Genomic DNA, 72,089 nt, shown 5'->3' on the forward strand with positions numbered 1-72,089 from the left:
TGATTCATCATGTAATAGCTATAACACGGAGAGATGTGTAACTAGCTCCCATTCATCAATCTAATGTAGGCATGTATTCCGTATGTAGTCATACGTGCTTAGGGAAAAGAACTTGCATGACATCTATTGTCCATCCCTCCCGTGGCAGCGGGGTCCTAATGGAAACTACGGGATATTAAGGTTCTCCTTTTAATAAAGAACCGGACCAACGCATTAACACGCGGTGAATACATGAACTCCTCATACTATGGTCATCTCCGGGAGTGGTTCCGGCTATTGTCACTCCGGGGTTGCCGGGTCATAACACATAGTAGGTGACTACAACTTGCAAGATAAGATCTAAAACACACATATATTGGCGACAACATAATAGGTTCAGATCTGAAATCATGGCACTCGGGCCCTAGTGACAAGCATTAAGCATAGCCAAGTAGTAGCAACATCAATCTAGAACACAGTGGATATTAGGGATCAATCCCCGTCAAGAACTAACTCGATTACATGATAGATCTCATCCAACTCATCACCGTCCAGCAAGCCTACGATGAGATTACTCACGAACGATGAAGAGCATCATGGAATTATCGATGGAGAAAGGTTGATGATGACGATGGCGATGATTTCCCATCTCCGGAGCCCCGAACGGACTCCAGATCTGCCCTCCAGATGAAGAACATGATGCGGCGGCGCCTCCGCATCGCAAAACGCGATGAAACCTTCTCTCTGATTTTTTTTCCAGGCGAAACGGAAGATATAGAGTTGAGATTGGGGGCAGTGGTGCCACGTGGGCCCCACAAGCCTGCACGACGCGACCCTAGGGGGTGGCCGCGGCCTGTGGGCTTGTGGCCCACTGGCACGCCCCCTCACGTGGATCTTTGCGCAAATATTTTTCTTTTATTCCAGAAAAAATCTCTGTAAATTTTCAGGACATTCCGAAAACTTTTATTTCTGCACAAAAACAATACCATGGCAATTCTGCTGAAAACAACGTCAGTCCGGGTTAGTTCCATTCAAATCAATGCAAATTAGAGTCCAAAACAAGGGCAAAAGAGTTCGGAAAAGTAGATACGACGGAGATGTATCAAGCACCACTAGTGTAATCACGACACCTCGCATTATGTGAGGGCATGAGGATAATACGGTGGCCTTAGTGGCATCTTGGGGAGCATTGTGCCTCCACACCACTCCAACGGAGACGTACTTCCCGTCAAATGGAGGGAACTTCAGAAACACATCCTCGTCTTCATCGGTTCCACTTGTGGTTACTTCTTACTTTACTTCCATTAGTTACTTACTTGCTTTTATTGTTGCTAGCATCATATAGGTTGCTCACTTAGTTACATATCTAGACAACCTATTTGTTGCTAAACTTAATTTGTTAAAGAAAAGCTTAAAATTGTTAGTTGCCTTTTCACCCCCTCTAGTCAACCATATCGATCCTTTCAACATGCACTTGCATCCATGCTTGCGTGTTCTTGCAGTGCAACGAGTATGATATCCAATGATGATAGGGGTTGAAGCCATAAACGATTTCAACCGGTGACTTGAGGTGGTTAAGTGTTAACATGGTAGTAGGCGAACTCGGGTACGAGTAGGCAATCTTCCCAATATAGATGTTCTTGGTGAGTACTCCCGGTAGGATGTGTAACATTTCGTAACAACCGAAGGGTAGAGCATTCTTTAGAAAATTGATTGTGCATCATGATCATCTAATTAGCATCATGTTTATTTAATTTTAATATGAAACCGAGGAATAATCCCAAACCACCATCATTTTAAAGGGCAAAAACCCTAACACGTTTTCAATAGGCCCAAAATGCCCTTTTCAACCCTAATATTTTGGCATGGACTTCTTATGTACGGACTCAACTCAAAATATCAGAAGTGCCAAGATGGTTTAGATCAGCAAGTCCGAGTTAAAATGCAAATTCAATAAATTGCATAGACTTGCTATTTATTTATATTGAGGGATTTCACATGGTGAATTCTATTAAAAACGTATATTTAGCCACGTGTTTTTTGACCGGTCACTATAGGGTAAATCACCTTAGAGTCTTTTAAACATTATTTCAAAAATAGAGATACAATATTTACAAGGTTACTCGAGGTAACCAAAGAAGAAAAGGGGGAAACTATACAAAAATAAAGCGCCTTGTAGTATTATTAGGAAGCTACCAAAACTATTCCATGGTTGTTGGAACAATATCTCACACACTTACTATTCAATCCCAAATACTAATTTAAGTGGATTTATTTTGATATAAAATATTAATTTAATTCTAAAAACATTTTTTTGTTGCCTTGTCATGGTCGAGAGAGGCTTGACAAGTTTTTTTGATTTATGTAAATAATGTTTGAACCCGTAATCATTTTTTAAACATGAGCAAATAATAAACAAAAAAAAACTAATGGAATCTTCCTTTCTATTGTTTTGGTCCATCCTCATAGATGCTATTTAACTAACTCTCACCCACATGCACAATCAACTAACCATCGCGAGGAGGCATACCTCCGTCTCGCTCACCTTCTTTCCTTCCTCCTGCAACCCGTGGGGCCCAATCCATCAACCCTTCGTTCTCGTCTTCCTTCCTTGGACATTGACGTGAGACACGCTACCTCTTTCCCATCGCCAACATTAACGTGAGATCACACCGGTTGCGCCCCGATCCTCCCTCAACCCTTTTAAAGTTTCCGCACCAAACCCTAACCATAATCCTTCTTCTTTCTTTCCGTCGCCGTCACACTCCCCCCTCTCATTGTCCCTTTTCCACTTTCTCCCATGAGCGTGCACCTGAGAGCATGCGTGTGGGCACCATTGTTCGGCGCACATTATTGAAGACCACCATAAACCGGGCTGGGTCGAGCCCATGATGTGACAGACATGCATGCTAATGGACCGACACGACCGAGGCGGCCAGGTTTGGTGGCACGTGGGATCTATCCACACACGGATTAATGAGGGATGAACGTGACTCAACAGAATAGTGAGCTGCATTTTGCGGTATTTAGGGCATATACAATGGTGTTATTTTAAGAGTATCACATATGATAAATGATAAGGTGGAGTAGAGAAAATTCATAAGAAAAAGTTTGTATTTTCTTATTTAAGAGAACATAATATGTCTCACCATATTTTTAGGAATAGCTGATTATTGAAGATAAGGTTAAGAGATGATTCATTGTAAGCCATTTTTTTATTATCTCTAAATTACATACTCCCTCCGTCCGAAATTACTTGTCGCAAAAATGCATAAAAATGAATGTATCTAGAACTAAAATAAGGCTAGACACATCCATTCATGTGACAAGTACTCCCTCTGTTCCTAAATATAAATCTTTTTTAGAGATTTCAGTAGAAAACTACATACAGAACAAAATGAGTAAATTTACACTTTAAAGTATGTCTACATACATTCGTATGTTGTCTTCTAGTGAAACATCTAAAAAAACTAAGGAAGTAGTTCCAGGTGTACAAGACTTAAAATAAAATTATCTTATGAATCCTTACACATACCCTTAGGACCCTGTATATAAGTATATCCTACAAAACCCTACAGAATCACTTTGACCAAACAAAAGCCCTAAAAAGCTGTAAACATTTCGATTCGAGTTAAATTGATTAATTATACTCGTCGCCTCTGTTCCGCCCCCAAACCCAAGGAAAACCATCAGCCGCTCTCTCTCGGCTCTCCACTTCGGCCTCCGCCTCGCTCCCACCCCAAATTCCTCCACGCCTGGCGGCCTGAAGCCCTAGGCCACCGCCGGGACCCAAGAGCAAGCATACCGACGCTGCGATCGGAAGCAGCAGTAGCCGCCGCCATGCAGGGCTTCCCGGGCGGCGTCCCCGATCCGCAGCAGCTCCAGGCCACCATGCTCGCCATCGAGCAGGCCTGCTCCCTCATCCAGGTCAGGGCCCTCACCAGCCCGCTGCTGCGGACGCTCGCGACGTTATCTCCCTGCTAAATTCAGCGTCTCTGTCCCTTCCCGCGGCTAGCGCTCTGTATTTCGTCGGTGTATCGGCGTAGATTTGGTCCGCATGTGGGCAGTGGGCTTCTGCTCTAGTTTGTTGTGCTTTTGACGTCATTTGATGGAGGAAGTGCTTGGTTCGTGTAGATGCTGTGGCATTTTGTTTTTCTCCTCCCTTAACTGAACCATCGATCAGTGCTTGCTGCGCATCTCTTGCGCTGCTGATCAGTGTTCCCGTGCGGATTTGGTAAGGGGATCCTTTTTTTTTACTGCACTGTCGACGAGGATTAGGTGCTTTAGAGTCGTTACTTAATTTAGGGGGTTAGGCGCCTCTGAATTATTCAGTCAGGTGAGATATTCTGATGCCTCATCGAGTAAAGCAAAGGCACAGTTCAGTTGGCACCGAAGGTTATACTGGTCTTTAGTGAGAGTTCTTAAAATCGGCAGTGGGGCTGCTAATAGGTGTTTTCATGTTGATCTGGCGAGGGGATCCCCTTTTATAGAATTGCCACTTTGGTGAGTTTTATACTTTTTTTTTGTTTGCTATTGTAGATTTTGAGTATGTGATTTTCTATGCCAGGGGACATTGAATGAACATAGAGCCATTTTCCTTGCTAGAGATGTTTCATCCATTTTCCATGAACTTCACTCAGGAGATAATCTTTTGACGTCTGCATGATTTTTACAGGTGCACATGAATCCGGCTGAAGCGGAAAAAGTTCTGAGTTCACTCCATTCATCTCTGATGCCTTATCAAGCATGCAGATTTATTCTTGGTATGCTGTCGTTTAGCTGCACACAACAAAGAACTGGAGTCAATTCTCGATAAGGCTTAAGATATCCTCAGTTTTTGCGGATTGCTTAGTAGGATCTATGACTTCTCATATTAGCAGGATTGTCCGACTATTTAATCTTTGTCCTGTACAGTTTCTCTTTCTTATATTTAAAACACGAATCAACTGGAACCAATGTTGCAAATGCCCTTCATCTCATCTTCAAATGCAGTTTGTAGACCAAATCATAAATTCATCTGTTAGTTGTTTTTCCTGTGATTAGCTTATGCCAGCTGTACTTGCACTGACCATTAAAGTGAATTGATCTAGTGGGAAGAGAGATTGTTTTGTTATGTAATGGCAATCCAAGTTTCTGAAGTTGTGGACCTCTAGGTGTCTATGTTTCTCGAGTTGCCCAAGGCCATTTTGAGAATATGTCTATTATCATTTTTTTAATAAAATGCTATGCTTAAGCTTTATGTAGTTTTTTGCTGGCTTTGTGTACTCTGTAGTTTAGAAGGACATGCCTGGCATAGTGGTGAAGTACTCCCCACTTGTGCTAAGAGGTCCTGGGTTCGACGCGGCCTCTCTGCATTGCACTGTACAGGGATAAGGCTTGCCTCATTCCTTCCCTAGGCCCCACTTGGCGTGGGAGCTTCTAGCATCGTGTTTGTCCCTTTTTTTGTGTGTACTCTGTAGTTTCCTAGAAATGCACTTGTCGTGTAATTCCTGAAAGATCTTTGGTCTCTGGAAGCTATGCTAACTTACTACTATTTGATATATCGCTTGCTAGCAAAAATTCAAGTCAAGTGGGTGCTAGTTCGCTTGAAGTGTCATGTCAAATCTGTTAGGAATAAGCAACTTTTATTCCCATGAGGCCATAGGCCGATATATATACATGTACATGTGTTGGACTATATGCAGGAAACCCCTTATACAACGGGATAAATACAAAGGGGTACATGACTTATATTAGAACTCTAACACCCCCCCTCAAACTCATGGTGGATGAACAACACTGAGTTTGGAGAGATAAAAGCCATGCTGTGCTCGAGTCTGGGCCTTCGTAAAAGAATCCGCCAGCTGTAACTCGGAAGGCACATACTGAAGAGCAATAACCTGTTCCTGCACACCAGCGCGCACATAGAAAGCATCAACACCAATATGCTTGGTGAGCTCATGCTTCACAGGATCGCGCGCAATGCTAATAGCATCTGTACTGTCAGATAATAGCAGAGTCGGTGTAGTGACAGAAACACCAAAATCCTGTAGTAACCACCGTAACCAAGTAACCTCTGCCGTCAAAAGAGCCATCGCTCGCAACTCAGCCTCTGCACTCGAACGGGAAACTACAACTTGTTTCTTCGTCTTCCAGGCAATGAGAGAACCACCAAGAAAAACACAGTAAGCAGAAACTGAGCGGCGATCTGAAGGATCACTAGCCCACGTAGCATCCGAATAGGCCTGAAGCTGTGAAGAACTGGAGCGAGGAAAGAATAGACGATGAGAGATCGTGCCCCGAAGATATCGGAGAACACGAAGGAGATGACTATAGTGAACCGATGTGGGAGCGGAGACGAACTGACTCAGAATATGAACCGGATAAGAGATATCCGGACGAGTGACAACTAGATACACAAGACTGCCAACAAGATGACGGTAACACGTCGGATCAGGCAGGGGATCACCATCAGTAGCACAGAGGTGAACATTGAGCTCCATGGGAGTCTCAACAATGCGCTCGTCAGTAAGAGCAGCCCGAGCAAGAAGATCCTGGGTATACTTTTCCTGGGATATAAAAAAGCCATCAGAGGTAGAAGAGACTTCAATCCCAAGAAAGTAGCGAAGAGGTCCAAAATCAGACATAAGGAACTGCTCACTAAGACGGGCCTTGACAAAGGCAATATACTCGGGGTCATCCCCAGTGATGATCATGTCATCAACATAGAGAAGAAGAAGAGTCCGACCACGAGGAGAAAGATGAATAAACAATGCTGGATCATGAGCACTGGCTGAAAAACCAGCGGCAGTAACCACAGAGGCAAAGCGCTCAAACCAGGCACAGGGGGCTTGCTTAAGGCCATAGAGAGAGCGACGAAGACGACATACCATGCCGTCAGGAACAGAATACCCAGGTGGTGGGTGCATGCACACCTCCTCACGCAGCTCACCATTAAGAAAAGCATTCTTAACATCAAGCTGAGAGATAGACCAGTGGCGTGCAGAGGCCACGACAAGAAGTGTACGAACAGTGGTCATATGGGCCACAGGAGCAAAAGTCTCATCATAATCACGCCATGCTCCTCCTGAAAGCCACGAGCCACAAGACGAGCTTTGTGACGCTCAAGAGAACCATCAGTCTTAACCTTGTAGACCCACTTACAAGTAATGGGACGGACTCCGGGAGGAAGGGAAACAAGATCCCACGTACCAGTGCGTTCAAGAGCAGCAATCTCCTCTGCCATCGCAAACTGCCATTCAGGATGAACAACAACCTCATGATAAGAAGTCGACTCAAGAACGACAGCACCAGCGGTGGAAAATCCAAACGATCAACAGGCGGACGAGGACGAGAACGCAAGCCATAAGTAGGCTGAGACGAGGATGAGGACACATCCACAGATGCATCCACATGACGTGAACGACGAGTGTAACACTGAGGAAAAGATGGAACAATGGGAGGAGGAATCGCCAAGGTAGAATGGGGGAGTGGTGACGAAGAAGGCACCGGAGAGGAAGGTGGAGAATCCGGTGACATGCTAGGCGAGGAGACCGGGGAAGATGGTGGCGACAAATCGACTGGAGGTGGAGAAGCAGAGGGAGCGGAACGAATAAGCGGCAAAGGCTCGACGGATGTGATAGGTGTATCAGGAAAAGTGAGGAAAGAGATATCCTCCACTGAAAAAGTCAAGGAAGATGGGTGTGGGTAGAAGGGACGAGACTCATCGAAAGTCACATCCCGAGAGATACGCATCCGACAACTGATAGGATCCCAACAACGATAGCCCGTATGCTCATCACTATAGCCTAAGAAGACACACTCAACAGACTGAGCGGTCAGTTTGGTGCGTTCGCGGGGGGCAAGAAGAACATAGCAAACACAACCAAACAAGCGAAGCATGGAATAATCGGGAGAACGATCAAAAAGACGCTTGAAAGGAACACCACCCTGTAGAGCGGCGGAAGGCTGGAGATTGATGAGATAGGTGGAGGTGGAGACGGCCTCAACCCAAAAATGAGGCGGGAGAGAGGCAGCAATCATCAATGCACGAGCTGTCTCAAGAAGATGACGATGCTTGCGCTCAGCCACGCCATTCTGAGCGTGAGCACCAGGACAAGAGAACTGAGAGAGAGTCCCTTGCTCAGTAAGAACACCACGCAACATCTTAGAGATATACTCACCAGCAGAGTCAGCACGAAACACACGAATGGGAGAAGAGAACTGAGTATGAACCATGGCAGCAAAACGCTTATAAATAGACAACACCTCACTACGAGAAGTCATGAAATAAAGCCATGTGTAACGAGAGAAGTCATCAATGAAAATAATATAGTATTTATGACCCCCTTCCGAAGCGAAGGGAGCCGGACCCCATACATCGGAATGAACTAAATCAAAAGGACGCTTAGACACTGACTCACTATGTGGATATGGTAACTGAATCTGCTTGCCAAGACGACAACCCTGACACTCTAAAGAGACATCTCCTGAGACAGACCCCAGAAGACCTCAACGAACTAACGACGACAAACGAGAACCACATAGATGACCAAGTCGATGATGCCACTGCTGGAAGGAACCAGTAGCCGAGGCGACCAAGGCGGAAGAACTTGGCGATAGAGTGGGCAGCGGAAGGAACATGAAGCCAGTCCAACTCCCAAAGACCCTGAGAATCACGGCGGCGAGGACCAGCCCCAATCAGAGTATGCATGCGATGGTCCTGGACAGAACAAGAGTCAAGGTCAAGAATGACGCGACAACCAGAATCAGCAAGTTGACCAGCGGAAAACAGATTCATGGTAAGTCGAGGAACATGAGCAACATCAGGAACAGAATAAGGAGTGGTAAGATTGCCTCTACTAACGACAGAAAGGGGAGTACCATCAGCGGTGAGGACATGAACAGGAGAATCAAGCGATCGAAGAGAGGACAGGGTGGAAGAATTAGAAGACATGAAAGGAAGCTCCAGAGTCCAGAACCCATGGGGATGTACCTGACTGTGTAGAAGGTGGTTGCTCAGTGCGGGAAGCCTCAGTCACAGAACCAGCAATACACGTTGAGGAAGAACCTGAAGCAGCGAGCAGACGCTTAAGTCTCAGAATATCCTGCTCAGTCAAAGTGATGGCTGAAGCTGTCGAGGTAGATGACGAAGCCTCTGAAGATGATGATCGCGCCTTGCGCTGGTGTTTCTTCTTCGTGTAACACTGGGTCTCAATATGACCATCATTGTTGCAGTAACCGCAATGTGGACGGGGGCGAGCTGAGCCTCCAGAAGGAGTGGGCAAGAGCGGCGGAGCACTCGCACTCGAGCGAGAAGGGGTCGGTGCAGCAGGTGGCGTAGAAGGAGCCCGAGCAGCAAGGACCGAGGGAACCTCCAGCAAACCAGCATCACGTAAGCGAGTCTCCTCAGCACGAATCTCAGAAAGCGCCTCCATGAGAGAAATGCGGCCACGAGCAAACAGCTGAGCACGCCGGGGCTCAAACTCCTTACGGAGCCGAGAAAGGAACTCGTAGACGCGGTGAAACTCCAAGTTGGCCTGGACAGCCTGGCAACAGGGGCAAGTACGACAACCAGCAGTGCGGAGAGAATCGAGCTGGCGCCAGATAGCAGAACTCTGTGCATAGAAGTCATCAACAGTAGAGTCACACTGCTAAAGAGCATGCTCCTGACGAATCACAAAGAGGTATAAGGCATCACCAGAGGGCTTATAGCGCTGACGAAGGCGGGTCCACATCTTAGATGCAGTAGGAAGGCCCAGAAACTCAGAAGCAAACTGAGGCAGAACACTAGCAGTGAGAACGGCTGCAGCACGAGCATCATCATCAAGCCACTGGGTGTAAACAGTCAGAGCAGCACGATACACCTAAAGAGCCTCCTCATAAGCCACAACCTTCACATCACAAGCACTCACAGCGGCTTCATCAGCAAGCTTAGGCGCATCCTTCGCAGCCTGAGGAGCATCCGCAGCAAGAGCCGGTGGGGTCGGCGGAGTTGGAGCCACGGGAGGAACCGGACATGGCGGACAACAGACCTCGCCAGAAAGAAAACCCCACATGCGGAGGCCACGCATGTGAATGCGCATGAAGCCAGTGAACTCAGTGTAGTTAGTGCCATCAAAGATCACCGGACAACGAGGAACAGTAATGTAGCCTGATGCTGATGATGAAGACTTTTTTTTTTTTGGAAACGCGGTCAACCTAGGAATCTGTCAACCGGCAGCAGGGACGCGGCGAGATCGGGATCCACCAGATCGGGATTCACCGGATCGGCAGCAGGGACGCTCGGGAGGTGAGGCGCGTCGATCTGGAACGAATCCACCAGGGCGAGGCGCGGCGGCGCGTCGATCTGGAACAAATCCACCAGGGTGAGGCGCAGCAGGATGTTGACCTGGAGGAGCGAGGCGTCCTGGCAGAGGCGCGTCGGGACTTGGTGGGATCCACCAGATCGGCAACAGGGACGCTCGGGAGGTGGCGCGTCGATCTGGAACGAAACACACGCAACACGCGTCGATCTGGAACGAATCGAGCGAGGCGTCCTGGCGGCTGGATTGCGTCGATCTGGAACGAATCAAGCGAGGCGTCCTGGCGGCTGGCTGGAGCGGGAGGATCCGCTGCGGCTGGTGGCCCTGTTCGATCCGGCGAGATCGCTCCTGGCAGAGTTTCGACGGGGATTGCGGGAGCAGGCCAGGAGGAGATAGAAGCACGAGTCTCATTGTATGAATGTAAAATTGACAATCTCCAATGAAAGTTGTCATATGCATATTGTTGTTTCAGTGATCAAACTAACTAATCTGTTCATGTTTCGTCCAAATCTAAAGAACTTTATAGAATTACAGGGGTGCATAGCGACATATATTTCTATTATGCCATTTAAAACCGTGGTGAGCTGAAATTAACAATTTTCCTCTACGATTCTCCCAGAGACATCCCTAATGCCAAATGCAAGATTCCAAGCTGCTGGAGCAATTGGTGATGCTGCAATAAGGGAGTGGGGAATTTTAACAGATGACAACAAAAGAAGCTTAATACTGTGAGTATTTTGGGAGTTTTCTAAGCTTGTATTTAATGTGCGATGATTGCAACAAAAGAAACTTGTGTTTAATATAGTTCTCCGAATGTTGTAGATATTGTTTGAACTACGTTATGGAGCATGCAGGTTCCCCTGATGGCTACGTGCAATCAAAAGTTTCTGCTGTGGCAGCTAGGTTACTAAAAAGAGGCTGGTTAGTTTTTTACTTTTCTGCTTACTACTATGCTAGTGTAGTCGCGAATGTATCTTTTGCTTATGGCACTATGCCTCTTTGTACTAGAATCTTCGTAGTTGTAGCTTCTATTTATCTGTTTATTTGCTGCATAAATATCCATTTGTGCATATTTTTTCGTTCATTGGGTTGCTGGGTTGGTTATGATTCTTTTTAGAGTGATGCAGCCTTCATAAAGAAGAATTAGTGCAATAAGGGACTGAATACTTATATATTCCTGGTAGTAAAAAAAAGTTAGCTATTTAGCTTATGTCTGCATCAAGAGTTATGGTTTCTGGGTGGTTGGGTTGTACGATGTCATCCATGATGATTAGATGCAAAAAGGTGGCTATTCAAGAGGATGCGTGTATAGATAATTATTTTATTTCAAATGAATTTTCTGCTCTATAGTGTGCTTCGAGGCAATTGACTGTTTGAAGATTTGACACTCAAAATTTAGATGTTTTGATATGGAATACATGCTTTGCAGGCTTGAGTTTCCGGACCAAGAAAAAGGTGCTATCTTCTTTGAGGTACAACTTTCGCTCAACAGTTAGACAGCTACAGCCTCATCAATGATGTAGGGCCTAAGTTTTTTGGCTTTCTACGGTCATGGGTTTTTCTAAACGGGAGACATCCAATTTCATCTTTTTATAAATCGGCAATGCTGGACTGAAATACATGTACAGCAAGAAATCGAAATAGGTAATTTGGTATAACTCATACGTGGGCCAGCAAAAATATATTTTGGAAAGAAAACAGTAAGAGTATCCTACTGTGCATATTTTTGGGCCAGCTAAATAGACAATGATGTATAGCCTAAGCTTTTTGGCCTTTGGCAATTGTGGATCTCTCTACACTAGGGACATCCAAATTTCATTTTCTCATAAATTGGCGATGCTGGAATGAACTATATGTACAGGAAGTAATCGAAATTGGTATAGCTTCTAAATGGGACAGTTAGATGAATGATTGAGATAATGTTTAATTTCACCCTCATAAGCAAACATATAGCTTTAAATCGCACTAGTATTTATTGGTTGCCGAATCTATGTTTTATTTTTCATAACCATGTTCTGTATTACTCCTAATTGTTTTGTCTTACAATTTTGATCACTTCAATTTCCCATTCGTTTTGTTTGCTGACCTATTGTTTGATACCATTTTTAGGTTGAACAGTCCATCCGGGGCATGCATGGGCCTAATAGACAGTTTGCTGGGATCAACTTCTTAGAAACCTTGGTATGCTGTTCATGTAGGCTGATGTGCTTGCTTCTCCGAATTTCTTGTCCGTTCCAACTGAGTTAGAATCAAATTTCATGTTTGAGCTAGGTTTCAGAGTTTTCCCCTTCAACTGCTTCTTCTATGGGCCTGCCTAAGGAGTTCCATGACCAATGCCAATTGTCACTTGAAGTGAAGTTTCTGAAGGTGGAACCATATTTTTTTTCACATGAGAATAATGTCGGCTATTCCATGTCATCTAAACTGCTTTTATCATTGTTCTGATGTGCCATTTCCTGTTGCAAGGACTTCTATGGCTGGGCACAAGCTGCTGTATTCAACACCGCAGACAAAGTCTTGAATTCAAATGTAACTATACCCGAGGAGAAAGCATGTTCGGCGGCATTGCGCCTCATGCTTCAAATTTTAAGCTGGAGCTTCAAGCCAACTTTGGAACATGAGAATTTAGATGCCAAAATAAAATCTGGTTTGAGGAGCGATGCCATAAATCTGAGGAAATTCGAACGTTCATTGGTGAAGGTACAGTCTTTGAGCTATTTATATCCTTGCTCAGTTCATCTGATAAATGGTTACATTTTCTATTGTAGCCAGGGTCTTCGTGGACTGATATTCTTATATCAAGTGCACATACTACATGGGTTTTGAACTTCTATACTACCCTGCGCCAGAAGTACTCATATGACACACTATGGGGTGACTCTCCTATTGCTGTCTCTTGCAGACAGCTCATAGTGCAATTATGCTCCTTGGCAGGCGCTGTTTTTCCTAATGGTATGTGCGCATTTCAAACACTCATTGTTTGTATTGGTTCCCATGTTGTACAAATTTGATGTTCATGAAAAGCTGCTTAATGTTATCTCAACCAGCAAATGAGCAAAATATGTTAGCGATCATCTCAATAACTTCTTTGTCCTCTATTTTCAGATAATGGAGATGCACAAATTGAACACTTTATGCACATACTATCCGCTGTTATCTTGTGGATTGAACCTCCAAATGTCATTGCGGAATCAATTCGAAATGGAGGAAGTGAAAGGTTGTGCAAGAACTATGATCATGATGTTCCTTGAATCTGAGCAAACGTTAAAAAATATTAATGGAATTATGATTTAATATTTGTGCAGTGAGTTCATAGATGGTTGCCATGTCCTGCTTTCAGTGGCATCTTTGACTAGTAGCTCACTTTTTGACAACCTCCTGAAATCGATAAGGTTAGTTATGCACATTTTTTTTTTCTTATAAGGCAGTAGTCCCTCCGTAAACTAATGTAAGAGCGTTTAGATAACTAAAGTAGTGATCTAAACGCTCTTATATTAGTTTACAGAGGGAGTACATCGTAAGTTCAACGATTATCTTTTGTATTAATAAACACATAATAGATTGAAAAGTTATGTTAGTACCTTCAAGCTTCAGGGTTCTGTTTATACCATTTGTTTACCAGATAGGATTTTACTTACCAATTTCTTGTTATATGGACTTGCTTGCAGGCAATATGGCACAGTTAACCTGCTTTCTGCTTTGACATCTGAAGCTGTCAAGTCTGTTCTGGATAACCAGAATGAAGAAGAAACCTGGGGTTCAGATGCTCTAGATATATTGTTAGAAACATGGAATGTTATTCTGGGGGTATTGTCATTGATCTGTGCTTCACAATATGTGTATACCTATTTATGCAACTTCCTTAATCCAGTGCTCATTCCTAATCTCCGTTCAATATTTCTTTGTGATATAGTTGTCGGCTAGTGATGATGTTTCTTTCTCTACTTCTTGTTAGTCGCATATATTATTCCAATGAAGCTTATGGCTCTCTCTTCTAGGTCTACGCAAGATTTTTTTAATGTTTATCGGGCATCATTTGGTGCCAAGTCTTACCCTGATCAGACGCAAGTTATGCATGTTAAATTATGACGTAAATCCTTTTTGTTCACTGTGCACGTTAGAGCAGAGAATTTGACCACTGTGACCGGTTATCACGTGTTCATCACTCAGCAGCACTGAGGAGTTTTTTTTTTCACGGGAAAGAGGTTAGAGTGATAATTGTACTACTCTTTATACAATATACTTAATGATAAATAGCTTAATGCTTTGGTATACGCATGTTTGTTTGGTAAAGGTATGTGCATGTTAACATGCTGAGTACATATGTACTTATATGGAAACAGTAGCATCTCTTCCCTTAAAAAGCTGGCAATTCTTTGTGCTTTACAAGTTACTTGACTTTGTAGAGCATGTACCTGATTATGTATAAGATGCAAACTTCCCGTCAGCAATGTCATAGCCGCATATTCCCTTCCTATAGGGAAATAAAAGTTGCTTCATTGTTATCGTCAATTTCCTTGGAAGCATGGGGCATGGAAGTGCTTGGGTTCAGATTTGCTTGCTGATAAAAAAGGCTTACCTTATTTGGTACATGGAAAATGAAATTAACTATCACTTGATTTTTATTGCATGCTGTCCAATATACGTAACAAGATTAGGTACTTCGCTTGGTTAATATAAGTCATTCTGCCATTCCATTAATTACTGCATAGGATTCATTTCAATCCTGTTTATACGCAGGAAGCTTGTGCTGATAAAAGTCCTATGTCAGCTGACGGAGCACTTGCAGCTTCAAGTTTGTTTAAGATAATTGTGGAGTCACATTTGAAGGGTACGTACCTTTTCATTTGAAGTTACCCTCGACATTTATACTTATGCATATAGAGTACTTCATCTGCTGCTCTCATCTCCTGCTGCATACTGACTGCACTTCTTTTCTTTTATGTAGCTGCTGCTGATTCTGCATTTGAGGATAGTGATGATGCTGAATACTTTCATGTTTCTGTTTCAAGTATGCTAAATTTCTTAATAAATACTTCTCCGAGCACCCTCCTCTTCGGAAATCCTTTATACTAATGAAGTTCTGTTTGGTCCAGAGCGTGATGAGCAGTTGGCCTTGTACGCTCTGATTGCACGAGCAGCTGCTGACACCACCATACCCTTTCTTGAGCAACTATTTTCTGAGCGATTTGCACGGCTAAGTCAGGTCTCCTTGTTAGCTTCATCTTGTGCCTTATCTTGGTTTGAAATTACCTATGCGTCCCTGCCATAATAACCTTCCTTCCATGATACGTGTAACACTCTTCTTAGCAGAGAGATGTCGAAAATGATCCCACTCGAACATTGGAGGAGCTGTATTGGCTGTTGCTGATTACCAGTCATGTCCTAACTGACTCAGGCGAAGGAGAAACACTGCTTGTAAATAATTCAAAGCTTCCTTCTTTTTTACTTGTGTTTTCAATTCTGTATAAACTATTTGCAGTTCCATCTTCTCATAGTTCCTGCAATCGTCAAATTCAACTTGTGTTAGTGGCTTCAATTCTTATAACATATGGTGCTTGATTTATCATTAAGTATATTGTATAAAACATAAAATGCTGCACTGAATGCACTGTGCTCTTACATATTATTATTGTGTTTATTCCTATCAGCTAAGATAAATACCATAACTCTCAAAGTTTTCACTATTAGTCATTTTTTTTACAGATTCCTGAAGCTTTGCAGGCTGGATTCACCAATGTAGTTGAAGTAGCTCAACATCCTGTAGTTACATTGTCATGGTAATAATCTTTGCCTATTGGTCACTTGACAGAGCCACCTGTTTGGTAGAAAACGCTAAACTTCTGATCTTATACCTTAATGTATTATGTCATCAACGTAAGAGTTTCAGAACCAGTTTTGATTTATAAAAAATGCTAGCTTTGTCATGTACTCCCTCCGCTCCTAAATAAGTCTTTTTAGAGATTCCACTAGGGGACCACATACGGAGTAAAATGAATGAATCTACACTCTAAAATATGTCTATATACATCCGTATGTAGTTTTCTGGTGGAACCTCTAAAAAGACTTATATTTAGGAACGGAGGGAGTAGTATAGAAATATTCGACACCGAGTTGCGGTCCTAAAAATTATATTTCCTGTTTTCACGAGTCATAATGCCAAATGCTTTCCCTTTTATGCAACTATGTATACCATTTAATTAGATTTTAGAAATAAGTTAAAGCAGAAGGGGAACCTTGGCGCAGCGGTAAAGCTGTTGCCTTGTGACCATGAGGTCATGGGTTCGAGTCCTGGAAACAGCCTCTTGCAGAAATGTAGGGAAAGACTGCGTACTATAGACCCAAAGTGGTCGGACCCTTCCCCGGACCCTGCGCAAGCAGGAGCTACGTGCACCGGGCTGCCCTTTTTTAGAAATAAGTTAAAGCATCTGCATGCCCAAGGTAACACAAGGCTTCTATGGTATTCAGAAACATATTTATCAAGACCTCACATTAAATATCTGTGTTTTATAACCGGATTTTTATCCACTCCATTGGTAATGTAAATTTAGGCCTATTTGTCCAAGATTTAAGCTACTGGGTTTCAGTTGTGATACAACATGATCTGTTGACTCTCTGTTTATGTAGGTCTATAATAAATTTTTCAAGGCAATGTCTAGACCCAGGAATTAGAGGGAGGTACTTCAGTCCCCGGCTCATGGAGGTAATTTTTGTACTGTTACCTGTCACCTTCACCTTATTCTATTTCCTTTTTTGCTTTGGATGAGAGCTATAGTATTATTTTGCTATGCACAGTTCGTTGGACCTGTTATTTCCATTCCCAAATGTCGTAAGTGTTTTTGTTGCCTTTAAGGGATATTATCTAGTTTACTTATTGTACCACAAGTACTAATATATCTCAACTTGCCCGTCGGCTTTGTATTCTTTAGATAGCTGGTCTATACATTTTTGGACTTGTCGTTTTTCTAAGACAACGAACTTCCCCTAACTTGTTTGTGGTTGTTGGTAGGCGGTGATTTGGTTCCTGGCCAGATGGGTTGCGACCTATTTAGTACCTCTTGATGTGAGTAGAGAAATTGACAGTGTGGGTAACCATGGATCCCAACATTCTAGAAAACTGCTAAACAGTTTTGCGTGGGACAATAACCAAGGGGAGCTTGTTCTTGATTTTGTTGTTCTCATGTCAATGGTGGCACTTACGACATATCAGGGCGAAATTGAGCTGCAGGTAACCTTCACCTGTACTGATCAACCTGCAAGACTGCATAATTTTATGTCTACCCATGCGCGTACACTTGCATGCCTATATGTTTTGTCATGTTAATAAATAATAACTACCGGTGACAAGCCTGTGCAAAATTTAGAAGCGTATGATGTTTTTGACTTTTCATGGTCTCCAAGATGTTAGTTCTATGAAGAAATACAACTTTAATACTACATAAGTATAGTAGTCTGTGTTAGGAAGTATTAGTATTAGTCTAGGAGTCCTTATTAGTCTATTAGTATTAGTCTAAGAGTCCTTATTAGTCTATGTTTACTTTCCTTGCACCTCAAGTCATGTGTAATATATATATGCCCCTTGGGCCTTCAATAAAGATAAGTTGCTTTCCTAACATGGTATTAGAGCCTAGGTTTAGGTCTCCTCCGCGTCCCGCAACTCACGCTTGATAGTTTTTTTTCCCACCTCTCCTTCGATCCAACAGATCGATTCTTCCCTACCGTGCGTGCGGTCCAGCCTCGAGCTACAGGACTCCGTGGCAGGTCTCCTGGACGGATCCTCGAATCCTGACGGCGGCGGGCCGAGCGTCCATATCTCGCCTTCCATGGATTCTGCGTCGACCGACCAGGGGAGCTCCACGTCTATCGGATGGATTTCTCAGAACCGCCCGCTTGGTGCAAGACGGACTGCATCGGGGAGTCGAGTCCTGCAACGACCTCTTCCTCTACCTTGCCTTCCTCGGATTCGGCTCCGTCGTCGGCTCCGGCGTCTTTGTGCTCACCGGCCAGGAGGCCCGCTTCGACGCCGGCCCCGCCATCCCGCTCGCCTACGCCACCGCGGGCTTCTCCGCTCTGCTCTCGTCCTTCTGCTACGCGGAGCTCGCCACCGAGAACCCATTTGCCGGGGGCTCCTTCATCCAGGTCAACGCCCGCCGCCCCTTCAGGCTTCGTCAACCTACACGCGTGTTCCTTTGCACCGCGCGCGCAGTCTCCAGTAAACATGGATCCGGCGGGTCTGCTACACGGCGACGTGCTCGCGAACGTCCTCGGGCGTCTGATGCCGCGCAGCCTGGCCGCCTGGAGCGGCTGTAGCTGCATGCGTCCTAGCCCTGCAGGTCAACCCTTCTCTGGATCAGGCTGTGACCCGCACTTCACCAACCAGCGCAACTCCCTCTGGCTTCAAGCGTCCTGCACTTGGCCGGCTTCTGATCTGCTTGCTCAGGTCTGCTTGTCCTCCCTAAAGTTCAACTCCCCTGGTTTGCTACGTCTTGGATTGCCTCGATCCTGGCCTCTGCTGATTTAGCCGGATGGTTGACTTCTGAAAAAAGAGGGCACAGTGTTCTGGTTGAGTACGCATCCCCTCGCTACCCGCCATGATATTTTTTTTTCTCTTCCGCTGCGCCCACCAAATCCGTCGATGTTTTGTGTTATCACGTCATGCGAGTCCACCATACCTTTGTCCGTCGGCCTTTTCTCCGGTCCTGATCCTTTCTAAGCAACTTTTGTGGCCTATTTGCCCTTGTTGTTTTCTATAGGATTTTCTGGCCTTCTTTTGCATTGTCGATCTACGTCCATCGTGCCTTATCCGCCGAGCTTCTTTCGCCGATGGTTGTCGTGGACTATGATTTTTCGCGCAATGCTTTATTCTCTCGATGTGCCATCTTCTTTTGACAACCCATCTTCTCTTGATACTTATGTTGTATCTTCAAGTGATGCGGTGTCTTCCTCTGATGTGCCATCTCTTCGGTGTCTTCCTCTTGATGTTCCATCTTCTTTTGACAACCCATCTTCTCTTGATACTTATCTTGTATCTTCAAGTGATGCGGTGTCTACCTCTGATGTGCCATCTCTTCGTTCTCTCCTTCGGCGACTCGACAAGTTTTGAAGACTCTTCATGCTACGACGACACTCTCAAGACGCTGATTTGGATTATCATTTTTTTTAGTATTACACTTCTTCAAATGCAATGCTATTGCATACGCTTTGCATTTGAGGGGGGGTGTTAGGAAGTATTAGTATTAGTCTAGGAGTCCTTATTAGTCTAGGAGTCCTTATTAGTCTATGTTTACTTTCCTTGCACCTCAAGTCATGTGTAATATATATATGCCCCTTGGGCCTTCAATAAAGATAAGTTGCTTTCCTAACAGTCTGTTCATTTTTCATGCTTTCAATGCTAAATACCAAATATTTAGAAATATTTCCAAATGGCAAGAGGTTTAATTTTGAACATACCTCCAACAATGACAAGAATTTGTGAGTAAAGGGAGTATTTGTTATTGATGGCTCACATGTAAAAAGTCATCTTTCTGCAGTGAAGGATATCCCTAATTATTTGTTTCATGTTATCAGACACTTACATGCCAAAAACTGCTTGCCTCAGTTGTTCGACGGAAACACACATGTGCTTATGTTGTTCAGTTGGTAAGTCCAAAATCCAAGTCCACAGCTACAACCTATGTTATCATACTAATATTTGCATGCTCTGTAGTATATGTTGGACATTTTACTTTGCACATGGTAAAAATGTTCGTAGCATTTCTATCACCATTGGTATAGTGTGCTTGTTTTAGCCAAACGCCCCTTGGTGCAGGTTGTAGATTCTTTTCCTCAGCATACCATTGAATAGTGATAGTGAGAGTGGATTTTACGCTTGTATAAGTGGATGCACCTCAAGCCACCTTTGTTGTTGTTGGTTTTGCTGAATCTGTCATGGCTCTAGAAGACTAGCAAAACTTGCCAAAATAAATTATGTATGAACCCTATGATACTATTAATAGTTTAACAAACGTTATCAAATATTAATACAATGGAACAAATATGATTTTCCTTTCACCATCGGCATCCCCCCCCCCCCCCCCCCCCCTGTTTTCCCTTACTTCATGTTTCACGACACTATATACCTTCTTAGGATTCATGGCGTGACCTTACAAGGGCTTTTGCAAGTGGGCGTTCTTTATTTTCATTGAGTGGACGTTTACAGGTAAGTGTTAGATGCACTCACCATGCTGTTTTAACTTATGCTTTCGTTTGTGAAGACCTTATGCTTTTGTTACCACTTACCACACCTTCACAGAGATCTCTAGCAGAAACACTTGCATGTGCAGCTTCCTGCATCAAAGATCCCGAAGCATCTGTGCAGTAAGTCCATTTTGAGCCGCTGTGTGTTATCTTATAATGAATAAATATGTGAGATTTAACAGAGCCTGTGTTGGTTTCAACAAAGGTATTTGAGAGACCTCATGGGACCAGTTGCAGGATGCCTAGTAGAAAATGCTAGTAGGAGTGATCTTAAATCTGTTGCACATCAACCAGATGTTATCTACATGGTGAGTATGCATGTTATTTGCTTTAAGCTCTTTGAGGCTAGTATAATGGGAAATAATTGTAGGTCTGTTGCCTGTTGGAACGGCTAAGAGGAGCTGCTAGAGCTACTCAGCCTCGCACTCAAAAGGTTTTGTTTGAGATGGGTCATACTGTGATGAACTCACTCTTGACTCTTCTGGAGGTGTACAAAAATCAGGTATTGTAGCTCATCTGTTGATGCATCCTATCAATTGTTTTTAGATAAAATCATATCACGCTTAGACATGTGAATGAGAACCTTGATGATCCTAGAATAACGTTTCTTTTTTTTTTAGTCTGAAGTCATATACATGATACTCAAGTTCGTGGTTGACTTCATTGATGGTCAAGCTGTATTCCTGGATGGTAAGGAGACATCAGTTTTGATGAGCTTTTGCTTACGTCTGCTCCAGATATACTCCTCTCATAATATTGGAAAGGTAAGAACAGGAATTCTTATTACTGTGTTATTCTGTGCCAGAAAATTTTCTCCACACTGATGCTGCTAACATTCCTTTCTCAAATACACACGTGTGCATGTTTAACAAGGTGGTCTGTGTTCACACGCCTGGTCCATACATTTTTGCCATGCATGGCACATGTGGCATGTGCCCTTTGTTGTCTTGGGTTTACTAGCAAACATGCCGGTACGTTGCAACGGGAGATCAAACAATAACACACGTCTCTAATGTGATAAGCATTCTCATGACCCTTCACAGATGCACGCCCTCTATTTTAACATGACAACCAATTGTCATTTGGCATGAACGGTGAGCTTCCAGAACAGTGAACAACATGTCGAACAATGAATCGATTGAGGGTATGGTTTTTCAGGATGCCAATTTGGAACATGAGACGTGATCCCGAGTCAACTTAGTTGAGCTTATTAGTTCATTCTGAAATTTAAAGTCCGATTTGAAGAAATAACATTATTAATAAATTTGGACCAGATGCATCAGCTAAATTTGAAAGTAAAACGGAAAGAAATAATGCTATGAACAAATTTAGAAGTAACAATAGCATCAAGTAGATTAATCTGGAGTATCACTGGTAGCAAGCAAAAATGCTTGCTTGTATTAGGCGAGATCAGGACTGATATCTGGTTGAGACCTCCTCCCCTTCCAATCGCCGCCTGATGTCACAACTCGTGCGAACTCCAAACCCTAGCCCCCTTGCCCCCTGAATCCAAAATTGCTCCTTTCCAATCCATGTCATTTGTAGCCAACCATCATCCGCTTCATATTGGTGGGCATTGGCATGCAACGATGGCGGCCGACCCACTGTACACAGTGACCTGTAGATGTATGTTTCTACACGCACATAGCCTTCGTTTGCTGGAATTGGAATAGTGGAGAACAAAGTGGCGAACGGGTGCGGAACGCGTGGGAGCTGGGTGGAATTGAAGTTCGGTTTCAATCAAGACACCCCTGCCTACTTTCCTTGAAAGCACTAAGCTAGCTGGCAGTTTTTTTTCCGCAAAAAAAGCTAGTAGTTTTTCTTTAAAAAGAACAAAAGCTAGCTAGGAATTTTTAAATGGATAGAAAGGAACATTCCCATGGACATAGAGCGCGGATCTGGGCCTCTGCCTACCGGATCTGGGGCGCTGCCGCAGCCGGAGCCTACCCATGGACATAGAGCGCGAGAGAACGAGAGATTGAAGGCCCCCTAGGCCATGGCTCTGACCTCCAGGGATAGCACCCACTCGTGGCGAAGCGAGGTGGCAAGCTCCTCAATCGGGAGGGCCGGATGTGGGCCTCTGCCTAGCGGATCTGGGGAAGAGGCGCCAAAGGAGACACTGTGCGGCGCTTGAGAAGGCTTTGTGCTACACCGAACAGCCAAACTCGACGAGGACGGGATCCACACAGGGGAAGAGAGGGAAGCAAACAGAGCCTCGGGGAGGGGGTGCGAATTGGGGCCAGGCGGCGGGGGGTAATGTGTTAGGACAGTAAATATTGTCTCTTTTTTTGGGGGGGTGGGGGGGGGGGGGCACCCTAGGAAGGCGACGTGGGGGCAGGGGCTCCATGTCTGTTCTGTTTCCAGATGTAGTTAAAGGGAACAACGTGTCAACAATCATTGTGCTATTGGAGATAATGTGTTAGGACAGTAAATATTTGCATACGATCATCAAATTTATGTTACTTACTGCAAGCTGACAAAAAAACTTCTTGTGGCAAATGTAATATGGACCAAAGCAAATGAGGTTGGTAGAGGCTAGGGTTCTACCAGGTCTCGGGCGTAGGTTGTAGGGGTGGAAGGGAGGACGGCGAGGCGGGGAACGCAGGTGCCGGCGGCTGGGCGCCGTCGCTGCGAGAGAGAGAGAGAGAGAGAGATCAGCGGCTAGGGCAGGGCGGCTAGGGTTTTAGGCTCCCGTCTCCTGAGGGAGACGACAACAGAAAACTGTTTATTGTCTGATTATTATGGAAGGGGTACATGTGTTTATATAGGAGGACAGCCTCCACTAAACCCTAGATAACTTGGGCTAAGCCCCTAAACCCTAGATAACTTGGGCTAAGCCCCTAATTCGGCCCACTATTGGGCCTCCTCCGTGTATACTGGAGCCCGACCATAACAGAGGTTCTGTTCTTTTTTAATATAACTTTTGTGATATATTAATGTTACGGATTAACTTCCTGACAATGCAGTTGCCATCAATGTTACAGAGAATGTTCTATAAGACTTGCTTATTGTCTCTTTTGCCTAGGTAATGCTCTCGCTTTCTTCAACTCTGCGAAGTGAATCACAATCCGAAAAGTACAAGGATCTGCGTGCTTTGCTTCGGCTTTTAACAAATATATGCTCAAAGGATTTGGTAACCTTCACCCTTACACCCTGTTATGTATTGTCTGTCCGAAGATCCCCCGGTTGACTAAATGACACTGTTGGCAAATGCAGGTGGGTTTCTTATCTGATAGCAACATTGAAGGCTCCCCAGATATTGCAGAGGTACGTCGTTTGATGTTTTTCCAGTATTTTCTGCTTCTAAGAAAACTAACTGTACATATTGTTGTGTATAGATTGTTTACTGTTAGGACTTGTGGTTACTGGTCACCTTTAGGAAATTCCATAAACAAAATTTTCTACCTCGGCCATCGGTAGCCAACTCTATTTACTTGTCTCATGATCACAAAACCACAGAAAAAATTGGTCAGATAGGTAACCGATATGCCAATTAACCTTTACTTACAGTTATGCAATTGGAGCATTGTGAAGTTTTAAGTGCTGCACCTGTCTACGGGCTTGCATTTGACAAGCAAGAAATGACACAGCTGGGACATCCTGGACTTGAGCCAGAAATATGGCCTTGAAGAAATCCTTGTTAAATTCAAGGCTATGTATTTGTGGCTTAGCTCCCAATTAGACACATGATTGCCATACATCTGTCAAGGCTATGTATTTGTGGCTTAGCCCCCAATTGGACACATGGTTGCCATACATCTGTCATGTCTTGAACCAGAAGCATTGAGGTTATTGAAGGAAAGTTTTTGTAGGAAAAATACTAAAGCGTTTTGGTTAAAGAACATTTGTCATGTCTTACTTTAACCATTTACCCAGGGGTATTGTCTGTTGTCCACATCAAGAGTTAACTATATTTACTAGTTAGTTTGAAATTAACTCAAATGTTACTTTTGCAGGTCATTTATGTTGGTCTTGATATTGTGACTCCCTTGATATCTTTGGATCTTCTCAAGTACCCTAAACTCAGTCGTGATGTAAGATTTTTCCTTTTTTCCATTTCTCTTCTACTCCCTCCGTTCCTAAATATAAGTCTTTTTAGAGGTTCCACTAGAGAACTACATACGGATGTATATAGACATACTTTAGAGTTTAGATTCACTCATTTTGCTCCGTATGTAGTCTCCTAGTGAAATCTCTAAAAAGACTTATATTTAGGAATGGAGGGAGTAGTATAATATAATGGCAATCAAATGATACTAAGTAATTTGGTTTCTTTGCAGTATTTTGTACTTATGTCGCACTTGTTGGAAGTGTACCCTGAGAAGGTTGCTCACTTAAACAGGGATGCTTTTGGAAGAATTACTGGTAGTCTTGAATTTGGTCTGCGTAATCAGGCAAGAGGATCTTCACGTAACTGCATTTACTGCTTGTCCTACTTTTGCTTAAATTTTCAAATAGAAGCAGCACTCACTGCAGTGAGCTACTGAGTTGGTAGCAACTGCACCTTCACGTAACTGCATTTACTGCTTGTCCTACTTTTGCTTAAATTTTCAAATAGAAGCAGTACTCACTGCAGTGAGCTACTGAGTTGGTAGCAACTGCACCTTGCTTGGTTATATGGCGTGCCTAGTGCCTACAATACCCTCTGTTACCAATGACTTTCATCTGGATTCTCCATGAACCTATGCTCAACTTTCTATATCTTTCTAATTTGCTACCGTGAGCACCTTAATGTGCAATCATTCTTGGGTTGATATAAGGTGATCAGAGTAAGTCTTCAGTGTATTGAAATCATGGAAAGTGTGGTGTATGCTATAAGATTACTGGACAAAACCTCTGTTTTCTCAAATGGGATATAACTGGCAGATTACAATGAATAATCAGATGTATTTTTGCCTGTCACTTGTGATGTTTACAAATATTGTTTGATCTATATAATATGTGAAACAATTGTGATTGTTGTGCATTCTGTATGTTTGAAATACAGTCTAGTCTTTAGCTGATATAGCTAGGTTTGTGTTTTCCTTGTTGCAGGATGGCGATGTTGTTGAGAGGTGTCTCGCAGCAGTAAATGCCCTTGCCTCGTACCATTTCAAAGAAAGACTTGGAGGCAGAGGAGGACTTGGCTCGCAGGTTATGGAATCTGAAGGATCGAATGGCAAACTTCAGGAAAGCATAACAAGTCACTTCTTGAGGCTTCTCCTGCAACTACTTCTGTTTGAAGATTTTAGGTGAGCTCCGCACGTCGACATTGAGTAGATTTAGGATCTTGTAACTTAATTTTTTAGTGCTGGTCCGTTTACCTTATTTATTGTTGTACATATCTGATATATGTGACTGTTGCAGAATGGAACTAGCAGGTTCTGCTGCAGATGCTTTGCTTCCTTTGCTTTTCTGTGAACAGGAGTTATATCAGGTCCTTTTCACCACTTCTCTAATAGGCTAGCAGTTTATCAGATCAAGCACAATACCAAGGCTTAACTTCTGTTATTTTGCTATGTGTTCTCATCACGTCTCCCTCTGCAGAGACTGGTCCATGAGTTGCTTGAGAAAGAGCAGAATCCGACTGTGAAATCAAGGCTGTCACTTGCTTTCCATAACCTGACAAGTTCTAACAATCTCTCAAGCACGCTTGACCGGCCAAACAGGCAGAAATTCCGGAAAAATCTCCGTGTTTTCTTAGGCGAGGTCTCGGGCTTCATGCAGATAAAGTAGTTGGGGAGTTACATGAAAGCATTGATGTCTGGTCGATCCCCTGAAGATTTTTCGCCGTTGTGGTAGAGTCCATGTGTGGCGGGGCCATGAGCAGGAATTCTGGCGTTAGAGGTTGAAAACGCATTTGCCGTTGTGTGTTGAAGGGATAGTCGAACAGAACTGGCGGGAACATGTCGGACGTGTTCCAGGATCTGTGTCTGTGGCTGCATTTGGCGGTGGAGAATTGGATGCCCTGGCATGAGATCGTCGTCGTGTAAATTTAGTTGGGACTCGGATGTAATCATACAGAAAAGGTGGGCATTTTCATTTAAACGGAGAAGGAGGTCATTTTGTTGCGACTGTTCTCAATTGGAGCAGTTCTCTTCTCCCACATGTGTGGGAGATACAGCTTAGAAGAAAGGATTCGACAACGTGTAGTGCGTAACTTGTGTCCGCCCAGAAACGTGAAACACTGGGGCATGCTTTTGCAATGCTCAATTTTCCCTCGAATCCTGTGGGAACCCAGCTGTTTCGTGTAAAATGTCTTCTTACAAAGCAACTGAACAAGCACATCTGCACATGTTATCAACCGGCTGGGGCTCGCTTTTAGCGTCTGAGCCCTAGGATTCCTGCTAGTCTTTTGTTTGTTTGTTTTTGCCAGGAACTAACTATCGAAATGATCAGCAGTGTCATGGCTGAAAGATCTGTAACCTTACTCACCAAATTTGGGTGGTCTTTATGGTGGCGCCATAACTCCCTTGGACATGATCATGCCAAAACTGGCGCGGAGGACCATTGTGTCGCTGCGCCAGTCGGTGACGCTGGCATATGTGGATTTTGATGACCACTTGCTGTGTGGATCCCATGGAGTTCCGTGGAGCAAGCTGTTGCGTGTCGGTGGCTGCATGCCCGTGTCGGTGACTGCATGCCCGTGTCGGTGACTGGATGGGTAGATCTCTGGTCTAACATTCGGTGCGTGGAGTGTGGATGAAAACCAACCAGGCAGTTTCAGAACGTGAGTATCCATTCCCTCCGGCTCGGCCTTGGCCAGTTGGGTTTCCTCCGGCTCGTTTCGAAATGGCGTTGTCTTGTGCACTAAAAGTCTTCTCTAGTACTTCCCCGTCCTAAAATAAGTGTTTTAAGTTTAGTACAACTTTGTACTAGCTCTAGTATAAAGTTGAGACAGTTATTTTGGAACAGGGAGTACCAAATATCCGCAGAGAACGAAAGGGCATATGGGGAAACAAAAGGAAAGACTCACGTTACCAAGCTGATTGGCCATACGCGCATCGGCACTGCAGCACCAGCAGCATGACAGCGAAGGGAGAGATAATAAAACAAACAATAATACAAGTACTAGTCCCCTTCCCCTCCCTCCCATTGGCATTGGGCCGGCGCCGACAGAGATCTCCCCCCTAAATCGCCAACGTTAATCATCTGAAAAAGACCCCAGCACTAATGCTAATCTACCAGTAGTACTAGAATAACAATCATAGTCATCATCTAAAAAGAGAAAAAAAAACAATTATTATCCGGCACGGGGACGGGCACGGGCACGGGACATTCCCTCCGCTTAACAGCGTCCCGTGTACCGCGGCGTGTTAGTTTAATCTGCCCGCTAATCATCTCGGGGATGTTGCTGCTGGTTTCATTAACACGCGCCACCAAGAGTGCAGACCTGCCCCCTTCTCTCTCTCCCTCTCACGCTAGCCCCGCAAATCGAGGCCTTCCGCTGGCCCTCACCCCCGCCCCGCCACCAGGCTCACCCCAGCCAGCCAACGGAGGCGACGAGCGCCCGGCCCGCGGCGGCACTCTCCCGCCCGCCCGCGCACGGGATCCGCGACGGTGCGTTGCCTCTCCCCCCCTCGCATTCTGCTGCCTCCCTCTCTCCCCTCGGTCCAGCCGTCCATGTCGCCGCCGCCGCCGCCGCCGCCCGGCGGTGCGATCTGGTTGCGATGCCTGACGCGTCTTCCCGCGGAAAGGGAGCGTGGAGCCCAGGCGGCCACGAACGCGCGCGGCGTGGGTTTCGGTCCAGCATCGCGTCCGGTGGGATTCGCGCGCTGTGTGCGTGTTGGGTTTTTGCGTTGGTTCTTTTTTATTTATCGTTCCGTCTGTTAGGATTTGGTTGGTTCGTCTTCGGCTGCGATTCTTAGTAGCAGTCGTTCCAAACCCTGGGGATTTTTCAATCCGCTGCTGGCCTCGCGCCGGACGCACTCAGGTCGCAGTGCCCGTCGCTGTCTCTCTTGTCTCCGCTGGGTCAACCTGAAGCTCCCTTTTCCTTACGCCGTATGCTCGGCTGCCTAATCCAACTGAGCAAAGAGCTTCCGTGCTGGCGAACCGAATTCTAAGTCTGCTCCGTGGAACTGGAGACCACGCCGCAGATCTGAAGGAATCTGCCAGCAAAATAGAGTAGCTCGGAAGAGGGGAGCTTTATTTAGAGAAGTACTACCAGGACTAGTGCTCATCTCCCCTCTGTGATCTGCCCCCAACTCCTCCCTCTTCACCACTGCCGTTCGCATACTTATACGCACCCTCCGTTTTGCACCAGTCTGGGGGTTCGGCTTGAGCATTGTATTCATCCCGAGGATTTCTCTTCTCAGGCAATACCAACGGTGTCCGCTTGACCTTTTCTAAGCGGGTATACGCTTCTAGCTTCCTCCATTGCATATCTCAATTTGGTTCTGTTGCTTCAACTCTACTGCGGCTTGCCTGCTGCTTAGTTTATGACATCTTATTGTTGGTCTCATGGCTTGTTTTTTTGCTTTCTGCAGATCCGTGCGTCCCAGCAGAACTAGGATTTTCTGTGGTCCTTCATGAATCTTGAGGACAGTCTATACTAGGGGGGCAGTAGGGTACTACTACTACTAGGATTTGGGATCCTCCGAAATGAGGGGGAGAAATGATGGGGGGCAGAGCAAGAGGCCCGTTGTGCTCTTCTGCGTCATGGTCGTGTGCCTGTGCCTCCTCTTCCTCTATTTCTCGGGCTCCAATGGCCAGGCCGGGAGCGCAGCACTAGAGTACGGCACCAAGTTCTCTCGGTCGCTTGGGTGGGGCAGTGACGGAGATGGTGACGATGGCTCGGAGGAGTCAATTTTTGGGACTGGCGATGCAAACGATGTTAAGCTCAAGAGCTTCCCCGTGAGTTCAGAACCAGCAATCAGTTGTTTGTTAACACACACTCTCTATGTATGATGATAATTCTAAAGGTTTTTCTTTTGGTTTACTCTGAAGGTATGTGATGATCGGCATTCTGAGCTGATCCCCTGCTTGGATAGGAACTTGATATATCAGATGAGGTTGAAGCTGGATCTAAACCTGATGGAGCATTATGAGCGGCATTGTCCTCCTCCTGAGAGGCGCTTTAATTGCCTCATTCCACCGCCACATGGCTATAAGGTCACCAGATTATCCTTTCTTTGTTTTTTCTTGCCATCCTTGCCTTATTTTGATTATGTCTCTGAGCTACAAAGTTGCTGGAGTTGGGTTCCGTCATCCACCATCTCAACATATATCTTCAAGCTGAACCACTTATTTTAGTGATTATACATTATGCGGTCAAGATGTCTTCTGCATGTAGATTTAGGTTTGATCTGGCATAGGAAAATGGTTTGAATTTTTCCTGCTCTGTTCTGGAGCTGGACATTCTTGTTACCTTCTCCTGACCTATCAAATTTATACTTATGTTCAGATGGTGCTGTTTAATGTGGTTCGTGCCAAGCCACATTAGACTCATGAAACTTAGTTTTGCAGGTTCCCATAAAATGGCCAAAAAGCCGTGATATAGTGTGGAAAGCAAATATTCCTCACACTCACCTTGCAAAAGAGAAGTCAGACCAGAACTGGATGATTGATGCAGGCGAAAAAATTAAGTTTCCTGGTGGCGGAACACATTTTCATCATGGAGCTGACAAATATATATCAAACATTGCAAATGTAAGTATGTTCTAGCTTCTTCACAATAATACTCTGCTAAAGATACGCTACACATATTTGAGCACCATGCCCTGTGAAGCTTCACTTTTTTTTACTGTAGGCTTCACTTTGTGATCCATTTCTTCTACTATCTGACAGATGCTAAACTTCAAAGATAACATTATAAACAACGAGGGAATGCTTCGTACAGTACTTGATGTGGGTTGTGGAGTGGCTAGTTTTGGAGGATATCTTCTTTCATCCAATGTCATAGCCATGTCTTTGGCACCAAACGATGTACATCAGAACCAGATCCAATTTGCTCTTGAAAGGGGGATCCCTGCATATCTTGGTGTTTTGGGAACAAAAAGACTTCCATACCCCAGTAGATCGTTTGAATTAGCCCACTGTTCTCGTTGCAGGATTGATTGGCTTCAAAGAGATGGAATTCTTATGCTTGAACTGGACAGATTACTCAGGCCTGGAGGTTATTTTGCTTATTCATCTCCTGAGGCATACGCACAGGATGAGGAGGATCGTAGAATCTGGAAAGAAATGAGTTCCCTTGCAGAAAGGATGTGCTGGAAAATTGCAGAGAAAAAAAATCAGACAGTTATTTGGGTCAAGCCTCTGAACAATGATTGCTACAGGAGCCGACCGCGTGGTACAAATCCGCCTCTATGCAAAAGCGGTGATGATCCAGATTCAGTATGGGGAGTGACAATGGAAGCTTGCATTACTCCATATCCAGAACGTGAGTATTTGTCCTACTCCAATTGTAGATTTTTACCTTTTATTGCTTATCTACTGGCTGGATACTTGATATATTGTCATCTTTCTTCTCTAGTGCTTTTGGTACTCCAAACTGGTTGGCTTGTGAATTGTCGGCCTGTGAATTGTTCCATGGGTATTGTTTGCTGCACGTTAGATTACTGGATTTTTTTCTTTGAGTGGCAGGAACATCAGCTATGATTTATTGTCACTGCATGCTGCAAGGATGCATCTTTCCGTTTTGTTTTATCTAAAAAAAGTGCACGCACACAAGCACACACACTCACTTGTCAATATTGGAAAACAAAGGATCTTCAGTTTGGTTTGTTTCCTCTTTGTCCCTCTCACCATGCTTTCCAGGAATGTTGGAATTTGGGAATTAAAGTAATAACCAAAGAGCATTTGTGTTAATTTGCGGTTTCATGGAGGTTTGGTTGTGCTAACAGGTAGGATGGTTTATGGTCATTAGCGTGGAAATGATTGAATCCTTCCGATTTCCACTCCCTAATAATTGTCATCCCTGTACTCTGTCAGCAATAGAAACATGGAGATATATACCATTTCTTTTCTTCCTTTTTCCTCACGACATTTTGCCGCTAATTTGCATCTAAGTGAAGTGACAATTGATTTAATGTTTGCAGAAATGCACAGGGATGGGGGAAGTGGATTGGCTCCTTGGCCTGCCCGATTAACAACCCCACCTCCTCGCCTTGCAGATTTGTATGTTACAGCTGACACATTTGAAAAAGATACGGTAAATTGCTCATATTATGTCTTTAGAACTTCAGTTATGTCCTAATAATCCTTCAAGGATCTTAGATGAAATCTCTCCATGCAGGAAATGTGGCAGCAAAGAGTAGATAATTACTGGAATTTATTGCGCCCAAAGATAAAACCAGAGAGTATTAGAAACATCATGGACATGAAAGCAAACTTTGGATCATTTGCTGCTGCTCTCAAGGAAAAAGATGTATGGGTGATGAACGCCGTGTCCCATGATGGACCAAACACTCTTAAGATAATCTATGACAGAGGGCTCATAGGCTCTACACATGACTGGTACGTGTCAATTCACATAAGATATTTGCATTTGAGATGTATGATACTATCTTAGGGCTATGGTCTTGTTTGATTTTAGGACATATACAAGGAAATTTTGACCCTTGTATCTGCAAAGAATTAATAAGGTTTTATGATGGAAACAATATTATTTGGGACTAAAGGCTTTGTTGTTGTTGTTGTTGTTGTATGATGGAAACAGTACTGCTACTAACCTTCTTCCTCATTGGCCGAGCTTCTCATGTGCCATTAGAATATTAAGGATAAAACCCTCCATTGCTTTGGCAGGAAATATTCCTTGCTAGAATTACCCCTGGTATTGTATTATGTCACCTCCGTAAGTAAGAGGAAAGTAAACACTGCGAGGTCAGTAGGTCTATTATGCATTTATGCTACTTGCCAAGCTTCCATCTCAGAATATGTTGTTGCTATCAAAACAAATTGGTTAGGTTGCTGCGATGGTAGTTTAACCCTCTGCCTTTTTCCTTGTCGTCTTAAAAGTTTTTCAAGCTGCACCAGTACACCTTGTATGTCGAAGTTCAGCAGTTCCATTCGTTTGTAGTCTTGTGTGCTTACAGTGAAATTACAATGAAACCGTAGAGTTCGAAGCCGGAAGCCCTTCTCTAGGTTATCAAGAAATAGCATCACTTTCCAAGATACCATGGAAATGGAGAATGCATTCTTGAATTACAAAATCCATTTTTCTGGATCAGAGTGAAGTGTCCATGATTTCTTTGCAGATTTTTATTTTCAATCGCTGCAGTTTTCTCCCTGCAGTGAGTTATATGCAGTTTGCACCGTTGCTGGTCGGTTTGTTAGGCAGTCGTATTCAAATACAATAATGTGTTTGCAGGTGTGAGGCATTCTCTACTTATCCTCGAACGTATGATCTTCTGCACGCGTGGACAGTCTTCACCGACCTTGAGAAAAGAGGTTGCAGTGCTGAAGATCTGCTCCTTGAAATGGATCGTATACTCAGGCCAACTGGTTTTATCATCGTGAGAGACAAGGCCCCTATCATTGTATTCATCAAGAAGTACCTCAATGCACTTCACTGGGAGGCAGTAACTGTTGTGGATGGCGAGTCCAGTCCGGAATCTGAGGAGAACGAAATGATACTCATAATCAGAAAGAAATTGTGGCTACCAGAAGGAGGTTCACAAGACTCGACGTAATCATTTGATCTGAGTTTCTTTGGCACCGTCAGCATCTGCAGCTCAGGAGCCAAGAAGTGAAGGCTCAGCCGCTGCTCCCTTGAATACGCGATTCAGTATTGCTGCTCCAGAAATAGAATTCTCAGCCTCAGCCCTACTATCCACGTGAAGATAGAATGTTTCTCAGGATATGGCTAGTGTCCGGAAGGCTAAGCTCAAGTCCTCTCTCCTTTTGTTGTCTCCACAGATACTGTAATCGTCGGTTAATGTTTGTTCTCTAGCCTGGTTAGGAAATAAACCTTTTTCTTGTTGAGCTTCAGTTAGGTGCTTCCCGTCTATTTGTTGAAGTGGTGTTTAGTAAACAGATTTGGTGCTTATTGTAAGAGAAGATTAAACTGTAAACATATTTTGGGGGAAATGAGGTTTAGCCAGGGATAGTGGCCTTAAACCACTGAAGAATGTATACCTGCCCGAAGAATGGTGTTTGAGATGTTCTGTCTGTTCTCTCAGTCTCATTCTTAACCGATAGAGACAGCAGCAAGCACATAATCTCAACTACTACTCCCTCCGTTCCTTAAGACGTTTTAGAAATTTCATTATAGACTACATCCTGAAATATGACTACATACATCCGTATGTAACTTATAGTGGAATCTCTAAAATGTCTTATATTTAGGAACGGAGGGAGTAGCAAATATTCCCTTCGGCCCATAGTGTAAGACCTTTTTTGACACTAGTTATGGGCTGGAGGAAGTAACACCGATAGACCCTGAAGAGAGAATAGATAGAAAATCAGGAAACTATTACGCTGAAGAGATAATAGATAGAAAATCAGGAAACCATTATTCACCATATTCATATTTTGATTGAAGAGATTGATTTCTCTGATATGCACATGTATGCACTATTAGCTCTGTTATGCATGAATGTCACATCCTGGATTTTTCTAAAATCTGAAATGTTTAAAATTTCACAAGGAAATGTGTTTTTTCTAGAAATACTTGAGTTCGGTGCCTTTTTTTTTTCGCGGGAAGAGTTCGGTTGCCTTTAGCTAGAATTAGGATAGGAGTACTTGAATTGTTGGAAATGTGGCCAATTGAACCATGGGAACTATTCAGGAACCCTAAACTATCATTTAGGATCATTTATAAGCCACATGTTAGTGCGCCTAGTAATAGATTGGAAACCAATTTCCAAAACCCCTAGCTCTAGAAAGAAAACCCTAAAGCCATCCCGATTTAAAGAAATGACCCTAAAAGGGCAACTATGGAAATGAAACAATCCCAAAAAGGGATAACAAACCAAATGTTCAAACTAGACAGAAAAACAAAATCAATGGAATCCAAATAATAGAAAAAACTCATTTGGAAAACAGAAACATATTCAAAGAATATTCAAAACAAGGCATTGGAAAACATGACAAAAATTTAATAACCAGAAAGCCCCAAATAAATATATATCGCTTTACAAATATCCAAAAGGAATTTAGGACAAGGTTACCTTTTGAAGAAAATCAAATTTCGAAACAGATTTGAATTAAGAAAGAAAACAAATACAAAGGAAAGAAAAAAAGAAAATAAAAAGGAAAAGGCCAGCCGCATCCACAACCCATCAAGCATGACGCAACTAGCCTAGCCAGCCCACCACAACACGCAACCCAACCACTTAGGGCGTGTTTGGTTCCCTGTGTAGTTTTAGGCTGCATCGCATGGAGGATGCTGGGTGAGTGTGGCCTGGTTGGACTGATGCAACGATGAGCCGAGATAGTGTTTGGTGAACTTTGCATGGTATGGATGTATGAGGTGACATCCAGATGGTGTAAATGGGCGGCGCCGACGCTTGGACAAGGGCGTCACCGGCGTTTAAGGAGGACGACCGACGACTGCGACGCTTTGACAAAGGCGGCGCCGACGCTTGAGGAGGACTGTCGAGGACTGCGGAGCTTTCACAAGGGCGGCGGCGGCGGTGACTCCAGATGACGGATCTGGCGTATGGCAGCGCGAGGCACCGGGATCCGGCCTGTGGCAGCGCGAGGCGCCGGGATCCGACCTGTGGCAGCGCGAGGCGACAGGAGCCGGTGTGCGGCGACTTGACGAGGGCGACGGCGCCGCTTGGTAGAGGATGGTGGTGGCGGAGCTTCGTCCAGGACGAATGAGGAGGGCGACGACGGAGGTCGGCAGAGAACGGCGGCGGAGCTCGATGGAGGAGGAACAAGGACGGCGGCGGCTATGGAAAAAGTTGGGAAAAGGAAGAAAAGAGCGAGGCAACGACCTGCACGCGAGCTACGCAGGAAACTTGCGTTTCCCTCAGCCTGGCTGAGAGGCCTACTTTTGCATCTAATGGGCCAGGCTCAAAAGACCATGCAGTATACCAAACATCCAATTTTTGCATGGTGTATGCGAGCCACATGCAGTGCAGGGAACCAAACACGCCCTTAGTGAACCGGTACGCACGCGTTGGAGTCTCTCTCCCTCTCTCCCTCTCTCCCTCTCCCTCTCCCCCTCTCCCCCTCTCCCTTCCCCTCTCCCTCCCCCTCTCTCCATCGCCAAGTGGGCCCCCACGATAGCTCGTTGTCAACCTCCGTCTGCCTTCTTTGTGCACACGACCGAGCGCATGATAGTGCCCACGCCCAACGTTCACCACGCCCCCGTGCATGCACGCTCCGAGGACCCTATACTATAAAAAACCCTCGACTTCCTCGTCATTTTGGCCCAGCTCGCATCCAACATCACCGTCACGCGACACCATCACAACCCCTACCTCTCCTTCACTCACCTAGCCATTACGGGTGAAATTCTAGCAAGCACAGAGCCGCTACCGACCAACCCGTGCCACACTAGCATCACCGCATCTGTGCAAACCCCCTTGACATCCTCGCCTCGACCTGAGCATCTTGGAGCACCGAGCACACCGGCAAGCAAACCTCGCCACCGCCCAATGCCATACTCCGACAACGTGATCCTGCTCTTGACCTCGAGTCCATGTTCATCGTATCCGCGGTGACCACCCGCACATTCTTGACTAATGCGCACATCCACGAGCGCCTGGTTTCAAGATTTTCATCGACACCCGAGGAGTTTTGTCGCCGAGCATCTCGGACAAGCAACCATCATTGACACTGTCGCCCTTGAGGCAAGACGCGGACACCATCGTCTTCTAAAGTCATACGACCATCACTAGTAAAAAATAGGTCTTTCGTTTGAACCTTTAGTCTCAGTTTGGTTTTGAACCGGGACTAATGTGACCATTAGTCCCGGTTCCAATGACTAGGAGCCGTCGGTGGGAACGGGCATCATTAGTCCCGGTTCAATTTGGACCTATAGTCCCGGTTTGTGACACAAACCGGGACTAAAGGTGTGGTGGCAGTGTTATGTCAGGTTGCCCCCCCACTAGCACCTTTAGTCCTAGTTTGTATCGCAAACCGGGACTATATGTGGACCTTTAGTCCCGGTTTATATGATACAAACCGAGACTAAAAGTTTTCTATATAAACCCCTTCGTCCAGCCCGAGCTCATTACTCTGTTTTCTTCACTCTCTCCTCTGTTCTTCCCCTTGCTCAAGCTCACCCTCTAATTTTTACCAAGATTTGTCAAGATTTGAGGCACCCCATCTCTCCAAGTGTTCACAAAGGTTAGCAACTTTGTCCTTTCATCTCTCATTGCTAGATCGGCTCGTGCAATGCTCTATAAGTATAGTGATTTGTGCGTTTTAGTTTGGGAGTAATTATGTGGGAGTTTATTTGATTTATATGCAATTTGGGCTCAAATTAACTTCTTAGTTTGCATATGTGTAGGCGTGGTTTACTTAGTGCCTCCCGTCTCCGTCCTAACCAACGTCAATCGCCCGCGCCATCTCGTCGTCGGCTCCACCTTGGTGATCCTCTTGTTCTTATCCTTTTTATTCCAAAAAAAATCTTATTTTTGTATGATTTAGATAGTTTTCTTACCTGTATGATTCTGTTATACATAGTGTCATGGTCTTGATATCCGTCCCCGTCGGCCCTCGTCCCATTTATGATTCGGATGTGGTATATTCTCTTTAATAACTATTTGTTGCATTTCTCGTTTATATGACAATTATGCCCATCAAGTTGACATAGATATTTTTATCTAGGAGGTGTGTGAAGCAGAAATTGCATCCGACCCTCTCGTCGAGAAGTTAAATTTAGTTGAAAAAGAAAATGAGTATTTGAAAGAAAAATTGAAAAGAATTGAAGAAGAGACGATGAAATTGGAGTTGTATGTTGCCGAAGTCGTCGATGATCATAAGATCAAGACGGATGCAATGCGCTTGAAGATTAGAAGGATTAGGAATTATGCCCTTAATAAAGAGGCTTGGTTTCACTATGTCGTTGCGATCACATTTGCTAAATGACCTTGAAATTGAAAAGTGCTACAAATAAACTCGAAAAAGGCTGAAACTTGGCATGGTATCATCATTTCACCCACATGGCATCTGATAAAAAGTTGGAAGGGTTACGACAAAAACAGGATGCACTTCGTGTATAAACTGGACTATCTCTTTTGAAGTATCAGGGTTCCGGACGAATATTCATCTCTTACAAAGTCATTTAATTTTTTAATTTTATTTCAACTCCACACGTTTTGTGCCCTCAATATGCATCATTCAAAGCCACCTCATAAAATTTCAATCCTTTCTCACCTCATTTGCTATTTTCCATGCATTTAATGTTTTTAGCTAAATGACCCTGAAATTGAAAAACGCTACAAATGAACTCGGAAAAGGCTGAAACTTGGCATAGTATCATCATTTCACCCACATGACATGTGCTAAAAAGTTGGAAGCGTTACAACAAAAACAGGATGCACTTCGTGTACAAACTAGACTATCATTTCACCCACATGATTTTACGAAGTATAACGGTTCCACATGACATTTCATTTTTTAATTACCTAAATATTACCAAATTTAATATAATAATAGAACACACTAATATTAAAGTATTTTTTGTTAAGAACTTTTAATATGCAAAAAATAACATATAAAAATAGCAAAAGTGAAAGTAGAGAAAATTCAACCTAAATTCAAAGAACCAGTTGTAAATCATCCGAAGAACTAGCACTTCAAATTTTTAGGTTCAATTTTCTCTATAAGGCACTTCGACTTAGCAGCCACAGAGGGGCTTATAAACCACTAACAGGGCGCTTCGCTTGGCAGGTGGGACTAAACTTCTTCGGAACTGCCAGGAACATGCCTGTAGTCCCGGTTGCTGGCTCCAACCGGGACTAAAGGCCCTCCTTTAGTCCTGGTTGGAGCCACCAACCGGGACTAAAGGCCCCCCTTTAATCCTGGTTGGAGCCACCAACCGGGACTAAAGCCATTTACTTCCCTCCTTTTAGGCTGGGCACTTCTGCAGCTCAAATCAAAAACTCAGAACTGGCGCTAGAAAGACAATTACATAGAGCATTCTTTCAAAAAAATTCACATCAAAAAGATGATCTGGTGATTTTAGGCGAATTTTTCTATCAGGCAGAGATAATCTCTTTCTGGACAGCATGTCACAATTTTTGCACTTTCTTGCAATCGGAGGCTAAAACTTGGCACAAAGCTTAAAAATAAAGATACAATGATGTTTCCACAGTAGTAACAAACATCAAGACCACTAAAACTAAAAGTAAAAACAAATTGGGTTGCCTCCCAAGAAGCGCTTTCTTATATGCCTTTGAGCTAGACACAATGCAAAAGATCAAGTTATGTCAACTCCAAAAGAATAACTTGCCCGTGTAACAGACTCATAAGGTAACTTAATCTTGTTTCTAGGGAAGTGGTCCATTCCCTTTTTGAGAGGAAATTGGAATCTAATGGTTCCCTCTTTCATATCAATGATAGCAACAACGGTGCGGAGAAAAGGACGTCCCAAAATAATTGAACATCACGGATCAAACTCAATATCCATAATAAGAAAATCAACCGGAACGTAATTATCATCGACAACAATAAGAACATCATCAATTCTCCCTAAAGGTTTCTTTATGGAAGAATCAACAAGACGAACACCAAAAGAACATGGATCATATGGTTTCAAATTAAGCATATCATACATTCTTTTGGGCATAAAAGAGGCACTAGCTCCAACATCACACGAAGCATGTCAAGAGAAATTATTCATTTTAATCTTGACCATAGGATCCCAACCATCTTCTAGTTTCCTAGGGATAGAAGTCTCTAGCTTGATCTTCTCCTCCCTAGCTTTGATAAGAGCATTGGTAATATGCTCGGTGAAGGCAACATTAAGTGTACTAGTGTGGGGGTCCTTAGCCATTCTTTGCAAAAAGGTGATGACTTCAGAAAGACTACAATTGTCAAAATTAATATCATCGTGATTAAGTAGAATTGTAGTGTCATCCTCTATTTTTGAGTTGTTCTGAGTTATAAGAGTTTGGACGTCATCCCAAATTTGGGGACGTTTAGGAGCAACTTCAAACCAAAGATTCTCTGGTTTCCCGACACAACCATGCCAAGGGCATAATTCACCATAATGACTAGTATAGTCACATGGTTTTCTTGTAAAAAGACCCTTAGTGGTGACTGGAGCAAAAGAGGAGAAGGTATACTCCTCGTTGTTGTGACTAGTGAAGTCACACAACTTGGTGTTCTCAGTGGAACCCATAGCAGCAACAACAAGCAAGAACAAAGCAACTAATTTTTGTGTGGTTTTGGTATAGGACTCAAAAGCAAAAACTAGAAAGCAAACTAACAAGACCGAAAAACAAAGGTACATGATGGTGTGCAACTCCCCTATCTTGAGGACTGGAGTCCCCGACAACAGCGCCAAAAACTTTGCTTGATGACGAGATAATGTATATACTTCTCGCCCCCTTGTTGGTTACCCCAAGTGCAAGGTTGAGCTGTAGTCAGCAGGAAGTTTCCCTCACAAAGGGACTGTAAGGTTTATCGAACCAGGAGGACTCCGAGGTTCAACAAGTAGGTGTCCGCTGCTCTAGTGCTTACAGAGGACGTGGTCCTGCACACACAACAAATAACTTTGCTCCCAACGAGTACAAAGAGGTCGTCAATCTCTCCGGCCTTGTAGTTTGCAAATGATCAAAACACAAGCGGGAATAGTAGTGGTGATTGCAACGGGAAAGTAAATAAGCAGTAAATGATGGAGGTGTAAATAGTGATGGAAATATGGACCAGAGTCTCATGATGTTCACTAGTGATGTCTCTCTCCCAAAAGACGATAAACAGCTATGCGAGGTAAACAAATTACAGATAGGCAATTGATAGAATTATAAACGCATCGCAATGATAATCATGCTCCTTGATTGTTCTGAGGCTCAAAGTAATGGGCAGTACGCCAAGACAAGTAGACCGTTTATTCATCAGCATCTACTTACTAATCATCCACCTTGAGATATCTATCCAGAACATCTCACTGGTATTAAGTTGCGAGTCCTACCCAAAGTGTAAACTCAAAGCAACGCCCAATTGCATTAATGAACTATGCGTAAGGTAAACAATACTTGCAACCGTGGTCACAAGCACCATTGTTTTCTCCCTGGTGGCAACAACACATCCCCTAGTCTCATGTTTCTGTCACTCAAGCTAGACATCGAGGGGCATGAACCCACAATCATGCATAACACTCCCTCTTGGAGTTACAATCTACTCCTCGGCCAAAGTAATAAAAGGTAACGGAGAACATGCATAAATCACTAAGAACATAATATAAAAGGAGAACCAAATATAGAACTCATAACAATCTTAACATAATCTCATAATCCATCGGATCCCATCAAACTCAACGTAGCAATAGCAAGAGGATTACATATATGCCTTGATCATGTAGGGCAGCTCACAAGGACTAACCATTGAAGCACAAGATTGGAGAGAAGACATCACATAGCTACTGGTCATGGACTCATGGTCCAAGGAGGACTACTCACGGCATGTTCGGGAAGCGTCCATGGTGGTGGAGAAGCTCCCAGAGATCAATCCTCCCTCCGGCAGGGTGCCGGGAAGAGGTCTCCGGACGCTCCCGATCTCGAACGCGATGTGGCGTCGGAACGATGGAGGAATTCGCGATTCTGGATGTGGTACGAGGCTTTTCCCTCGGGAAGGTAAATATAGGCGAAAGGAGGGCACCGGTGGAGGTGGCCCTCACCCAGGCGGCCTGGTGGTGCGGCCAGGGGCCAGGCCGCGCGGAGAGGCCTCCTGGGCAGGCCCTGGCCCCCTCTGGCCCTCTTTGGTGATTCTGGAGTTCCCGTCATGCTGATTTTTATATATTTTTCCTAGAATTTTACGGGCTTCGGAAAATTGGGTAAAATCCCCTGCAAAAAAGACATCGACAGGCAGAAACTGGCACTGGGTGCACTAAGTTAGTAGGTTAGTCCAAATATGTGAGAAATGATATAAAAGTGTTGCAAAACATATAACAATGTCACCCAAAAGATCATGGAACAAGCAGAAATTGTAGATACGTTAGGGACGTATCACTTGCTCCTTGATAAAACTGGTGACAATGATAAAAATGAACTTCATAATAATCATGCTAGTCAAGAGAAGTCGAATGATGATGATGATAAGAAAAAGCTTGAACGATTAACTAAAGAATTAAACGCTCTTAAGTTAGCTCATGAAACCACTCTAGAAGATCATAGAGAGCTTGCAATAACTCATGAGAAGCTACACCTCGAGAAGCTAAATTTAGAGCAAGAGCACGAGCTTCCAAAAACAATCATTGATGATCTTCGAAAGAAGAGTTCTTCTTATCTAGCCAAACGATTACTCTTGTATACTTTTGTTCCACAAGTTAAACCTAAGAACAGTGGTAACAAAGGCAAGAAAGTTTCTTCATCTAGTAAAAACAATTCTAAAGTTAAATCAAATGATGCTGTTGCTAGTAGCTCTCTTGATTCCACTAATGATTCTCTTATCCAAGTTACACTTGAGCAAGAAAGTGATTTATTGAACGAAATTATAGAGAGAGGTGTCTTGAAGAGTCTTGTCAGAAGTAAGCAATTCGAGGAAATTGTATGCAAGCAAGGAGGACATCGTAAGAAGCAAGGTGTTGGCTACTTCAATGCCAATGGAGTTGAATGGGAAGAAGGTCAATATCCAATCCCAAAGTTTGTTCCGCTAAAGGAGAAATATGATGCTACTCTCCCCCAAGGAACAAGCTCTCAAGGTGACCTTCTACCACAAGACCACAAGGGCAAGGGCAAGCTTCAAGAGGAGATTGACTTATTTGTGGAAGAACCCCAAGACATGGTTAAGTGGATTCCCAAGACCACTACTTTCTCTACTTCATCTTGTGATACCACACAGGGCCGGCCCTGAGGGGGGTAGGAGGGGTGGCTTCCCCGGGCCCCCAACATCGAGGGGCCCCTTCCCCAGGTACACAATTAGCCCATAACACAGGTGGCCATGACCATTAATCAGCCGGCATGTTGCGTCTATCTTCTCGAAAGGAAAAAAGAGGCACGTAGATGGAAATCCCATAGACTCATGACGATAGTTTCTCGTCTCACCGCTAGGATCCCTTTTTCCTTATATGACGAGATCGCGCGATCCCTGATTCCACTATTCAATCTAGCGTGTGCCCGTCGCTCCAATCAAGAATTTGTTAATCGTGAATGGTCAATGGTCATTCGCCGGCGCTAACATACTCTGATCTCGAGACTCGTCTCCGGGCGCCACATGCATACGCATACCCGGCGCCGCACGCATGACCAGACCACCTTGCCAAGCACCTCCCACTTTATGCCCCACTGGACAGCAGTCCAATCCTCATGGTGTTAACACCGAGCATAGTATGTCCAACACACCAATATGAGGTATACTGTATACCATTCTTAAGTTCAAGATTTTCCAAGGTATAGGCAATTGTTAATCAGGCAAATGAAGTGTTTGGCTTTTAGTTTATTGTACATGTTAGATTTTTATAAAGTTGGAGGCTTCTCAGATCCGATTGAAATATTTTTGTATGAATATTTGCAGCACAATTATTACACGTTTATTTTCATTTATATTTGAGTTTAGACCTCTTACAAATTGTTTAATATGATTGCATTTGTATTCACTCACATTGAGCGTTTTGGGATTTGCTGAATCTAAACAAGATATAGTACCTATATTATATACTCCTACTGTTCACAAATATAAGATGTACAAACTTTTTTAATTGGATGTATATATCTATATTTTAGTGTGTTTGTTCATTTATTTAGGTTCGTCTATAGTTCACATAAAAATATTGAAACATCTTACATTTATGAACGAAGGGAGTACTTTCTATCTTCGTCTTCATGAATTCTAGAATACATCCTTTGAAAGCAAAACAAATTCTTTTGTAAATTTATTCAAGACTTAAACATCTATATGATGATTGTATAATCCTACGTGCGCAAAGCACACACTACTACGATATTAAGAGGCCCCGAGTTTAGTTTTTGCCCCGGGCCCCCAAAATCTCAGGACCGGCCCTGGTACCACAACTCCAAGGATCCCCATCAAATTGATGTGGGTCCCCAAGAATAAGAACTATAGAGGTTCTTGAGGGATGAATCTACTAATGAAATTGACTCTTATTCATGTTGGCAAGAACTATATGTAATCAACTCCAACCATATGCACTAGTTCAAGGATTCACACATTCCCTCAAAGGTAAGCAAGGGACAAGCTAATTACTATATCATTGGACATCATCCCACATGCATTTCATTCCATGTCCATAGATATCCTTGTATATGTTCCTTGTGCTTTGGGACTAACCCGTGTAGGTGAGAAGAGTAAGAAACATCAAGGATTGCTCTCAACTCAAGATGATCTTCATCAACAATGAGCATCCACTACTACTACACCTACATGAAGTCTTCTACGACAAAACCCAAGGTTAGTTTATCCCTATTAGTGGGTATGTCACATGAAAGGGGAGCTTTACTCTAAGCCTTGAGTATAAGAATCTCTTAGGATGTGAACACATTAAAAGCTTTACATAAAAGGGGTAACCCATTTGTTCTTAAACTATGAGTATGACCTATGATCAAGCATTCTTGCTTAGCTCCTATGTCAATATAGTCATATATAGATGACTTCGTCATCGCCAAAGTGCTTGGTAGATACTAGTGTTTGTGCATGTTTCACCATGTTTTATTTGACATCTTATTGAGTGAGCATGTTGGTATGCATATTTTGCTCATTCGACGATATCCAATTGTTGTTGTTTGGCATTCTATTTTATTGGCCAATTGGATATACAAAAATGCTTAGGTACCTCTCTCTAAATATCTATGCTTTCTTGTCTCAAATTCTGTTCAAGCTACATCACAAAATTTGAGCAAGCACTTTAGGGACACTCTGTGTGAGGAGCACCCGGATATCCGTCTCGACATGGGCTGACTTCCAAAATCTCCCAAGTACATCTCACTATGACCAACCTCAAAAACTCGGTCCCGCCGAAGCCTAGGGTTGGTATTGTTTTTAACCTCGGTACCACCGATAGGAAGTTTTTGGACTCACCGAGTATCATTGTCACCTGACAGTTCTGAAACACGGTGGCACCAAAAAATCCAACGAGGTGTCACCAACAGCCAAGGATTTTATAAACCTCGCGGACCCCATGTTTCTAATTATTCCTCAAACTCGCCTCCCTGCACCTCCTCGTTGTCATGCCCTCGTCCCCAGGACATCGTCGTTGTCTCCCGTGCACCTTCACCACAGGAGTCCTTGCCATCAATGGGAATCACCTCCACCTTCGTCTCCGTAAAGAGATCTTCACCAAGTTAGGGTAAGATCTCGGCCCTCTTTGCACTCCACATCTCCTAATCTTGTGCAAAAAGGTTTAGCCTGTCTTCAGTCCATGATTGCAATGTTTCCATCAAGAAGAAAATTCCTTTAGATTAGAGAACGAATAAAAATTTAGGGTTAACAGTCTACAAAACCAAATCTTGGTGTCAGTGAGTCCAAAAAAATTGTCCTACCGATTTTGGACCACCGATCGTAACTACGCCAAAAATCGTCGTGTCAACCTTTGTGTTTGATCTTCCTTCCCTACCCTCTACTTACATTTGCATGTCTTTACTTTGTGCTGCTATACTCTTAGATATGCATGTGTAGGTGAACTTGACTAGTCATAATTACTAAAACTGGCCCACAACTAAAATTGGGAAAAGACTAACTTTTTATTTGGTCAAGTGGTCTAATCACCACCCCTCTAGACATACTTTGGATCCTACACTATCGCATGGGTCATCGGCCGAAGTACCTACGGCCACGAGCCGCAACGCACGGTGCTCCCATGAAGACTTGCTGCCCCGCCCTCCCTGGAACAACTCCCCGCCACCTGTCTTAACGCCGCCCCCGGCCATCCCTCTAGCCTCGCCCGCGTTAGGTTTTTTCTTCTGTGAAGCCCCTGTTGGAAATATGCCCTAGAGGCAATAATAAAATGGTTATTATTATATTTCCTTGCTCATGATTATTGTCTATTGTTCATGCTATAATTGTATTAACCAGAAACCGTAATACATGCGTGAATACATAGACCACACCATGTCCCTAGTGAGCCTCTAGTTGACTAGCTCATTGATCAATAGAGGGTCATTGTTTCCGGACCATGGACATAGGATGTCGTTGATAACGGGATCACATCATTAAGAGAATGATGTGATGGACAAGACCCAATCCTAAGCATAGCACAAGATCGTGTAGTTCGTCTGCTAGAGCTTTTCTAATGTCAAGTATCATTTCCTTAGACCATGAGATTGTGCAACTCCAAGATACCGTAGGAATGCTTTGGGTGCATCAAACATCACAACGTAACTGGGTGACTATAAAGGTGCATTACAGGTATCTCTGAAAGTGTCTGTTGGGTTGGCACGGATCGAGACAAGGATTTGTCACTCCATGTGACGGAGAGGTATCTCAGGGCCCACTCGACAATACATCATCATAATGAGCTCAATGTGATCAAGGAGTCGGTCACGAGATTATGTGTTATGGAATGAGTAAAGAGACTTGCCGGTAACAGGATTGAACAAGGTATAGGGATACCGATGATCGAATCTCGGGCAAGTAATATACCGATAGATAAAGGGAATTGTATACGGGATTGATTGAATCCTCGACATCGTGGTTCATCCGATGAGATCATCGTGGAATATGCGGGAGCCAATATGGGTATCCAGATCCCGCTATTGGTTATTGACCGGAGAGGTGTCTTGGTCATGTCTGCATGGTAACCGAACCCATAGGGTCTACACACTTAAGGTTCGGTAACACTAGAGTTGTAATTAGAATTGTATATGTGGTTACCGAAGGTTGTTCGGAGTCCGGATGAGATCCCGAACATCACGAGGAGCTCCGGAATGGTTCGGAGGTAAGGATTTATATATGGGAAGTCAAGTTTCGTTCATCTAAAGGTTCCATAATTAATCGGTATGGTACAGAGACCCCTGAAGGGGTACCGGAGGCCCACCAGGATAGGCCACCAGCCCCGGAGGGCCACAGGGGCCAAACCAAGGTGGGAACCAGCCACCTAGGTGGGCTGATTCGAACGGTCAAGGCCCAATGGCCACTAGGGCTGGGAACCCTAGGGCAAAAGGTGGCCCACCTCCCAACTTGGGAGGCAAGCCACCTCCACCCTGGCTGCCGCCCCCTCCTTGGTGCGCCACCCACCCTAGATTGATCTAGGGTGTGGTCGGCCCCTCTCCCCTTCCCTCCTATAAATACCCAAAGGTTTTTCAGGGCTGAACACCAGAATTGTTCTCCCCCTTGGCGTAGCCCTGCTCCCTCTCTTCCTCCTCCTCCGTAGCGCTTGGTGAAGCCCTGCCGGAGAACCACATAGCTCCACCGCCACCACGCCGTCGTGCTGCCGGAGCTCTCCCTCAACTTATCCTCTCCCCTTGTTGGATCAAGAAGGAAGATACTTCATCGGACTGCACGTGTGTTGAACACGGAGGCACCGTTCCTTCGGTGCTTAGATCGGATCTTCTGCAATTTGAATAACGGCGGGTACGACTCCATCAACCGTGTTCTTTGTAACGCTTCTGCTTAGCGATCTTCAAAGGTATGAAGATGCTTTCCCTGCTACTCGTTGCTAGCATCTCCTAGATTGATCTTGGTGACACGTAGGAATTTTTTTGAATTATTACTGTCTTCCCCAACAGTGGCATCATGAGCTAGGTCTATGAGTAGATTCTATGCACGAGTACAACACAAATAGTTGTGGGCGATTGATACGTCCCAAACGTATCTATAATTTCTGCTTGTTCCATGACCTTTTGGGTGACATTGTTATATGTGTTGCTACACTTTCATATCATTTTACACATATTTGGACTAAACTACTAACTCAGCACACCCAGTGCCACTTTCTGTCTGGTGATGTCTTTTTTGCACGGGCTTTTACCCAATTTTTCGAAGCCCGAAAAATTCTGAGAAAATATATAAAAATTAGCGTACGAGAAGCTTCCAGATCACCGAAGGGGGCTAGAAGGGTACCATGGGCCTCCCAGGCGACCTGTGGGTGTGGCCCACCCCTAGGCCGCGCCAAGAGGCCGCCTGGTGGGCCCCACGCCCTCTGGTGCCGTCCTTTCGCCTATATTTACCCCTCGATGAGGAAAACACTATACCATATTCATAATCGTGAATTTCTCCATCGTTCCGCCGCCGCGGCGCTTCCGAGATCGGGAGCGTCATGAGACCTCTTCCCGGTACCCTGCCGGAGGGAGGATTGACCTCCGGGAGCTTCTCCACCACCATGGACGCTTCCCGTACCAGCCGTGAGTAGTCCTCCTTGGACCATGAGTCCATGACCAGTAGCTATGTGATGTCTGCTCTCCAATCTTGTGCTTCAATGGTTAGTCCTTGTGAGCTGCCCTACATGATCAAGGCATCTATGTAATTCTCTTGATATTACTATGCTCGGTTTGTTGGGATCCGATGGATTATGAGATTATGTTCAGATTGTTAGGAGTTATATATTTGATTATCCTTTTATATTATGTTCCTTAGTGATTCATGCATGTTCTCCTCCACCTAAAATTAGGAATGATTGTTATGCAGGAGATGGAATAGTCAATCCTAGTATTCATTTGTTGAAACTTACATAACTTTGTGAGTTGTTTAAGATTTCAGGTTTGACAAGAGATGGAGTCACAAGGAAATTATTTGCCTTGTCACTGAAAGGAAAAGTATTGGAATGGTATAGGCTACTATATGATTCTCACCTATGGGATTGGGAAGAGATCCAGTCTCTCTTTTACTCTAAGTTTTATCCTCTTCATAAAGTCCATGAGAATAGGAATTATGCTTATAATTTCTATCCTCATGACGGAGAGAGCATAGTTAAAGCTTGTGGGAGACTGAAAACTTCAATGCTAAAATGTCCTAACCATGGGCCCCTCAAAGATATGCAGGTTGTTTATGATAGTCCTACTCCCACTATTACTAATGAGAAAGATTATGCTTATGTGGAGAGTAAGGGTACCTTTTTGCATGTGGATCATGGTAACAATGCTTTATGTGATACTTATATTATTGAGTTTATTCATGATACCATTGAAAATTATTATGAGAAGGGAACATATGCTTATAGATATTTCAATAATATCAAGTTCCCTCTCTTTATGTTGAAGGTTTTGAAGCTTCACTTGTTTTGCCTTCTATGCTTATTGCTTTGTGCTTCAATGAATTATTCTATTGCAATATTCCTATGCATAGGAAGCATGTTAGACTTAAATGTGTTTGGTATTTGATTCTTGATGCTCTCTTTTGTTCTACAACTCTTATTCCTACGAGAGCATCATTAAAATCTTAAGCCTATCTTTATGGCTAGAAAGAAAGAGCTCTAGGGAGACAACCCTTGTTATCTTTTCTTCGAGTTTTTACTTCCAGTTTTAGTGGTCTTGATGGTTTTTACTACTGTAGCAACATCATTGTATCTTTATTTTTAAGCTTTGTGCCAAGTTATAGCCTCCGATTGCAGGAAAGTTCAAAAGTTGTGACATGCTGTCCAGAAACAGATTCTATCTGAGTGACGGAAAAATTCGCCAAAAATCAACAGATCATCTTTTTGATCTGAATTGTTTTGACAGCATGATCTATATAATTTCCTTTCTGGCATCTGTTCTGAGTTTTTTGATTTGAGTTGCAGAAGTGCCCCGAATAAATTATTTACTACATGTTGTTCTCTTTTTCACAGATTCTGCCCTATTTTGCGTTTTCATTATTTTGCAAATCCTAAGCTTACTTTTTATTTGCACAAAACTTTTGGCAATCGTGAGAAAGAGTATCTATTCATGAAAATCTTTATTTCCAGCAGGTAATGGATTATTTTATTAAGGGTACTAACCACTCTAATCAGCATATGATGAGTTTCGTATGAAGGGAGTTTTCAAGTATGCGATGGGAGATGATGAAAGAAGATACATGAGTGTCAAGCGCTCAAGCTTGGGGATGCCCCCATGCACCCCAATAAATATTCAAGGAGACTCAAGCGTCTAAGCTTGGGGATGTCCCCGTGCATCCCTTTCTCTATCAACAATCATTGGTTCGTCCATCTCCATGCTATATTTTTATCACTTCATATGTTATGTGCTATGCTTGGAGCATCCCGCTCCTTACTTTTTGGTCTGTTTTAGTTTTGCTTGCTTCTCATAACAATTTGGAACCTAGCCTACCTTGTTTGGGAGAGAAACACACTCCATTCCACTCTAGAACACAATATAGGTTTTCATGCTTATCCTTTTTGTGTGTTCTTTATCTTTCCATAGCTGCTGTCATGCTTAGCTCTTAGTTTTCATTCTTATATTTTTAAGAGCTTTTATTTAGGTTGCTTTTGGAACTCTCTTGAGTTATCATGCTTATATTGTTTAGAGAGTTGGCTCGTTGCACTGAGTTGTGTGTCTTGCATGAGTAGGTAATCAAGGTTGCTATTGAAGTATAGTAGTAACTTGCAATAATTTTGAGGTATTGATTTGAGTAATGCTTGGACTATTCGTGCCAAGAGCTTGAGCCTATTAGTGATAGGTTTCGTATTTTGGGAAATCCGTGTGTTTTTCAAAAACAAAAAAATAGTTGAGAACTCTAGCTACTAAATTAATCGCTAACCTCTGGAGGGGTTGGAATATATAGAGTACCCTCAAGTTACCATGTGTCGAGGATGTGCAAGGATAACCAAACCCCCAAACACTCCTCCTCGGGGTACTTGTCTCTTTGTGAATTTCCTAAATAGATAGAGAGTTACCGATAATAAGTGTATGAGTTCTTCGGACTAATGTGAGTATTCGATTGTTGGCACTTCCACCATCCATATTTTGCTAGCCTCTTCGGTACCGTGCATTGCCCTTTCTCATCTTGAGAGTTGGTGCAAACTCCGCCGGTGCATCCAAACCCATGACATGATACGCTCTGTCATACATAAGCCTCATTATTTTTTTCCTCAAAACAACCACCATAACTACCTATTAAGGCATTTCCCTAGCCTTTTCGAGATACATTGCCATGCAACATCCACCATCTCATGACTTGATCTTTATGTCATACATGCTTCTGCTTGATCATAGAGCCGCATGATAGTTGGGCCTTGCCCATATTATTGCTACATGACGCGCTAGTATCATTGCATATCCTACTACACTGGCGGAGGCATACATTTGCATACATCATGATAGTTTTCACATGTCTTTATGTTGAGTACTTCTTATAAAGTGTGATGATCTTCTTTTTATTCATGTAAAACAAAGAGTGTTGCCCTTAAGTGAGGGAAAGATCCCAAAGAGGACAAAACAAAAGATCCCAAAGAGGACAAATGAGAGATAAATAGAAAGAGCCAAAGAGGCCGAAAAAGAGAAATAAAAATAGAGTAGGGGCCAACACTACTATTCCTTTTGAAAGATCCACACTTGTACTCCATTGCTATATTGGTACTACATAGAGATTATCATTCATGCATAACTATGTGGGGACCCTTACACTATAGAACTTAGTTTTCATATTCCAATGACGAGCCTTCTCAAATGAGCTCTACGTCTTCATGAGCAAACAAGTTGGATGCATCCCAACTAGTTCCATTGGAGAGCTTACTTTAGCTCATATGTGCATCCGTTACGTGGCAATCCCTACTGCTCACATCATATCTATCATTTGGCTTTCTCTCGCCTATGGTTGTCCTCATTGATGTGAGCCTTTCACACCTTTTTGTCTTCCTTCCCCATCATTATTCTATTTGCTATCCTAAGTGCCAACATATCTTTCTTACGCTCATCCATTGCATGAGTGCTCAAAGTTGAAAGGGAGAGGGTCATTTTGACTTGTGCCTGACTAGTGGTCTGGGGATGAGTCAAAATGAGATTCCGAAGGATACCAAGTGTGATGTTTAGTAGATTGAGTTCTCAATTAAAAATATATTTTATACTCTCAACCCATCTCCCACTTCTTGCACGCAAACACCATTTGGAGACATTCGAGTCATGGACAGCGAGAGCTCTTGCACCTTTATGTTCTTACTTTGCTAATTTCAATACTAAATATAGACTCTTGCATGTTATTATCTTGACTTGAATTGCATATCTTACTTGATTTACTTTGTAGTTCTCATATGTGTGTTATCATGTCACCACATAAATTATTTGTGTTATCATTTATCTACTCGAGGACGAGCAGAAATTAAGCTTGTGGATGTTGATACGTCCCAAACGTATCTATAATTTCTGCTTGTTCCATGATCTTTTGGGTGACATTGTTATATGTTTTGCTACACTTTCATATCATTTTACACATAATTGAACTAACCTACTAACTCAGTACACCCAGTGCCAGTTTCTGTCAGCCGATGTCTTTTTTTCAGGGGCTTTTACCCAATTTTCCGAAGCCCGACAAATTCTGAGAAAAATATATAAAAATCAGCGTACCGGAAGCTTCCAGATCACCGAAGGGGGCCAGAGGGGTGCCAGGGGCCGCCCAGGCGACCTGTGGGCACGAACCACCCCTAGGCCGCGCCAAGAGGCCGCCTGGGTGGGGCCCACGCCCTCTGGTGCCCTCCTTTCGCCTATATTTACCCCTCGACAAGGAAAACCCTATACCATATCCAGAATCGCGAATTTCTCCATCATTCCGCCGCTGCAGCGCTTCTGAGATCGGGAGCGTCAGGGGACCTCTTTCCCGGCACCCTGTTAGAGGGAGGATTGACCTCCGGGAGCTTCTCCACCGCCATGGACGCTTCCCGGACCTGCCGTGAGTAGTTCTCCTAGGACCATGAGCCCATGAACAGTAGCTATGTGATGTCTTCTCTCCAATCTTGTGCTTCAATGGTTAGTCCTTGTGAGCTGCCCTACATGACCAAGGCATCTATGTAATTCTCTTGCTATTACTATGCTCGGTTTGTTGGGATCCGATGGATTATGAGATTCTGTTTAGATTGTTGAGAGTTATAGATTTGATTATCCTTTTATGTTATGTTCCTTAGTGATTCATGCATGTTATCCGTTGCTATTTATTGCGTTGGCCGGGTAGTAGACTGTAACTCCAAGAGGGAGCGTTATGCATGATTGTGGGTTCATGCCCCTCATTCTCTAGCTTGAGTGACAGAAACATGAGACTAGGGGATGTGTTGTTCCCACCAGGGAGAATACAACGGTGCTTGTGGCCGCGGTTGCAAGGATTGTTTACCTTACGCTTAGTTCGTTAATGCAGTTGCCCGTTGCTTTGAGTTTACACTTTGGGTGGGGCTCACAACTTAACACCAGCGAGATGTTCTGGATAGATATCTCAGGGTGGATGATTAGTAAGTAGATGCTGATGAATAAACGTTCTACTTGTCTTGGCGTACTGCCCATTACTATTGAGCCTCTAACTTTCAAGTAGCATGATTAGCATTGCGGTGTGTTTATAATTCTGTCAATTGCCCAACTGTAATTTGTTTACCCAAGCATAGTTATTTATCGTCTTTTGGGAGAGAGACGTCACTAATGAACATTATGTGACTCCGGTCCATATCACCACCATTGCTTACACCTCCATCATTTACTGCTTTCATTTACTTTTCTGTTGCAATCACTATTACTATTCCCACTTGTGTTTTGATCCTTTGCAAACTACAAGGCCGGAGAGATTGACAACCTCTCTATACTTGTTGGGAGCAAAGTTATTTGTGTGTGTTCAGGTCCATGTCTACTGCTAACCAGGACAACGGACACCTACTTGTTGACCCTAGGATTCCTTCTGGTTCGATAAACCTTACCGTCTCCGTGTAAGGGAAAACTTGCTGCTGACTACATCTCAACCTTCCACTTGGGGTAACCAACGAGGAGCGAGAAGTAGATACATCATCTCATCATCAGCGATGCTTTGGTCAATTTGCTTACCGTTATGAGTCTTATCTTGATTCGGCAGCATTGTGGGATGAAGCGGTCGGGACCGACTTTACATGTACACTTACGTGAGACTGGTTACACCGCGTGACATGCACTTGTTGCATAAGGTGGCTAGCGGGTGTCTATCTCTCCCACTTTACTCGGACCAGATTCGATGAAGAGGGTCCTTATGAAGGGTAAATATCAATCGGCAAATCACCATTGTGGCTGTAACGTAGGTAAGAAATGTTCTTGCTAGAAACCCATAGCAGCCACGTAAAACTTGCAACAAAAATTAGAGGACGTCTAACTTGTTTTTGAAGGGTATACTATGTGATATGATATGGTCAGAAGGATGTGATGAAATATATGTGATATATGAGATTGATCATGTTCTTGTAATAGGAATCACGACAACCGACAGGGGCCATAGGAGTTGACTTAATTTATTGTATGACCTGCGTGTCAATCAAAAATGCCATGTAGTTACTTTACTTTATTGCTAACCATTAGCCATAGTGGTAGAAGTAATAGTTGGCGAGGCAACTTCATGAGGACACGATGATGGAGATCATGATGATGGAGATCATGGTGTTGTTCTAGTGCGATGGTGATCATGCCGCGCCCCGAAGATGGAGATCAAGGGCGCAAGATGATATTGGCCATATCATGTCACTTTATGATCTGCATGTGATGTTTATCATGTTGTTTACATCTTATTTGCTTGGAACGACGGTAGTAAATAAGATGAACCCTCACTAAAATTTCAAGAAATGTGTTTCCCCTAAGTGTTCACCATTGCGAAGGATCGTTGTTTCAAAGCACCACGTGTTGATCGGGTGTGATAGATTCTAACGTTCGCATACAACGGGTGTAAGCCAGATTTACACACGCAAAACACTTGGGTTGACTTGACGAGCCTAGCATGTACAGACATGGCCTCGGAACACGGGAGACCAAAAGTTCAAACATGAGTCGTATGGTGGATACGATCAACATGGAGATGTTCACCATTGATGAGTAGTCCGCCTCACGTGATGATCGGACACGACCTAGTCGATATGGATCATGTATCACTAAGATGACTAGAGGGATGTCTATCTGAGTGGAAGTTCATTAAATAATTTGATTAGATGAATTTAATTATCATAAACTTAGTCTAAAATTGTCTTTACTATCTATATTGTAGATCCAACGGCCAACGCTAATGTTCCCCTCAACTTCAACACGTTTCTAGAGAAAGACAAGATGAAAGATGATGGAAGCAACTATACGGACTGGGTCCGTAACTTGAGGCTCATCCTCATAGCTTCCAGGAAAATATATGTCCTTGATGCACTGCTAGCTGACGCACCTGAATTCCCAGCGGCTCAAGACATTATGAACGCCTGGCAATCACGTAGTGATGATTACTCCCTAGTTTAGTGCGACATTCTTTATAGTTTAGAACCGGGGCTCCAAAAGCGTTTTGAGCAACATGGAGCATATGAGATGTTCCAAGAGCTGAAACTAGTTTTCCAAGATCACGCCCGGGTCGAAAGATATGAAGTCTCCGACAAGTTCTTTTGTTGTAAGATGGAGGAAAATGGATCTGTCAGCGAGCACATACTCAAAATGTCTAGGTTGCACAATCACTTGTCTCAGCTGGGAGTTAATTATCTGGATGACTCGATTATTGACAGAATCCTCCAATCAGTTCCACCTAGCTACAAGACCTTTGTGTTGAACTACAACATGCAGGGGATGGAGAAGTCCATTCCTGAGTTGTACTCGATGCTGGAATCATCGGAGGTGGAAATCAAAAAGGAACATCAAGTGTTGATGGTGAATAAGACCACCAGTTTCAAGAAAGGCAAGGTTAAGAATAACTTAAAGAAAGACGACAAAGCAGTTGCCGCACCTGGTAAATCAGTTGTCGGGAAGAAGCCAAATAATGGACCCAAGCCTGCGACTGAGTGCTATTATTGCAAGGGAACTGGTCACTGGAAGCGGAACTGCCCCAAGTACTTAGCGGATAAGAAGGCCGACAAAGTCAAAGGTATATATGATATACATGTTATTGATGTGTACCTTAACAACACTCGTAGTAGCTCCTGGGTATTTGATACCAGTGCGGTTGCTCACATTTGCAACTCAAAGCAGGAACTGCGGTATAAACGGAGATTGGCGAAGGACGTGGTGACGATGCACATTGGGAATGGTTCCAAGGTCGATGTGATCGTCGTCGGCACGCTACCTCTACATATACCTTCTTGATTAGTTTTAAACCTCAATAATTGTTATTTAGTACCAGCTTTAAGCATGAACATTGTATCTGGATCTCGTTTGATGCGAGATGGATACTCATTTAAATATGAGAATAATGGTTGTTCTATTTATATGAGAGATATGTTTTATGGTCATGCCCCGCTGGTCAATGGTTTATTCTTAATGAATCTCGAACGTGATGATACACACATTCATAGTGTGAGTACCAAAAGATGTGAGGTTGATAATGATAGTCCCACATACTTGTGGCACTGCCGCCTTGGTCATATCGGTGTCAAACGCGTGAAGAAACTCCATGCAGATGGACTTTTGAAGTCTCTTGATTTTGAATAATTTGACACATGCGAACCATGCCTCATGGGCAAGATGACCAAGACTCCGTTCTCCGGAACAATGGAGCAAGAAACCAACTTGTTGGAAATAATACATACATATTTATGCGGTCCAATGAGCGTTGAGGCTCGTGGAGGCTATCGTTATGTTCTCACCCTCACTAATGACTTAAGCAGATATGGGTATGTCTACTTAATGAAACACAAGTCTGAGACCTTTGAAAGGTTCAAAGAATTTGAAAGTGAGGTAGAGAATCAACGTGACAAGAAAATAAAGTTCCTACGATCTGATCGTGGAGGAGAATATTTGAGTCACGAGTTTGGCACACACTTAAGGAAATGTGGAATTGTTTCACAACTCACGCCGCCTGGCACACCACAGCGTAACAGTGTGTCTGAACGTCGTAATCACACTCTATTGGATATGGTGCGATCTATGATGTCTCTTACTAATTTGCCGATACTGGGGATATGCATTAGAGACTGCCACATTCACTTTAAATAGGGCACCGTCTAAATCCGTTGAGACGACACCGTATGAATTATGGTTTGGGAAGAAACCTAAGCTGCCATTTCTGAAAGTTTGGGGCTGTTATTCTTATGTCAAGAAACTTCAACCTGAAAAGCTTGAACCCAAAGCGGAGAAGTGCGTCTTCATAGGATACCCTAAGGAAACTATTGGGTATACCTTCTATGTTAGATCCGAAGGCAAAATATTTGTTGCCAAGAATGGACCCTTTCTAGAGAAAGAGTTTCTCTTGAAACAAGTAAGTGGGAGGAAAGTTGAACTTGATGAGGTACTTGTCGAACCGGAGAGTATCGCAGCACAAGAAAATGTTTCTGTGGTGCCTACACCGACTAGAGAGGAATTTTAGTATGATGATCATGAAACTTCAGTTGAAGTTACTACTAAACTTCGTAGGTCCACAAGGACACGTTCCGCACGAGAGTGGTACGGAAACCCTATCCTGGAAATCATGTTGTTAGACAACGGTGAACCTTCGAACTATGAAGAAGCCATGGCGGACCCGGATTCCAACAAATGGCTTGAGGCCATGAAATTCGTGATAGGATCCATGTATGAAAAGCAAGTATGGACTTTGGAGGATTTGCCCGATGATCGGCAAGTCATAGAAAATAAATGGACCTTTAAGAAGAAGACTAATGCGGATGGTGATGTGACCGTCTATAAGGCTCGGCTTGTCGCTAAGGGTTATCGACAAGTTTAAGGGGTTGACTACGAGGAGACTTTCTCACATGTAGCGATGCTGAAGTCCGTCTGAATCATGTTAGCAATTGCTGCATTTTATGATTATGAAATCTGGCAAATGGACGTCAAAACGGCATTCCTTAACAGTTTCCTTAAGGAAGAATTGTATATGATGCAGCCGGAAGGTTTTGTCGATCCTGAGAATGCTGACAAGGTATGCAAGCTCCAGCGCACCATCTATGGACTGGTGCAAGCATCTCGGAGTTGGAACATTCACTTTAATGAGGTGATTAAGTCGTTTGGGTTTATGCAGACTTATGGAGAAGCCTGTATTTACAAGAAAGTGAGTGGGAACTCTGAAGAATTTCTCATTTTATATGTGGATGACATATTGTTGATGGGAAATCATATATAACTTTTGGAAAGCATAAAGGCCTACTTGAACAAGTGTTTTCAATGAAGGACCTTGGAGAAGCTGCTTACATATTAGGCATCAAGATCTGTAGAGATAGATCAAGACATTGTTGGAAATATGCCCTAGAGGCCATAATAAATTAGTTATTATTATATTTCCTTGTTCATGATAATCGTTTATTATCCATGCTATAATTGTGTTTATTGGAAACACAAATACATGTGTGGATACATAAACAAAACACTGTCCCTAGTAAGCCTCTAGTTAAATAGCTCGTTGATCAAAGATAGTTAAGGTTTCCTAACCATAGACATGTGTTTTCACTTGATAACGGGATCACATCATTAGGAGAATGATGTGATGGACAAGACCCAAACTATAAACGTACCATGTGATCGTGTGAGTTTATTGCTACTATTTTCTGCATGTCAATGTATATGTTCCTATGACCATGAGATCATGCAACTCCCGGACAACCGAGGAATACCTTGTGTGTATCGAACATCGCAACGTAACTGGGTGACTATAAAGGTGCTCTACATGTATCTACGAAGGTGTCTGTTGGGTTGGCATGGATCAAGACTAGGATTTGTCACTCTGTGTGATGGAGAGGTATCTCGGGGCCCACCCGGTAATACAACATCACAATAAGCCTTGCAAGCAATGTGACTAAGGAGTTAGCCACGGGATCTTGTATTACGGAATGAGTAAAGAGACTTGCCGATAACGAGATTGAGCTAGGTATGGACATACCGACGATCAAATCTCGGGCAAGTAACATACCGAAGGTCAAAGGGAACACCATACATGATTAACTGAGTCCTTGATATAGAGGTTCAACCGATAAAGATCTTCGTAGTATATGTAGGATCCAATATGTGCATCCAGGTCCCGCTATTGGATATTGACCGGAGAGTGTCTCAGGTTATGTCTACATAGTCCTCGAACCCGCGGGGACTGCACACTTAAGGTTCGGTGACGTTTCGGTATAATTGATTTATAGGTGCTGGTGACCGAATGTTGTTTGGTGTCCCGCATGAGATCCAGGATGTCACGAGGAGCTCTGGAATGGTCCGGAGTTAAAGATTGATATAAAGGAAATCCTATTTTCGTCATCGGAAAAGTTTCGGACTCATCTGTAGTGTACCGGGAGTGCTTGGAGGGTGCCGAGGGACCACAGCGAGGGGTGTGACGACCCAATAGCCTTATGGGCTGTGAGAGGAGGTGGACCATCCCCTGGTGGGCTGGCCGAAGCCTCTCTCAAAGACCCATGCGGCTGGGAGTGGAGATAAAAGGTAAAAGACCTTTAAAAGGAAGGGAAGGAGGAGTCCTCCCAAAGTAGTCCACCTCCCTTGAGGGAAGGTGGACTCTTCCTTGGTTTGTTCGACCCTTCCTCCTTGGAGTAGGGTCCAAGGCTGACTCCTCTCCCTCCTCCTATATATACTAGAGGTTTTGACGGTTTTGAGACACAACAAATCACCCACGTGTTGCCCCTCTCTAGATCTGTTTTTCCTCTAGTATAGTTTCAACGGTGCTTAGGTGAAGCCCTACTGGAATAGTTCCACTACTACCACTACCACACCGCCGTGCTAGAGAACTCATCTATCTCTCTGCTCCTCTTGCTAGATCAAGAAGGCGGTGATCATCATCGAGTTGTACGTGTGCTTCACGCGGAGGTGTCGTCCGTTCGACACTAGATCGGGATGGATCGTGATGGGATCACGGGATGGATTGTGATGAGGTCGCGGGACGGGCTGCGATTTGGATCGCGAAGATGTTCCACTACATCAACCATGTTATATACGCTTCCGCTTAGCAATCTACAAGGGTATGTATATGCACTCTCCCCTCTCGAAGAGGATCATCAACATGGATAGGTATTGCGTGTGCGTAGGAAAAAAATTGTTTCCCATGCGACGTTCCCCAACAGTGGCATCATGAGCTAGGTTCATGCGTAGATGATATCTTGAGTAGAACATAAAAGAGTTTGTGGGCGTGGATGTTCAATTTGCTTCCCTCCTTACTCTTTTCTTAATTCAGCGGTATTGTTCGATTGAAGCGGCCCGGGCCAACTTTACTCGTACGCTTACGAGAGACCGGTTTCATTGACTAACATGCAAGTTGTTGCATAAAGATGATTGGCGGGTGTCTGTTTCTTCAAATTTAGTTGAATTGGATTTGACCGAGGCGGTCCTTGGATAAGGTTAAATAGCAATTTGCATATCACCGTTGTGGCTTTGCGTAAGTAAGATGTGATCATACTAGATACCCATAGCAGCCATGGAAAATTTGCAACAACAAATTAGAGGACGTCTAATTTGTTTTTGCAGGGTATGCATGTGATGTGATATGGCCAAAGACATGATATGATATATTGGATGTATGAGATGATCATGTTGTAATAGTTAAATATCGACTTGCACGTCGATGCTACGGCAACCGGTAGGAGCCATAGGCTCGTCTTTAAATTTATTTTGCGCTTGTAGATGCTCTTTCTATATCGCTAGGCAATAGCTTTAGTAGTGACAACATAGATAACGTGATAACCTCGATGGCAGCATGATGATGGAGATCATGGTGCGGCGCCAGTAACGATGGAGATCATGTCGGTGCTTTGGTGATGGAGATCAAGAAGCACAAGTTCATGGCCATATCATGTCACTTATGATTTACATGTGATGTTAATATTTTTATGCAGCTTATTTTTCTTAGGATGACGGTAGCATTATAAGGTGATCCCCCGCTAAAATTTCAAGATGAAATTGTGTTCTCGCCGACTGTGCACCGTTGCGACAATTCTTCGTTTCGAGACACCACATGATGACCGGGTGTGATAGACTCAACGTTCACATACAACGGGTGCAAAACAGTTGCACACACGGATCACTCGGGTTAAACTTGACAAGCCTAGCATGTACAGACATGGCCTCGTAACACAAGAGACCGAAAGGTCGAGCCTGAATCATATAGTTGATATGATCAACATGGAGATGTTCACCATTGAAACTACACTCAACTCACGTGATGATCGGACTTGAGTTAGTCGATTTGGATCATGTGCCACTCTAATGACTAGAGTGATGTCTACTTGAGTGGGAGTTCTTAAGTAATATGATTAATTGAACTCATTATCATGAACATAGTCAAAATGTCTTTGCAAATTATGTTGTAGCTTGCGTTGTAGATCTATTGTTTTTGATATGTTCCTAGAGAAAACTTAGTTGAAATATGATAGTAGGGTTTAGCACACTGAGCAGTGCATTAAGAACATAAGCCTTCTGTGCAGCAATGATAATAGCAAATATGCGGACTAGGTCTGTAAGGTGAGGATTGTTGTCCTCATTGCTACAAAGAAGGCTTATGTTCTTAATGCACCACTCAGTGTGCTAAACCCCGAGCGTCGTCTATAGATGTTGCGAACATCTGACATACACGTTTTTGATGACTACATGATAGTTCAGTGTGTAATGCTTAAACGACTTAGAAGTAAGGCGCCGAAGATGTTATGAACGTCACGGGACATATGGGATGTTCCAAGAGATGAAATTATGATTTCAGACTCGTGCCCATGTTGAGAGGTATGATACCTTCAGCTGGATTGTTTGCCTACAAAGTTAAGGGAGAAAAGATCAATCATTGAGCATGTGCTCAGATTGTCTCGGTGCTACAATCGCTTGAATCGAGTGGGAGTTGATCTTCCAGATAATATAGTGATTGACACAGTTCTCCAAAGTCACTGCCACCAAGCTACAGAGCTTCGTGATGAACTATAACATATCAGGGATAGAGTTGATGATCCTTGAGCCATTTCCGATGCTTGACACCGCGAAGGTAGAAATCATGTAGGAGCATCAAGTGTTGATGGTTAGTAGAGCCACTAGTTTCGAGAAGGGTAAGGGTTAAAAGGGATGCTTTATGAAATGGCAAACCAGTTGCCGCTCTAGTAAAGAAACCCAAGGTTGAACCCGAACCCGATACTTAGTGCTTATATTATGAGGGGAACGGTCACTGAAGCGGAACTACCCTAGTTACTTGGTAGATGAGAAGGCTGGCAAAGTCGACAAAAGTATATTGGATATACATGATTTTGATGTGTACTTTACTAGTACTCCTAGTAGCATCGGGGTATTAGATACCGGTTCAGGTTGCTAAGTGTTAGTAAGTCGAAATAAAAGCTACGGAATAAACGGATACTAGCTAAAGGCGATGTGACGATGTGTTGGAAGTGTTTCCAAGGTTGATGTGATCAACATCGCACGCTCCCTCTACCATCGGGATTAGTGTTGAACCCAAATAAATGTTATTTTGTGTTTGTGTTGAGCGTGAACATGATTGAATCGTGTTTATTGCAATATGGTTATTCATTTAAGTGAGAGAATAAAAGGTTATTCTGTTTACATGAATAATACCTTCAATGGTCATGCACCAATGTGAATGATTCATTGAATCTTGATCGTAGTAATACACATGTTCATAATATTGATGCCAAAAGATGCAAAGTAGTAATTATAGTACCACTTGTGGCACTGACACTCGAGTCATATTGGTTTAAAATGCATGAAGAAGCTCCATACTGATGGATCTTTGGACTCACTCATTTTTGAATCGTTTGAGACATGCGATCCATGCCTATTGGTGTAAACACATGAAGAAGATTGTTTGGACTCGCTTGATTTTGAATCACTTGAGACATGCAAATCATGCCACGTGGGAAAGATGACTGAATGCCTCATTTTCATTGATATCGAACAAGAGAGTGACTTGTTGGAAGTACTACATTTTGATGTATGCAGTCCAATGAGTGCTGAGGCTCGCACTGGATATCGTTATGTTCTTACTTCACACATGATTTGGGTAGATACTAGTATATTTACTTAATGAAATACAAGTCTGAATTATTGAAAGGTTCAAGTAATTTCAGAGTAAAGTGTAAGATCATCGTGACAAGAGGATAATAGGTCTACAATGTGATCGTATAGATGAATATATGTGTTGCGAGTTTGGTACACATTTAAGACAATGTGGAAATTGTTTTCATAACTAATGCCACCTGGAACAACATAGTGCGATGGTGTGTCCGAACATCATAGCCACGCCCTATTAAGATATGGTGCATACTATGATGTCTCTTATCGAATTACCATTATCGTTTTGGGGTTATGCATTAGAGACAAACACATTCACTTTAAACAGGGTACCACGTAAGTTCCGTTGAGATGACACCATATGAACTGTGGTTTGGAGAAACCTAAGATGTCATTTCTTAAAAGTTTTGGGCTATGATGCTTATGTCCAAAGGCTTCGGCCTGATAAGATCAAACCCAAAGCGTATAAATGCATCTTCATAAGATACCCAAAGTAGTTGGGTATACCTCCTATCTTAGATCCAGAAGCAAAGTGTTTGTTTCAAGAAACGGGTCCTTTCTCAAGAAATAGTTTCTCTTGAAAGAATTGAGTGGGAGGATGGTAGAACTTTATGAGGTTATTGAACCATCACTTCAATTAGAGAGTGGAAGGGCGCGAGAAGCTGTTCGTGTGCGCCTACACCAGTTAAAATGGAATCCAATGATGGTGATCATGAAGCTTCATATCAAGTTACTTCCAAACCTCGTAGGTCGACAAGGACACGCGCTACTCGAGAGTGGTACAATGATCCTGTCTTGGAGGTCATGTTGCTGGACAACAATGAACCTACGAGCTATGGAGAAGCGATGGTGGGCCCGGATTCCGACTAATGGCTGGAGGCCATAAAATCCGAGATAGGATCCATGTATAAAAACAAAGTATGGACTTTGTAAGAACTACTTGATGGTCGTAAGACTATTAAGTACAGATGGATCTTTAAAATGAAGACATACAATGATGGTGAATGTCACCATTTAAGAAAGCTCGACTTGTTGCAAAGAGGTTTCCGACAAGTTGAAGGAGTTGACTATGATGAGAATTTCTCACTCATAGCGATACTAAATGTGTGTTGGAATTATGTTAGCAGTTGCTGCATTTTCCAATTATGAAATCTTTAAGATGGATGTCAAAACATTGTTTCCTCAACAGTTTCCTTGAGGAAAGGTTGTATGTGATACAAGCAGAAGTTTTTGTCGATCCTAAGGATGCTAACAAGTATGCAAGCTCCAGCGATACTTCTAAGGACTAAAGAAAGAATGTTGGAGTTGGAATATGCGCTTTGATGAGATGAACAAAGCTTTTGGGTTTATACGAAGTTTATGAGAAACTTGTATTTCCAAGTAAGTGAGTGGGAGCACTATCGAATTTGTGATGAGTATATGTGGTTGACATATTGATGATCGGAAATGATGTAGAATTTCTGGAAAGCATATAGGGTTGTTCAAAAAGGAGTTTTTCAAAGGAAAACCTGGATTAAGCTACTTGAACATTGAGCATCAAGTTCCATAGAGATAGGTCAAGACGCTTGATAAAACTTTCAATGAAATGCATGCATTGACCAATCTTTGAAGGAGTTCAAATAGATCAGCAAAGAAGGAGTTCTTGGCTATGTTGTAAGGTGTGAATTTGAGTAAGACTCAAAGCTCGGCCATGGCAAAAAAGAGAGAAAGGACGAAGGTCATCCCCTATGCATTAGCCGTAGGCTCTATAGAATTCTATGTTGTGTACCACACCTGATGTGTGCCTTGCCATGAATTTGTCAAGGGGTACGAAAGTGATCCACGAGTGGATTACTGGACAGGGGTCAAAAGTTATCCTTAGTAACTAGTGGACTAAGGAATTTTTTCTCAATTATGGAGGTGATAAAAGAGTTCGTCGTAAAGGGTTATGTCGATGCAAGCTTCGATACTAATCCGGATAACTTTGAGTAGTAAACCGGATTCGTATAGTAGAGTAGTGAGTTGGAATAGTTCCAAATGGCACACTGGTAGCAGCACCTACAGGATGACATAGAGATTTGTATACACACTCAGATCTGAAATGTTCAGACCCGTTGACTAAAACCTATCTTACAAGCAAAACATGATCAAACCCCAGAACAGTATGGGTGTTGGATTCATTAAAATCACATAGTGATGTGAACTAGATTATTGACTCTAGTGCAAGTGTGAGACTGTTGGAAATATGACCTAGAAGCAATAATAAATTAGTTATTATTATATTTCCTTGTTCATGATAATCGTTTATTATCCATGCTATAATTGTATTGATTGGAAACACAAATACATGTGTGGATACATAAACTAAACACTATCCCTAGTAAGACTCTAGTTGGCTAGCTCGCTGATCAAAGATGGTTAAGGTTTCCTAACCATAGACAAGTGTTGTCACTTGATAATGGGATCACATCATTAGGACAATGATATGATGGACAAGACCCAAACTATAAACGTAGCATGTGATCGTGTCACTTTATTGCTACTGTTTTCTGCATATCAATGTATCTGTTCCTATGACCATGAGATAATGCAACTCCCGGACACCGGAGGAATACCTTGTGCGTACCAAACATCACAATGGAACTGGGTGACTATAAAGGTGCTCTACAGGTATCTCCGAAGGTGTCTGTTGGGTTGGCATGGATCAAGACTGGGATTTGTCACTCCGTGTGACGGAGAGGTATCTCGGGGCCCACTCCATAATACAACATCACAATAAGCCTTGCAAGCAATGTGGCTAAGGAGTTAGCCACGGGATCTTGTATTATGGAATGAGTAAAGGGACTTGCCGGTAACGACATTGAGCTAGGTATGGAGATACCGACGATCGAATCTTGGGCAAGTAACATACCGAAGGACAAAGGGAAGAACATACAGGATTAACTGAATCCTTGACATAGAGGTTCAACCGATAAAAATGTTCATAGAATATGTAGGATCCAATATCGGCATCCATGTCCCGCTATTGGATATTGATCGGAGAGTGTTTCAGGTCATGTCTACATAGTTCTCGAACCCGCAGGGTCTGCACACTTAAGGTTCGGTGATGTTTCGGTATAGTTGAGTTATAGGTGCTGGTGACCAAATGTTGTTCGTGGTCCCGGATGAGATCCAGTACATCACGAGGAGCTCCAGAATGGTTCGAAGGTAAAGATTGATATATAGGAAGTCCTGTTTTGGTCAACGGAAAAGTTTCGGGCTCATCGGTAGTGTACCGGGAGTGTCAGGGACCACCGGGAGGGGTGTGCCGACCCAAGAGCCTTATGGGCTGTGAGAGGAGGTGGACCATCCCTTGGTGGGCTGGACGAATCCTCTCTCAACGTCCCATGCGGCTTGGAGTGGAGATAAAAGGTAAACGACCTTTAAAAGGAAGGGAAGGAGGAGTCCTCCCAAAGTAGTCCACCTCCCTTGAGGGAAGGTGGACTCTTCCTTGGTTCGGCCGACCCCTCCTCCTTGGAGTAGAGGCCAAGGCTGGCTCCTCTCCCTCCTCCTATATATACTAGATATTTTGAGGGTTTTGAGACACAACAAATCACCCACGTGTTGCCCTCTCTCTAGATCTGTTTCTCCTCTAGTCTAGTTTCAGTGGTGCTTTGGCGAAGCCCTGCTGGAATAGTTCCACTGCCACCACCACCACCACGCCGTCGTGCTGGAGAACTCATCTATATCTCCACCCCTCTTGCTGGATCAAGAAGGCGGTGATCGTCATCGAGCTGTACATGTTCTTAACACGGAGGTGTCGTCCGTTCGACACTAGATCGGGATGGATCGTGATGGGATCGCGGGACGAATCGTGATGAGATCGTGGGACGGGCTGTGATTTGTATCGTGAATATGTTACACTACATCAACCGCATTATATACGCTTCCGCTTAGCGATCTACAAGGGTATGTAGATGCACTCTCCCCTCTCGTAGATGATCATCACCATGGATAGGTATTGCGTGTGCGTAGGATTTTTTTTGTTTCCCATGCGATGTTCCCCAATAGTGCCTCATTGGTCTTTCACAAAGCACATACCTTGTCAATTATCATTTCCTTAGACTAGGAGACTGTGCAACTCCCGGATACCATCGGAATGCTTTGGGTGCATCAAACGTCACAACGTAACTGGGTGACTATAAAGGTGCATTGCAGGTATCTCCGAAAGTGTCTGTTGGGTTGGCACGAATCGAGACTGGGATTTGTCACTGTAAGTGCATCTAGTGCCCTTAGTGATTTTGGTGAGTTGAAGACTCATAGGTTAAGTAACTAACAATCTTTGTGAGTGTACACAGGATCTATAAGTCATTGAGGAGTTTGAGTTAATCGATGAATATCGACCCCTAAAAATGTATGTGATCAGGTGATGACTTTGGTCAAAACTTGAAGACTTTGATTTTGAAGAACTTGACCCAAGTTCAAGACTTTGATCGGGTCGTGAAGACTTTGATCCTGACGATGCTAGCTTCGGCTGAAGAGTTCCTTCTTCCATTGAAGACTTTGAGATTAAAGAAAATGACTTCGTCTGAAGACTTACGTCGGTGCCTGAAGACATTGATCACGACAAGGTTGCGACGAAAATGATATTCCTCACGAAGATATTGAAGTTGAGGAATTTGGTGATCCTTGAAGAAAATGCGTTGAAGAATTTGAAGTCTAAAGAATTACTCTTTATGTTTTCATTTTCTTCATTATTGAGTCATAGGAACACCGTACTGTTAAAGGGGGTCAAAGTAACACTATCATCGATTTTCCTCATGATGCTCAACTCAACCCAGACCTATCAAATCCTCCAGTGAGGAATTTGAAGACATGAGGACTTTCATAGTTGAAAGTTCCGACCGTTGCCTCAGTGGGCGACACGTGTCATAACCCTTATCCACTCAACGATCACATTATCGAGGGCATTTATGTCACATCATGTCGGGATGCTCCCTGGCTATAAATAGCCACCCCCACCCACCATTAGTGTGTTGGCTGCTCCATGAGAAAGTCACACTTGTCTGTTTGAGCAACCCAATTCCTCAAGGTCTGTGAGTGAAATTCATCAGGTGAGGAAAAACCCAAATACACCCAAACCGAACCCAAACCCAAGTGATTGAGCATCACTGAAGAATTCGTTCGTGTGTGGAACTGAGGCCTATTACCTTTGAGGACTGTGCATCCTCCAGACGGCTAGGCGTGATGGTCTGAGCATCCAGCAGTCAATTGTGGATCGCCGAGTGACCAAGTTTGTGAGGGTTTGGAAGTCTGCCCTGAAGACTTAGCACGAGTGTTGGGAGAGGACTGTGTGTCCTTTAGCTCAAGGAGAATACAATAGGGACTCTGTGTCCCGGGACTGTGTGTCCTTAGGTTTAAATACCTAACTGCTCCAAACCAGACGTGCAACTGTCACAACAGTTGGAACTGGGTCATCAACCACTGTCTTCATCAAGCTTCGGGTTCTATTTCTTCAACTCTTTCAATTCATCAGTTGTTTGTTGAAGACTTTCACTTTCTCTGTTTGAAGAATTTGACTGAGGACTTTCATCAATTCATCACTTCAAATTCTTCATCTGAGATTTTCATCACTTGCATTTCCCAATCATATATCCTGTGCTAACCGAATCATAAATCCTCACTCTAAGGACTTAACTGAATTCTGTTTTCATCATTATCTCTGTTGCACACTCTTCATCTCTGAGGACTTTCCTCAAAAGGAATTTCATCAGTTACGAAATATTAAAAATCACTTATTCACCCCCCTCTAGTCGACTTACCGCACTTTCAATTGGTATCAGAGCAAGGTACTCCATTGTTCTGTGTGATTTTGGTTTAACCACACGGAGTTTTAGTTATGTTGACCGCAGGTATGATCAAAGTTACTGCGGGATGTCCTACCTACATGGGAAAGGACTTCCCCTACTGGAAGACAAAGATGCAAATGCATCTGCAAGCTATTGATAACGACCTCTGGTACATCGTGGAAAAGGGTGTCCCCGCTGCTTCCGAAACTATCTCTTCTACTGCTGTGAAGAAACTCAAGCAACTGGATTAACAAGCGAAGAACATCATGTGTGGGCATGTGAGTAAAGGTCAATATGGCAGAGTTAGTGCTTTGGGCTCTGCGAAGCAAATCTAGGACATGATGTCCAAAATCAATGAAGGAGTATCAACTCAGCGTGACTCTCGCATTGATGTTCTTCGAAACCTCTTCAATCGCTTCAAACGAATCGACAATGAGAATTGCCAAGATACCTTTGATCGCCTCACTGACATCTCAAATGAACTGCAAGCTCTAGGCGCTAGAGACATCACAGACCATGAAGTGGTGAAGAACCTGCTAAGATCACTTGACCCATCATTTGACACTTTGGTTCTGATGATTCAAGAAAGGAGAGACTACAAGATGCTTGATCCTGCTGATATTCTTGAGAGACTCAATACTCATGAATTCCAACAAGAAGAAAAGAGAGAGCTGTATGGACCAAACTACTCAAGATCACGTGCATTGAAGGCTAAAACAGTTTCATCATCTGAAGAACAAGAGTCTCACAGTAGCCTTGGTGACCCTGAAGAATTTGGTCAAGAACTAGCTATGCTTGTGAGGAAATTCCAGAAATTCACCAAACGTGGCCAGTTTGTAAAGTCTTCAAGAAGAGATGTGAGAAAGTCTAAATCTTCATCTCAAGACAACAAGAAGAGAACCTGTCACAAGTGCAAAAAGTCTGGCCACTACATTGCTGATTGTCCTCGATGGGGAAAGGAAGCTAAGAATAAGAAGTACAAGGATGACAGTTCTGATGATTCAAAGAAAAAGAAGAAATCATCAAAGTCCTCATCGTGCAAGAAGACAAGCTACAGGAAGGCTCGGGCACTGATTGGCAAGGAAATGGATTCCGAGGAAGAGTGTGAAGATTGTGAAGAAGAAGAAGGATCTGAAGAAGAATCTGAGTCTGGTGTGGCAAGCCTTGCACTAGCCACCACTTTCGTCAACAAGTCAATCTTCAATCCTAAATAAAACGGCAATATCGACAATCCTGATGACTCTGATGATGACTTCGCTCCCACCAATTGTTTCATGGCAAAAGGTTCAAAGGTATCAAGTCGTTCATCTTCCTCTGATTCAAGCGAGTGTACTTTGATGAATATCAAAAGCCTAGCTACACTAAACTTGCTAACATTGCCACTAAACAACAAAATGCTCTTGAAAAGCTTCAAAAACTACTAGACAAAAGCGATGATCTGTTGAATGATGAAATGAATCATACTCAAATCCTCACTAAAGAGACTCAAAGTATTTAGTCTAGATTTGATACTCTTCAAGAACGTCATATCACACTCTTGGCCGATCATGAGAAGCTTTCCTATGAATTTCTTCAAAGGAAGCTTGATCTTGAGAAACTAAGAATGTTATATGATGATCTTCGAATGGATATGTTTCACTTCTTGCTCAACAGATCAGTTCCGCTCAGGAAGAATTTGTTCCACCTTGTATCAAATGCATTGAACGTGAAACTGCAACTTCCTCACCTGAATCATCAAATGCTTCATCTGTTACAAATTCTTCAAATACTCCTATGGTATCAAATTCTTCACTTGAAGAAACCACAAATTCTACTAATGAAAATGCAGGTTTGAAGAAATTGTATATGACAGGCATATACAAAAGCCTCAAAGGGCATCAAACCCTTTGTGATGTACTGAAACAACAGATTCTGAACAGGAATCCTAGGAAAGAAGGCATTGCCTTTGAGAGGAAATTGAATGTTGATGGATCATACTGGATATCTGAGCAGTATCCCAAGACCTCATGGGTTGCTGCAAAAGGACCTCCTATTGATCCATCCACTCTAATAGGATTTGCACGTGAAACATCATATTCCTCAGACGAGTCAATTGACTCAAACTATAAACTGTTCAAAAATCAATCTGGTGAAGTATTTTCTCGTTATGTTGGAACTAACTGCAGGAATGGACCACCCATGAGGAAAATCTGGGTGCCCAAAAGAAGCTTGGAAAGTCTTCAAGTGAATGTCATCATGACGTCACCCATGAAGAACAGGAACCCCAGATCAAATTCCTCAGGTGGACCAAAGTCATCAAGAGGATGAAATTCCTCACAAGGTCAAAATTATGCTCGTACTCGCACTGATGTTTATGAAATGCAGGGATACTTCAATGGACCAGAATATGCACACTATTCCTGAAACCGTTATGTGCATAAGTCCTCAAAGAACTTTTTTGCTTATTCATATGAGTACTCCAATCCCCTACCATGAAGAGAAGTGCATTAGCATCATTACCTTCATTCTCTTATGGTGCTCGCAGAATGTTGAGCTCTTTACCACCCCTTAAGATGTGGGTGGTGAAGAAATCGAACTAATCACTTCTGCAGGTCAGGTCTCGAGATGAAAATCATCATCTGAAGAATTTGCTGGAGACCTGATGAAATTGCTTGTTAGGACGCAAGCTAATGATTGATGAAATGACTTATCATTTCACTCGTCCTTTCTAATTCCTCAAAGTTACTTTTGATGAAAATCAAATCTGATGGAAATGATATCATATTCTTGAAACTGAAGCATAGGAGATAGTAAGCAGTACTAATTCATCTGCAGGGTGATCAACCCAAGAACACAGAGTGGGTTCTTGATAGTGGGTGCACAAATCATATGACTGGTGATGAAAGCTTATTGATGAATATACCACTGACTCCATCACCTCTGAAGCATATCATCTACGCTGACAAAGGTAAAAGCAAGGTATTGGGACTTGGCAAAGTAGCTATCTCTAAGGATAGACACATGGACAAAGTCATGCTTGTTGAATCCCTTGGATTCAATCTTATGTTAGTCTCTATGCTCTGTATTCTTGATATGGTTATCATCTTTGGAATATATAGATGTGTAGTAATCATGGAATCTGACAAATCCAAAGTCTTCGAAGGCTTTAGGAGAGGAGATTTGTATATTGTTGACTTCTCTACATGTCCTCAACCAGCCAAAGGGCTACTAGCAAAATCCTCAGAAGGTTGGCTATGGCATCGAAGACTTGGTCATGCAGGCATGAGGAATCTACACACCCTCGCGAAGAAAAAGCATGTCATTGGGATTGAAACGGTCAAATTCCTCAAGGATTATCTCTGTGGTGCTTGTGAGTCTGGGAAGATGACCAGATCCAAACATCCATCGAAGACCATCATGACTACTACTCGTCCGTCTGATTTACTTCACATGGACTTATTTGGACCTACTTATTATGCATCACTTACAAATTCATCATCTTTATATGGGTTTGTCTTCGTTGATGACTATTCTAGATACACCTGGGTGCATATTATCCTGTATAAAGCTGAAGTGCAGGAAGTCTTCAAATGATTTTCCTCAAGGGCCGCTACAAACTTCGGTGTCAAGATCAAACACATCAGGAGTGATAATGGGACATAATTCAAAAATACTGGTCTTGATGATTATCTTGATGAATTGGGTATTACTCATGAATTATCTTCTCCTTATACTCCTCAACAGAATGGCGTCGTTGAACGCAAGAACAAGACTCTGGTCGATATGGCACGAACCAAGCTTGAAGAATA

General features: G+C 43.3%; 2 protein-coding genes across 7 annotated transcripts; both read left to right on the forward strand.

The window, feature by feature from the left end:
- Positions 1–3,625: 3,625 nt before the first annotated feature.
- On the forward strand, positions 3,626–26,702 carry LOC123431075 (exportin-4). Of its 5 annotated transcripts, none has more exons than XM_045114897.1 (32): positions 3,631–3,906; positions 4,655–4,742; positions 10,882–10,990; positions 11,085–11,183; positions 11,692–11,734; positions 12,372–12,443; positions 12,534–12,629; positions 12,729–12,962; positions 13,031–13,214; positions 13,368–13,479; positions 13,568–13,654; positions 13,931–14,069; positions 15,003–15,093; positions 15,211–15,273; positions 15,359–15,468; positions 15,573–15,680; positions 15,969–16,042; positions 16,890–16,965; positions 17,272–17,490; positions 19,830–19,901; positions 20,389–20,460; positions 20,554–20,618; positions 20,704–20,806; positions 20,869–21,000; positions 21,119–21,262; positions 23,524–23,631; positions 23,715–23,765; positions 24,455–24,532; positions 24,779–24,892; positions 25,533–25,729; positions 25,845–25,914; positions 26,025–26,702. In XM_045114897.1, the coding sequence occupies exons 1-32, from the start codon at positions 3,820–3,822 to the stop codon at positions 26,211–26,213; spliced, it is 3,486 nt and encodes a 1,161-aa protein (XP_044970832.1). In that variant the 5' UTR covers positions 3,631–3,819; the 3' UTR covers positions 26,214–26,702. The 5 variants fall into 5 exon arrangements, with proteins under 5 accessions (XP_044970861.1, XP_044970866.1, XP_044970852.1 ...); XM_045114907.1 differs by having other exon boundaries at positions 3,632–3,906; positions 15,576–15,680; XM_045114917.1 differs by lacking the exons at positions 25,845–25,914; positions 26,025–26,702 and having other exon boundaries at positions 3,628–3,906; positions 24,841–24,892; positions 25,533–25,618.
- Positions 26,703–27,835: 1,133 nt separating this feature from the next.
- Positions 27,836–33,563, forward strand: LOC123431098 (probable methyltransferase PMT3). 2 transcript variants are annotated; one of them, XM_045114944.1, is made up of 8 exons: positions 27,836–28,037; positions 28,964–29,330; positions 29,424–29,588; positions 29,943–30,125; positions 30,264–30,858; positions 31,517–31,629; positions 31,714–31,934; positions 32,788–33,563. In XM_045114944.1, exons 2-8 carry the CDS (start codon positions 29,079–29,081, stop codon positions 33,107–33,109), a joined length of 1,851 nt encoding a protein of 616 aa, XP_044970879.1. In that variant the 5' UTR covers positions 27,836–28,037; positions 28,964–29,078; the 3' UTR covers positions 33,110–33,563. The 2 variants fall into 2 exon arrangements, with proteins under 2 accessions (XP_044970879.1, XP_044970875.1); XM_045114940.1 differs by lacking the exon at positions 27,836–28,037 and adding an exon at positions 28,505–28,830.
- The last annotated feature ends 38,526 nt before the right edge of the window (positions 33,564–72,089 follow it).

The sequence above is a fragment of the Hordeum vulgare genome, chromosome 1H (genome assembly GCF_904849725.1).
Source record: "Hordeum vulgare subsp. vulgare chromosome 1H, MorexV3_pseudomolecules_assembly, whole genome shotgun sequence".
Lineage (NCBI taxonomy): Eukaryota > Viridiplantae > Streptophyta > Magnoliopsida > Poales > Poaceae > Hordeum > Hordeum vulgare.

Bases quoted from the DNA above. Each gene is read 5' to 3' on its own strand.
- LOC123431075 (XM_045114897.1), top strand. From the start codon at position 3,820: ATGCAGGGCTTCCCGGGCGGCGTCCCCGATCCGCAGCAGCTCCAGGCC. The intron at 15,469-15,572 runs GTCTCCTTGTTA...CACTCTTCTTAG, and splicing joins GATTTGCACGGCTAAGTCAG to CAGAGAGATGTCGAAAATGA. The intron at 24,893-25,532 runs GCAAGAGGATCT...TCCTTGTTGCAG, and splicing joins AATTTGGTCTGCGTAATCAG to GATGGCGATGTTGTTGAGAG.
- LOC123431098 (XM_045114944.1), top strand. From the start codon at position 29,079: ATGAGGGGGAGAAATGATGGGGGGCAGAGCAAGAGGCCCGTTGTGCTC. The intron at 30,859-31,516 runs GTGAGTATTTGT...TAATGTTTGCAG, and splicing joins CATTACTCCATATCCAGAAC to AAATGCACAGGGATGGGGGA. The intron at 31,630-31,713 runs GTAAATTGCTCA...CTCTCCATGCAG, and splicing joins ACACATTTGAAAAAGATACG to GAAATGTGGCAGCAAAGAGT.